Source organism: Aegilops tauschii, chromosome 4 (genome assembly GCF_002575655.3).
Source record: "Aegilops tauschii subsp. strangulata cultivar AL8/78 chromosome 4, Aet v6.0, whole genome shotgun sequence".
NCBI classification, from domain to species: Eukaryota; Viridiplantae; Streptophyta; class Magnoliopsida; order Poales; family Poaceae; genus Aegilops; species Aegilops tauschii.
Window position 1 is genome coordinate 254,753,240 of NC_053038.3, and position 72,089 is coordinate 254,825,328.

At 44.8% G+C, this 72,089-nt stretch overlaps 2 protein-coding genes and 1 pseudogene across 2 annotated transcripts; all 3 read right to left on the reverse strand.

Annotated features, from left to right (window-relative positions):
* Positions 1-31,095: 31,095 nt before the first annotated feature.
* Positions 31,096-33,382, reverse strand: LOC120962949 (uncharacterized). Its single transcript, XM_040387090.3, has 3 exons — positions 32,181-33,382; positions 31,809-32,091; positions 31,096-31,716 (listed from the first exon to the last, which is right to left on the reverse strand). Exons 1-3 carry the CDS (start codon positions 32,304-32,306, stop codon positions 31,379-31,381), a joined length of 747 nt encoding a protein of 248 aa, XP_040243024.2. The 5' UTR covers positions 32,307-33,382; the 3' UTR covers positions 31,096-31,378.
* A 2,009-nt stretch (positions 33,383-35,391) lies between these two features.
* Positions 35,392-39,271, reverse strand: LOC141021806 (uncharacterized; annotated as a pseudogene).
* A 6,904-nt stretch (positions 39,272-46,175) lies between these two features.
* LOC109761606 (uncharacterized) lies at positions 46,176-49,921 on the reverse strand. Its single transcript, XM_020320418.2, has 5 exons — positions 49,509-49,921; positions 48,009-48,144; positions 47,188-47,325; positions 46,973-47,094; positions 46,176-46,584 (listed from the first exon to the last, which is right to left on the reverse strand). The coding sequence occupies exons 1-5, from the start codon at positions 49,904-49,906 to the stop codon at positions 46,422-46,424; spliced, it is 957 nt and encodes a 318-aa protein (XP_020176007.2). The 5' UTR covers positions 49,907-49,921; the 3' UTR covers positions 46,176-46,421.
* Positions 49,922-72,089: the final 22,168 nt, after the last annotated feature.

Genomic DNA, 72,089 nt, shown 5'->3' on the forward strand with positions numbered 1-72,089 from the left:
TTCCCCGTCTAGTTAGAAAATCTAGAATAGGGTGAACATTTTTTAAATCAAAATAAATATTTTGAAAAACATGCAACATTTTTAATGCAATAAAAATTGCAAATAAAATCCGAATAAATTCCAATAAAAGATTTTAACATTTTTCCTCCAGTATTTCAATGGTTTTGGAGAAGTCATATTTTCTCCTCTCGTTTATTTTTAAAATGAAATATTTTCCGGAGAGAAAATAATTAAAATCAAAATCCTCGTTTTATAATTTGACGAAAATCAAATATGAAAAATTCAAGAAAATCCCCAACTCTCTCCGAGGGTCCTTGAGTTGCTTAGGATTTATCAAGGATTTGTCAAAATGCAATAAAACATGATATGCAATGATGATCTATGTATAACATACCAAATTGAAAATTTGGGATGTTACAAACCTACCCCCCTTAAGATGAATCTCGCCCTCGAGATTCGGGTTGGCTAGAAAACAGGTGGGAGTGGTCCTTCCGTAGATCTTCCTCTCGCTCCCAGGTGGCTTCATCCTCCGTGTGGTGACTCCACTGGACTTTGCAAAACTTGATAACCTTGCTGCGGGTAACTCGGCTGGCATACTCGAGAATCTTAACTGGTTTCTCCTCATAGGTCAAATCACTTTCCAACTGAATCGCTTCCAGTGGCACAGTATCTCTCAGTGGTATCTCAGCCATCTCTGCGTGGCACTTCTTCAACTGAGAAACATGAAATACATCATGTACTCCAGACAATCCTTCGGGCAATTCCAGCTTGTAAGCAACCTCTCCCATACGTTCCAAAACTCTGTATGGTCCTATAAAACGGGGCGCTAACTTTCCCTTAACTCCAAAGCGCTTCACTCCTCGAAGTGGTGATACTCGAAGATACACTCTGTCTCCGACTTCGTGAACTGTCTCCTTTCGTTTAGAATCAGCATAACTCTTCTACCTGGACTGGGCTACCTTGAGCCTATCGCGAATCAACCTCACTTTCTGTTCAGACTCCTTAATCAAATCTGGTCCAAACAACTGACGGTCTCCAACTTCGTCCCATAACAACGGTGTTCTACACCTCCTTCCGTACAAGGCTTCGAAAGGGGCCATCTTCAAACTGGTTTGATAACTGTTGTTATACGAAAACTCTGCATATGGCAAATTATCGTCCCAACTGGATCCATAATCTAGTGCACATGCTCTCAACATGTCCTCCAAAATCTGGTTGACTCTCTCGGTCTGTCCATCTGTCTGTGGGTGGAAAGCTGTACTAAATTCCAGCCTGGTTCCCAATGTTTCATGTAACTGCTTCCAAAACTTCGAGGTAAATTGGGTTCCTCTGTCTGATACAATGGTCCTCGGAACTCCATGCAAACATACGATCCTGGTCATGTATATCTTTGCCAACTTGGCACTGGTGTAAGTGGTCATCACTGGAATGAAATGAGCCACTTTCGTCAATCGGTCGACTAAACCCATATTGAGTCATAGCCTGAACGAGTCCTGGGTAATCCTGTGATAAAATCCATGCCTATTTTATCCCACTTCCATTCGGGTATCGGCAATGGTTGTAGCAATCCTGCTAGCTTCTGATGCTCTGCCTTCACTCTCTGGCACACATCACAAACTGCTACATATTCCGCAATATCCTTCTTCATTCCGGTCCACCAGAAAGTATTCTTCAAATCCAAATACATCTTGGTATTCCCTGGGTGAATTGAGTATGGTGAATCATGGGCTTCCTGCAAAATCAACTTCCTGATCTCCGGATTATTTGGCACATAAACGCGGTCCTCAAACCATAAGGTATCGTGCTCATCCTCATGAAATCCCTTGGCTTTTCCTTTGCTCATCTTCTCCTTTATCTCTTCAATCTCCTTGTCTGTCTTCTGAGCTTCTCTGATCCTTTCCATCAAGGTAGAATGAATCTCCAATGTCGCTAAATAGCCTCTTGGGACTATCTCCAAACATAGCTCGCGAAGGTCCTCGGCTAACTCCTGAGGTAACTCTCCTGTCATGAGGGTGTTGACATGACTCTTGCGGCTCAACGCGTCTGCTACTACGTTAGCCTTTCCTGGGTGATAATGCAATCTCATATCATAGTCTTTAATGAGCTCCAGCCATCTCCTCTGTCTGAGATTTAACTCCTTCTGCGTGAAAATATACTTCAAACTCTTGTGATCTGTATACACCTCACAATGGTTTTCGATGAGAAAATGTCTCCATGTCTTCAATGCATGCACCACGGCTACTAATTCCAAATCGTGCATAGCATAATTCTTCTCATGGGGTTTAAGTTGTCGTGAAGCATATGACACAACTCTTCCTTCCTGCATAAGCACTGCTCCAAGTCCTCGACGAGAAGCGTCGCAATAAACTTCATAGTCTTTGCGTTGATCGGGCAGAATCAACACTGGTGATGTAACCAATCGTTTCTTCAACTCTTGGAAACTAGCTTCACATTCCTCAGTCCAATTGAATTTGGTGTCCTTCTTCAATAGCTCAGTCATGGGCTTAGCAATCTTTGAGAAATTCTCGATGAATCTCCGGTAGTATCCTGCAAGTCCAAGGAAACTCCGGATTTCTCCAACTGTCGTGGGTGATTCCCAACTTGTCACTGTGTCAACCTTGGCAGGGTCTACTGCTATTCCTTCTCCAGAAATAACATGTCCAAGGAATCCAACTTCCTTCAGCCAAAATTCACACTTGCTGAACTTGGCGTATAACTGATGTTCTCTGAGCTTCTCAAGTACCAATCGCAAATGCTCCTCATGCTCTTCTTCATCCTTGGAAAAGATTAAAATATCATCAATGAAAACCACGACGAACTTATCCAAAAACTCCATAAACACTTTGTTCATCAGGTTCATGAAATAGGCAGGTGCGTTAGTCAGACCAAATGACATAACGGTATACTCATATAATCCGTATCTGGTGGTAAAAGCCGTCTTAGGTATATCCTGCTCTCGAATCTTTAACTGATGGTATCCTGATCGTAGATCGATCTTGGAAAATACTTTAGCTCCTTGTAGGCGGTCAAACAAATCATTGATCATCGGCAGTGGGTACTTGTTTTTGATGGTCACTTCATTCAATCCTCGGTAATCAACAACCATCCTCAGCGATCCATCTTTCTTCTCCACTAGAAGTACTGGTGATCCCCAAGGTGACGAACTTGGGCGAATATAGCCTTTATCCAGTAACTCCTTGATCTGCTTCTTAATCTCCTCCAAATCTTTTGCGGGCATCCTGTACGGTCTCTTAGATATTGGCCCTGTGCCTGGCAAAAGTTCAATCAAGAACTCAATGTCTCTATCTGGTGGCATGCCTGGCAACTCTTCTGGAAATACATCCGGATAATCCTTCACCACTGGTACTTCCTCCTGTACAACTCCTGATAAGGAATTTACTTGAGTCCTCTTCGGCATATGCCGGGATACATACTTGATCCTTTTTCCTTCTGGGGTGGTAAGCAAAATCGTCTTGCTGGCACAATCGATGTTTCCTCCATACAACGATAGCCAATCCATTCCCAAAATCACATCCAAACCTTGCGATTCCAAAACAATGAGGTCCGAGGGGAAAACATGCCTTCCAATGGCCAATGGTATCTGAAAACATCCTTGGGTTGCCATATACTCTGCTCCTGGCGAGGTTACTAACATAGGGGTTTTGAGAACTTGGGTGGACATCTTAAACTTATTCACGAATCCCCTTGATATGTATGAATGCGATGCACCAGTATCGAAAAGAACGGTTGCAGTAAATGACTTAACCAAAAACTTACCTATTACTGCATCAGGCTGAGCTTCAACCTCCTCCACGCTCACGTGGTTCACATGCCCTTTGTTGAACGGGTTCGGCTTCTTCCCAGAGCTTCCATTGCCATTTCCATTTTGGGCTTCAGGACAATCAGTTGCATAATGTCCAGTCTTCTGGCACTTAAAGCAAGTAATGTGACTTAGATCCCTCTTGGTTGGGGTAGATGGGTTGGTGCGGTTCTGTCCGTTTCCTCCTCCATTCCCATTACCATTCTTGGAGCCATTATGGTTGTGCGAACTACCTCCTCCATGGGTATGCTGAAACTGTCCTCCCGGCTTCGGGGTAAATCGTGGCTTCTGCTGGGCTCCAGAATTGTACTTCCCTTGTCCATACTTCCTCTTGCGGTTTTCAATCTGCTGTTGCTTCCCTTCAATCATGAGAGCTCTATCTACCAGCTGCTGGTAGTTGTTGAAGGTTGCTACCATCAACTGCATACTCAGTTCATCATTCAGTCCTTCCAAAAATTTCTCCTGCTTGGCAGCATCTGTAGCAACGTCATCTGGTGCATAACGTGCTAGCTTACTGAAATCCTCCACATACTGGCCTACGGTGTGTCCTCCTTGGCGTAGGTTGCGAAACTCACGCTTCTTCATAGCCATAGCTCCTGCTGAAACATGAGCTGTACGAAAAGCTTGCTGAAACTGGTCCCATGTGACAGTGTCAATAGGGTGCGTGGCTGTATAATTCTCCCACCATGATGCTGCGGGTCCATCAAGCTGATGTGCGGCAAAACGCACTCTTTCCGCATCTGTGCATCCTGCAGTGGTTAACTCCCTTCCAACTTTGCGGAGCCAATCATCTGCAACAATCGGCTCGGTGCTATTGGAAAACACCGGCGGGTTTAGCCTTAAGAAACGGGCTAAGTGATCAACAGGTGGTGGTGGCGGTGGGTTGTTGTTGTTGTTGCCTTGGTTCTGCACTAACACTTGCATCAGGGCATTCTGTTGCTGAATCAACTGGGTGATCTCTGGCGGGAAAACAAATCCGGTGTCGCGTCTCGGAGGCATCTGATAGGTTTAGAAAAGATGAGAGTTAAGAATAGAATGAGGTCTAGAGAGAAAACACTACCCATATGCTCATGAGACAAATCAATCAATATCACTCAATCAATTCAAACAAGGCAAAACAATCGATCTAACTAGCGTTACAAAGTGCTTGAACTATACTATTAAATGGGGGAAAACTACTACTGATATGGTGGTCTACTAGAAATTCTGATCCGTTGAAGACTCCATGATGTCTGCTCCAGCTTCATCAACCCAGTCGTCTTCACTTGGTTCTGAGTCGGTGTCGTCGATGATGATGTAGTTATCCGGACAAGTGCATTCGTCGACTTCTGCTTTTGGCACTGGATTTCCCATGAATACTCCAATCTTCTTCTCCAGGTCGTCATTCTTCCCTACTAGTGCGTCGATTTCCTCCAAATAATCTTCGCGTGTAGCCTTGAGTTCTTCTTGGAGCTCTTTGATCTTCGTTAATGCCTTCTTCAGTTCTTCCTTGTCCGTGCACATCTGGTTCTCCTGGCGACGAATATGTTGGTTCTGCTCCTGGATGAAAGCTGCAATTGATCCATCCTTCTTGGTTCTGATCATCTCCCATTGCGCGTCGCGGCATCCACAATTTTGGTAAATTGTATCCTTAAGCTCCTGGTGATAGACTTCTCCAATGCGTCCCATGGCGATGTGTGCGGCCATGCTCTTCCCTAAACTCCAAGTTGGTGCTTCGAAAACCAATCTTATGGGTTCAGTAATTGGCACAAACGTCCTTCCTGGAATGATAACTTGAATCTTCCAGTTCTCCTCTTCAGGTAATGTGGCGTTGTAGGTTCCGGTGATGCTTGGTATTCCTATGTTCAAGTACTTGGTGACTTCCTTCAAATGTCGACCAAGCGGCGTGTCTTCATCTGGTTGCATGAACTTGCTCCTTGCATTCGCCAGTCCTAAAAGAGTAGAAAAAGGAGAGGGGTCAGAAATGAGAAGAGAGAAGCTTTCCAGGGCTTAAGCTTAGTAGTCGTGTCCTACAGTTAGCGTGTGCTCTGATACCAACTTTGTAGCGACCAGACCTCAAATGGTATGTGCTGCTGTGCACCAGTGTCATCCCTGGATCAGTAATACTGACACGCACAATACAAATGGAGGATTTATAACAGAGTAGCAATCACACACTTATTACATCGAATATCTCCGAAGAGATTAAGTATGATAAACATGGCTTAAGGCCATCTAACAACGATAACAGCGGAAGACTTGGAAGATAAGTGAGTCCATCAACTCCAGCGGCATCACTGAGTATAAGACCACGACCTAAGGCATCTTACTCGTCGTCTGAAAAGTCTGCAACATGAAACGTTGCAGCCCGAAAACGGGTCAGCACATAGGATATGCTGGCAAAGTAACACATAAAGAGCAATAAACAATAATGATGCTATACTACATGCATATATGGCTGGTGGAAAGCTCTATGGTTACAGTTTTGCAAAAAGCCAATTTTATCCTACTTCAAAGGAATAAATTTTATTTAACTATCATGGTGGTTGTGAAACATTGAGAAGGTACCTCCAACTCAATCCCAATTAAGTGTCATCATTAACCCAACAAAATTAATTGAAAGTAACATGGTGATGAGATTCAAATGATAATCTAGGTACTAGATACTCAAGTTGTCCATAACCGGGGACACGGCTAACCATGATTAGTTTGTACACTCTGCAGAGGTTTGCGCACTTTTCCCCACAAGACTCGATCGCCTCCGCTTGATTCTCGCACTGCATGATGTTTGAGAAACGGATGACCGAGACACAGCCTTTCAGAAACAATCACTCTACTCTGGATGGACCGGTACACCTACTTTCCCCTACATCTGCTAGCCCACCTCTTCAAGAGATCTTGTAACCTACTCAACTATGCTAGAGCCCATAATAGCTTGTGGCTGCACACGGAAGTTTCTAGCATGAATAATCTTATGATCCCTTTGAGCCTGGGTGGCGGTCCTTATACAAACAGACAACACTGGGTTCTCCAGGTGCCTCAATCCACCCAGATGAGAGTTTTAGTTGCCACCTTAAGTTGAACCATTAATAAACATCTCACATCTGTCATGAATATCACTCAAACCCATCCACGTCTACGAGCATAGCATGGCAATAATAAAAGCAACGTAGAAGTAACTCCCAAGGGTTTGAATAGAAAACAGGTAATAGGTACTACCTCAACTACTTCCCAATACCCACAATTTAATTAGATCCTAATCATGCAATGGTTTGAGGAAAAGATCTAATGCAATAAAACTGGGTATGAAAAGTATGATCAAAGTGTTACTTGCCTTGCTGATGATCCGCAAAACCTAACGAGTCGAAGTAACAAGCGGCACACTCCGGGTACTCTATCGCAAACAAACAAGCATACAATCAGTACTCATCTAATAAACAGGTAAAACTCGAATGAAAGATCCAACCAGAAAGTTCAACTTAAGAACTCCGGTTTACAAAAAGAATCAACTCGAACGAAGCAACGAAAGTCAAACTGCGAAAGAAACAAGCTTCGTTTACTAATCTGGATCTAGGTCAAATTTTACAGTAGCAAAAACTTGTTTGAGTGGGTTAAACGGAAAGAGAATTTCGAGACGAAACTCTAGGCGCTTGAATCGCCTGATTCCGATAAACGAGCGAGAAGTTAAACAGAATCGAAGATTCGATCAGAAATCGAATCTGAGATAATCGCAGAAAAATCCGACGAAAAGAAAAACGGACGAACGGTTTAAGAACGGGCGTTCGTTAACAGAGAAAAACCGACGAACGCGTTCGTTAAAACGAACGGTTCGGTGAACGTTCGCAAAATAATAAAACCCAAAAAAACCGATCTAGGTTTTTTTTTAAACGAAAGGTTTTTTTAACAAAAACCGGCAACGACGAACGGGCAGCGAGGCAGTACCTCGTCGGGGCGGCTCCGGCGAGGGCTCCGGCGGGGCGCGGGGGTGCGGGGGTGCGGGCGAGGGCGAGGGGCGGCGACTCCCGGCGGCGGGGGCGGCTCCCGTGCGGCGGCGGCGGCGGGGCTCGGCGAGTGCGGCGGCGGCGGCGGGATGAGAGGAGAGAGAGAGGGGGGTATATAAAGAGGGGGGGAGCAAGCTTGGAGGAGGGGGCAAGCTCCGGGGCGGCTCGGTCCCGTGTCCATGGAGGACACGGCGGCGGCGCTCTCCCGTGCGGAGGAAGGAGAGGGCGCGGGCGGGCCGGCGCTCGGCTGGGCTGCGGCCCGGTCGGGCGTCGCGCGTTTTTTTTAAAATAAGTTCCACGGAAAATAATTCACAGAAAAATAAATAAAAATCAGAAAAATACAAAATAAATTTTCCCCATCTAGTTAGAAAATCTAGAATAGGGTGAACATTGTTTTAAATCAAAATAAATATTTTGAAAAACATGCAACATTTTTAATGCAATAAAAAGTGCAAATAAAATCCGAATAAATTCCAATAAAAGATTTTAACATTTTTCCTCCAGTATTTCAATGGTTTTGGAGAAGTCATATTTTCTCCTCTCGTTTATTTTTAAAATGAAATATTTTTCCGAAGAGAAAATAATTAAAACGAAAATCCTCGTTTTATAATTTGACGAAAATCAAATATGAAAAATTCAAGAAAATTCCCAACTCTCTCCGAGGGTCCTTGAGTTGCTTAGGATTTATCGAGGATTTGTCAAAATGTAATAAAACATGATATGCAATGATGATCTATGTATAACATACCAAATTGAAAATTTGGGATGTTACATCTTGCTTCTATTACCGTGCCTCCTAATGATCCTTTAGAACAATATTTGCTAGACCATGAAAATGATATGTTTATGAATGAAAGAAGGGAAATAGATGAAGTATTCTTTAAACAGGGACCTATTTTGAAACACAACCTGCCTGTTGAAATTCTAGGGGATCCTCCTCCACCCAAGGGTGATCCCGTGTTTGAGCTTAAACCATTACCTGATACTCTTAAATATTCTTATCTTGATGAAAAGAAGATATATCTTGTTATTATTAGTGCTAACCTTTCAGAGAAGGAAGAAGAGAAATTGTTGAAAACTCTGAAGAAGCACCATGCTGCTATTGGATATATTCTTGATGATCTTAAGGGCATTAGTCCTACTCTATGCCAGCACAAAATTAAATTGGAGAAAGACGCTAAACCGGTTGTTGATCACCAACGACGGTTAAATCCTAAGATGAAAGAAGTGGTAAGAAAAGAAATACTAAAGCTTCTAGAGGCAGGTATAATTTATCTTGTTGCTGATAGTCAGTGGGTAAGTCCTGTCCATTGTGTCCTTAAGAAGGGAGGTATTACTGTTGTTCCTAATGATAAAGATGAATTGATCCCATAAAGAATTGTTACAGGTTATAGAATGGTAATTGATTTCCGCAAACTAAATAAAGCTACTAAAAAGGATCATTACCCTTTACCTTTTAATGATCAAATGCTAGAAAGATTATCCAAACATACACATTTTTGCTTTCTAGACGGTTATTCTGGTTTCTCTCAAATACCTGTGTCAAAAGAGGATCAAGAAAAGACCACTTTTACTTGCCCTTTCGGTACCTTTGCTTATAGACGTATGCCTTTTGGTTTATGCAATGCACCTGCTACCTTTCAAAGATGTATGACTGCTATATTCTCTGACTTTTGTGAAAAGATTGTTGAGGTTTTCATGGATGATTTCTCCGTGTATGGAACTTCTTTTGATGATTGCTTAAGCAACCTTGATCGAGTTTTCAGAGATGTGAAGAAACTAATCTTGTCTTGAATTGGGAGAAGTGCCACTTTATGGTTAATGAAGGTATTGTCTTGGGGCATAAAATTTCTGAAAGAGGTATTGAAGTGGATAAAGCTAAAGTTGATGCTATTCAAAAGATGATGTGTCCTAAGGACATTAACGGTATAAGAAGTTTTCTTGGTCATGCCGGTTTTCATAGGAGGTTCATTAAAGACTTCTCAAAAATTTCTAGGCCTCTGACTAATCTCTTACAAAAAGATGTTCCTTTTGTCTTCGATGATGATTGTGTAGAAGCATTTGAAATACTTAAGAAAGCCTTGATTTCTGCACCTATTGTTCAGCCACCTGATTGGAATTTACCCTTTGAAATTATGTGTGATGCTAGTGATTATGTTGTGGGCACTGTTCTAGGACAAAGAGTTGATAAGAAATTAAATGTTATTCAATATGCTAGTAAAACTCTAGACAGTGCCCAGAGAAATTATGCTACTACTGAAAAAGAATTTTTAGCAGTTGTATTTGCTTGTGATAAGTTCAGACCTTATATTGTTGATTCTAAAGTAATTGTTCACACTGATCATGCTGCTATTAAATATCTTATGGAAAAGAAAGATGCTAAACCTGGACTTATTAGATGGGTTCTCCTACTAGAAGAATTTGATTTCCATATTATTGGTAGAAAGGGAGCTGAGAATCCCGTTGCAGACAACTTATCTAGGTTAGAGATTGTTCTTGATGACCCACTACCTATTGATGATAGCTTTCCTGATGAACAATTAGCTATCATAAATGCTTCTCGTCCTGCTCCATGGTATGCTGATTATGCTAATTACATTGTTGCTAAATTTATACCACCTAGTTTCACATACCAACAAAAGAAAAAGTTTTTCTATGATTCAAGACATTACTTCTGGGATGACCCACACCTTTATAAAGGAGTAGATGGTGTTATTAGACGTTGTGTACCTGAGCATGAACAGGAACAGATCCTACGCAAGTGTCACTCCGGGGCTTATGGAGGACACCACGCTGGAGATGGAACTGCGCATAAGGTATTGCAATCCGGTTTTTATTGGCCTACTCTTTTCAAAGATGCCCGTAAGTTTGTCTTGTCTTGTGATGAATGTCAAAGAATTGGTAATATTAGTAGACGTCAAGAAATGCCTATGAACTATTCACTTGTTATTGAACAATTTGATGTTTGGGGCTTCGATTATATGGGGCCATTTCCTTCCTCTAATGGGTATACACATATTTTAGTTGTTGTTTATTACGTTACTAAGTGGGTAGAAGCTATTCCAACTAGTAGTGCTGATCATAACACCTCTATTAAGATGCTTAAACAAGTTATTTTCCCGAGGTTTGGAGTCCCTAGATACTTAATGACCGATCGTGGTTCACATTTTATTCATGGTGCCTTTCGTAAAATGCTTGTTAAGTATGATGTTAATCATAGAATTGCATCTCCATACCACCCACAATCTAGTGGTCAAGTAGAACTAAGTAATAGAGAAATTAAATTAATTTTGCAAAAGACTGTTAATAGATCTAGAAAGAATTGGTCCAAAAAACTTGATGATGCATTATGGGCCTATAGAACTGTATATAAAAATCCTATGGGTATGTCTCCATATAAAATGGTTTATGGAAAAGCATGTCACTTACCTCTCGAACTAGAACATAAGGCATATTGGGCCATTAAAGAGCTCAGTTATGATTTCAAGCATGTCGTTGAGAAGAGACTATTTGACATTAGCTCACTTGATGAGTGGAGAACCTAGGCCTATGAGAATGCCAAACTGTTTAAAGAAAAAGTTAAAAGATGGCATGATAAAAGGATAAAAAAGCGTGAGTTTAATGTAGGTGATTATGTTTTGTTATACAACTCTCGTTTGAGATTTTTTGCACGGAAACTCCTCTCTAAATGGGAAGGTCCTTACGTTATCGAGGAGGTCTATCATTCCGGTGCCATAAAAATCAACAACTTAGAAGGCACAAATCCGAAGGTGGTGAACGGTTAAAGAATCAAACATTATATCTCAGGTAATCCAATAAATGTTGAAACTAATGTTATTGAAACCGTAACCCCAGAGGGATACATAAGGGACACTTTCCAGAACGTTTCAGACTCCGAAAAGGAATAGGTATGTGGTACGGTAGGTAAACCGACTCCCAAACAGTTCTAATAGCAATTTTTCTCCATTTTGGAATATTTAAGAAAATAGGAAAATAAGAAGTAGTCCGAAAAGGACACGAGGCATCCACGAGGGTGGAGGGCGCGCCCCCTGCCTCGTGGGCCCTCCGGACTCCATTTTCTTGCACGATACTTCTTTTGGTAGGTGAAAATTCATTATATAATCTCCCAAAGGTTTTGACCCTCGTACCACGCAAAAATCCTCTGCTTTTGTTTCGAGTTGTTTTTTGACAGATCTAGATCATCATGACGTCTTCAAGCGCTCCCAAGGACAAATTATTCAAGAAGGTCATCAACCCCTACCTCGCGGAGGTGCTACAACACCCTCAAACCATTGAGATGCATGAGGGGGTGCTGCACATCCGCAATGTTGAGGGACCAAGGAGGACCGGAAGCGTGGAGACAAGGCTCGAAGCAATGGAGCAACAAGTTTTCAACTGCCAGGAGATGGTGGAACGTGGACTCGATGCCAACCACATAATGATCATGGAGTTCACCAACAACCACAAGCTAGATGCCAAGAACATTGGGGAGACCATCTTCAAGCTTCACGAGAAAATCGAGCACCTCCAAGCCCAGATCTATGACCTACAAAACCAAAATTGTGAGTATGAATATAGATTCAAGAGGATGAGTTTGGCTGCAGATTTGAGGATCCCGGAGACTCGATCATCCTTATATGATGGTGAGCCTATTCCTTCGAAGAGGGACGACAAGCCTACATCATCAGCAACTCCATCATCACCACCTCCGAAGAAAGAGACATAAATACATGGGTATGGGCACTCCCCTTGGCAACTGCTAAGCTTGGGGAGGTGCCCCGGTATCGTATCACCATCACACTCCTATCTTTACCGTTTTTCTTAGTTCGATCCTTTTGGTAATATCTTGATCTAGTAGAATAAAGTTTCAGTATGATCTAGTTTTGAGTTATGCTTTATGATCCTTCTATGTAATCAAGTCCGTGAGCTATATATAATAAAGATTAGTTTTGAGTCGAGGGCTTGGTTATCTTGCTATGATCTTGAGGGAATAAAAGAAAGAATAAAAAGACTTAAAGAGATCATATAGATCTTATGGAGAGTAATGACTTCACATATAAAAGAGTATGATGAATAAAAGTTGTTGAGAGTTGACAAACATAGTTTTGGTCATCGTTGCAATTAATAGGAAGTAATAAAGAAAGAGAGATTTTCACATATAAATATACTATCTTGGACATCTTTTATGATTGTGAGCACTCATTAAAATATGACATGCTAAAAAGTTGATGTTGGACAAGGAAGACAACGTAATGGGTTATGTTTGCTTATATCCGAAATAAAGTATATTGTCATGGATCATCCAACATGTTGAGCTTGCCTTCCCCCCTCATGCTAGCCAAATTCTTTGCACCAAGTAGAGATACTACTTGTGCTTCCGAATATCCTTAAACCCAGTTTTTCCATGAGAGTCCACCATATCTACCTATGGATTGAGTAAGATCCTTCAAGTAAGTTGTCATTGTTGCATGCAATAAAAATTGCTCTCTAAATATGTATGATCTATTAGTGTGGACAAAATAAGCTTTATACGATCTTGTGATATGGAAGCAATAAAAGCGATGGACTGCATAATAAAAGTCCATATCATAAGTGCTAATATAAAGTGACGTTCTTTTGCATTAAGATTTTGTGCATCCAACCATAAAGGCACATGACAACCTCTGCTTCCCTCTGCGAAGGGCCTATCTTTTATTTTTTGCTTTATGTCTTATGCAAGAGTCGCGGTGATCTTCACCTTTCATTTTTACATTTGATCCTTTGGCAAGCACACTGTGTTGGAAAGATCCTGATATATATATCCAATTGGATGTAAGTTAGCATGAACTATTATTGTTGACATTACCCTTGAGGTAGAAGGTTGGGAGGCAACACTATAAGCCCCTATCTTTCTCTGTGTCCGATTAAAACTCCATACCCATAAGTATTGCGTGAGTGTTAGCAATTGTGAAAGACTAAATGATAGTTGAGTATGTGGACTTGCTGAAAAGCTCTTATATTGACTCTTTCCGATGTTATGATAAATTGCAATTGCTTCATTGACCGAGATCATAGTTTGTTAGCTTTCAATGAAGTTTCTGATTCATACTTGACATTGTGAATAGATTGTTACTTTAGCATAAGAAATCACATGACAATATATATATATATATATATATATATATATATATATATATATATGTTGCTATTATAAGAATGATCATGATGCCCTCATGTCCGTATTTTATTTTATCGACACCTCTATCTCTAAACATGTGGACATATTTTTCGATATCGGCTTCCGCTTGAGGACAAGCGAGGTCTAAGCTTGGGGGAGTTGATACGTCCATTTTGCATCATGCTTTTATATCGATATTTATTGCATTATGGGATGTTATTACACATTATGTCACAATACTTATGCCTATTCTCTCTTATTTTACAAGGTTTACACGAAGAGGGAGAATGCCGGCAGCTGCAATTCTGGGCTAGAAAAGGAGCAAATATTAGAGACCTATTCTGCACAACTCCAAAAGTCCTGAAATTCCACAAAAGTCAGTTTTGAAATATATAAAAAATACTGGGTGAAGAAAGTACCAGAGGGAGGCCACCCACCATCGACAAGGGTGGGGGGCGCGCCCCCTGCCTCGTGGGCCCCCTGGCAGGCCTCCGGTGCCCATCTTTGGGTTTATGAAGTCTTTCGCCATGGAAAAAATCAGAAGGAAGCTTTCGGGATGAAGCGCTGCCGTCTCGAGGCGGAACCTGGCGAAACCAATCTAGGGCTCCGGCGGAGCTGTTCTGCCGGGGAAACATCCCTCTGAGAGGGGGAAATCATCACCATCGATCCTCTCATCGGGAGGGGGTCAATCTCCATCAACATCTTCACCATCACCATCTCATGTCAAACCCTAGTTCATCTCTTGTATCCAATCTTTGTCTCAAAACCTCAGATTGGTACCTGTGGGTTGCTAGTAGTCTTGATTACTCCTTGTAGTTGATGCTAGTTGGTTTATTTGGTGGAAGAACATATGTTCAGATCCTTTATGCATATTAATATCCCTCTGATTATGAACATGAATATGATTTGTGAGTAGTTACGTTTGTTCCTAAGGACATGGGAGAAGTCTTGCTATAAGTAGTCATGTGAATTTGGTATTCGTTCGATATTTTGATGAGATGTATCACTACAAGAAATATGTCAACTTGTGACCACCACTATTTGTCACTGAATGGTCATTGTTTTCCATTTGTGACCTTTCTGTGACCAAAAACAGAAGGTCAAAAGCTGGTCGTCGTAAATTGAAATTAATGACCTTTCTTCTAGAATGGTCGTAGACGTTTATGACCAAAAAAGGGTCGTAGATTTAACGACCAATTATTTTGGTCACTAGCAATCCGCCCACACCACGTCAAATCCACTGTTGCAAGATGACATGGAAGAATTACGACCAAATGAAAAGGTCGTAAAATAGAATCAGCCCAGTCCATTTCGGCCGTCTCCATGGGCCAAGCCCAATAATTCAGCCCATTTATTTTTTTTCTCTTTATTTTTGCTTATCTGCATGGGCCTGGCCCAATAATTTGGCCTTTTATTTTCTGGGAATGGAGCCTTTTCTGATGATTTTTTTTAAAGTCCACTATTGTTTTGGGCCACAGCCTTTTTAGTCTAGTTCTAATTTGGGCCACCTTTTTATTTTCTGGGATGCAGCCTTTTACAAACTTTTTTCTTATAGTCAACTCTTTTATTAGGCCCAAGCCTTTTTAGTCTAATTCTTGTTTGGGCCTCGGTCTTTTTGCAGTCCAACTAAGTTTAATCCAAATAATATTCAAAAAATAATTTAGAAAATGCATAACTTCACAGGTTCATAACTTCATAGAAAAGGCATAGCTTCCAAAATGCCATGACAGGTTCAAACAAGTGCTCACAGGTTCAAAATGCCATCACAGGTTCAAACAAGTGCTCACAGGTTCAAACAGGTGCAAAATGCAAAATGCTCCCAGGTTCACAAGATCCCAGGTTCACAAGTGCTCCCAGTTTCACTTGCCAAGTGCAAAATGCAACAAACTGCATAAGACGACCTACTACGACATAAGTTCACATGTTCAAAGACAAACTGCACAGCCATCAAACTACCTTAGCTCCAAAGAGAGCCATCAAGTAGGCTAACTTCTCATCCTGCCCTTGAGACTTCTTGCACAGCAGCTCAAGTTCCTTGTCGCGTTCAGCTTCAGCTTCTTTCGCCTTCATCTTGATTGCCGCCAATTCTTCTTGCATCACTTCAGCTTGAAGCTCCGACCTCTCCAGCTTCTGCTCAAGATCACGAACATGAGCAGCCACTTCAGCAGTTGCTTTGCCGGAGTTGTTCCTAGATGTTTGGAGCCCAACATTCCTGAGGAATGTGCTTTGCTTGACTTCGGTCTTGAGCACTTCTTCAACAATTTCAAAAGCAGACTTTGGCTCTTCACCTTCTGGTACCGGCGCGTCCTTCATTTTTTTCATCTCAAGCTAGCATATGGAGGAAAATGATATGCATTAGTGGGAGATCTATTTCACATTTTGCAAACCAAACCAAGCAAGAGAAACCAAACCAGCACACAAATGTATTATTTGAAGTAACCAAACCAGCACACAAAATCTATATATAGATATTTTACTCAAACTCAAACAGAAGAAGATGATGACTAGTAACTTGACAACATTATTTGACTAGTAACTCATGTGACCTGGAGACATGCAATTGGAACAATATGATCACTTCATTAAGCCTAGAATGGTGGTTCTATATAAGATGGCTTCCCGAGTGAGCTGATCATCAAACTAACATTCAGATAAAAATTCATCATATCATAAAAAATGCAACAAATAGCTATGCTACCTCTTGAGCACTGTGTTGGTTTTCCCTTGAAGAGGAAAGGGTGATGCAGTAAAGTAGCGTAAGTATTTCCCTCAGTTTTTTAGAACCAAGGTATCAATCCACTAGGAGGCCACGATCAAGTCCCTCGCACCTACACAAACAAATAAAAACCTCGCAACCAACGCAATAAAGGGGTTGTCAATCCCTTCACGGACACTTACGAAAGTGAGATCTGATAGATATGATAAGATAATATTTTTGGTATTTTTATAATAAAGATGGAAAGTAAAATAAAAGGTCATAAAAATAGCTAAGTGTTGGAAGATTAATATGACAGAAAATAGACCGGCGGGCCATAGGTTTCACTAGTGGCTTCTCTCAAGAGCATAAGTATTACGGTGGGTGAACAAATTACTGTTGAGCAATTGACAGAATTGAGCATAGTTCTGAGAATATCTAGGTATGATCATGTATATAGGCATCACGTCTGCGACAAGTAGACCGACTCCTACCTGCATCTACTACTATTACTCCACACATCGACCGCTATCCAGCATGTATCTAGAGTATTAATTTCAAAAGAACAGAGTAACGCTTTAAGTAAGATGACATGATGTAGAGGGATAAACTCATGCAATATGATATAAACCCCATCTTGTTATCCTCGATGGCAACAATACAATACGTGCCTTACTGCCCCTACTGTCACTGGGAAAGGACACCGCAAGATTGAACCCAAAGCTAAGCACTTCTCCCATTGCAAGAAAGATCAATCTAGTAGGCGAAACCAAACTAATAATTCGAAGAGACTTGCAAAGATAACCAATCATACATAAAAGAATTCAGAGAAGATTCAAATATTGTTCACAGATAAACTTGATCATAAACCCACAATTCATCGGTCTCAACAAACACACCGCAAAAGAAGATTGCATCGAATAGATCTCCACGAGAATCGTGGAGAACTTTGTATTGAGATCCAAAGAGAGAGAAGAAGCCATCTAGCTAATAACTATGGACCCGAAGGTCTGAGGTAAACTACTCACACATCATCGGAGAGGCTATGGTGTTGATGTAGAAGCCCTCCGTGATCAATGCCCCCTCCGGCAGGACGCTGGAAAAGGCCCCAAGATGGGATCTCACGGGTACAGAAGGTTGCGGCGGTGGAATTAGGTTTTCGTGGATGCTTCTGTTGGTTTGGGGGCACGTGGGTATATATAGGAGGAAGAAGTACGTCGGTGGAGCAACGTGGGCCCCACGAGGGTGGAGGGCGCGCCAGGGGGTAGGCGCGCGCCCCTGCCTCGTGCTCTCCTGGTTGCTTTCTTGACGTAGGGTCCAAGTCCTCTGGATCACGTTCGTTCCGAAAATCACGTTCCGGAAAGTTTCATTCCGTTTGGACTCCATTTGATATTCTTTTTCTACGAAACTCTGAAATAGGCAAAAAAATAGCAATTTGGGCTGGGCCTCCGGTTAATAGGTTAGTCCCAAAAATAATATAAAAGTGTATAAGAAAGCCCATTAATCATCCAAAACAGAATATAATATAGCATGAAGCAATCAAAAATTATAGATACGTTGGAGACGTATCAAGCATCCCCAAGCTTAATTCCTGCTCGTCCTCGAGTAGGTAAATGATAAAAACAGAATTTTTGATGCGGAATGCTACTTGGCATAATTTCAGTGTAATTCTCTTAATTGTGGTGTGAATGTTCAGATCCGAAAGATTCAAGAAAAAAGTTTAATATTGACATAAAAATGATAATACTTCAAGCATACTAACTAAGAAATTATGTCTTCTCAAATAACATGGCCAAAGAAAGTTATCTCTACAAAATCATATAGTCTGGCTATGCTCTATCTTCACCACACAAAGTATTTAAATCATGCACAACCCCGATGACAAGCCAAGCAATTGTTTCATACTTTTGGTGTTCTCAAACCTTTTCAATCTTCACGCAATACATGAGCGTGAGCCATGGACATAGCACTATATGTGGAATAGAATGGTGGTTGTGGAGAAGACAAAAAAGGGAGAAGATAGTCTCACATCAACTAGGCGTATCAACGGGCTATGGAGATGCCCATTAATAGATATCAATGTGAGTGAGTAGGGATTGCCATGCAACGGGTGCACTAGAGCTATAAGTATATGAAAGCTCAACAAAAGAAACTAAGTGGGTGTGCATCCAACTCACTTGCTCACGAAGACCTAGGGCATTTTGAGGAAGCCCGTCATTGGAATATACAAGCCAAGTTCTATAATGAAAAATTTCCCACTAGTATATGAAAGTGATATCATAGGAGACTCTCTATCATGAAGATCATGGTGCTACTTTGAAGCACAAGTGTGGTAAAAGGATAGTAACATTGTCCCTTCTCTCTTTCTCTCTCTTTTTTTGGGCCTTTTCTCTTTTTTTATGGCCTCTTTTTTGCTCTCCTTTTTTTTATTTTTCGTCCGCAGTCTCATCCTGACTTGTGGGGGAATCATAGTCTCCATCATCCTTTCCTCACTTGGGACAATGCTCTAAAAATGATGATCATCACACTTTTATTTACTTACAACTCAATAATTACAAAAAAATACTTAGAACAAAATATGACTCTATGTGAATGCCTCCGGCGGTGTACCGGGATATGCAATGAATCAAGAGTGACATGTATGAAAGAATTATGAACGGTGGCTTCGCCACAAATACGATGTCAACTACATGATCATGCGAGGCAATATGACAATGATGGAGCATGTCATAGTAAACGGAATGGTGGTGAGTTGCATGGCAATATATCTCGGAATGGCTATGGAAATGCCATGATAGGTAGGTATGGTGGCTGTTTTGAGGAAGGTATATGGTGGGTGTATGATACCGGCGGAAAGTGCGCGGTATTAGAGAGGTTAGCAATGGTGGAAGGAAGAGAGTGTGTATAATCCATGGACTCAGTATTAGTCATAAAGAACTCATATGCTTATTGCAAAAATCTACAAGTTATCAAAGCAAAGTATTACGCGCATGCTCCTAGGGGGATAGATTGGTAGGAAAAGACCATCGCTCGTCCCCGACCGCCACTCATAAGGAAGACAATCAATAAATAAATCATGCTCCGACTTCATCACATAACGGTTCACCATACGTGCATGCTACGGGAATCACAAACTTTAACACAAGTATCTCTCAAATCCACAACTACTCAACTAGCATGACTCTTAATATCACCATCTTTATATCTCAAAACAATTATCAAGCATCAAACTTCTCATAGTATTCAACACACTCGTAAGAATTTTTTTACTAATCTTGAATGCCTATGATAATTAAAGCAAATTACCACGCTGTTTTGTAGGACTCTCAAAATAATATAAGTGAATCATGAGAGAACAATAGTTTCTATAAAACAAATCCACCACCGTGTTCTAAAAGATATAAGTGAAGCACTAGAGCAAAAACTATATAGCTCAAAAGATATAAGTGAAGCACATAGAGTATTCTAATAAATTCTGAATCAAGTGTGTCTCTCTCAAAAGGTGTGTATAGCAAGGATGATTGTGGCAAATTAACAAATAAAGACTCAAATAATACAAGACGCTCCAAGCAAAACACATATCATGTGGTGAATAAAAATATAGCTCCAAGTAAAGTTATCGATGGAAGTATACGAAAGAGGGGATGCGTTCCAGGGCATCCCCAAGCTTTGGCTTTTTGGTGTCCTTAGATTATCTTGGGGTGCCATGGGCATCCCCAAGCTTAGGCTCTTGCTACTCCTTGTTCCATAATCCATCAAATCTTTTACCCAAAACTTGAAAACTTCACAACACAAAACTTAACAGAAAATCTCGTGAGCTCCGTTAGCGAAAGAAAACAAAACACCACTTTAAGGTACTGTAATGAACTCATTATTTATTTATATTGGTGTTAAACCTACTGTATTCCAACTTCTCTATGGTTTATAAACTATTTTATTAGACATAGATTCATCAAAATAAGCAAACAACACACGAAAAACAGAACAGTCTGTAGTAATCTGTAACTAACGCAAACTTCTGGAACTCAAAAACTTCAGCCGAAATAGGACGACCTAGACAATTTTTTTATTGATCAGCGGAAATTGGAATCAATATTTTATCACGTTCTGGTGATTTTTAACAATTATTTTCGTGAACAGAAAGTTTCTGGAATTTACAGCAAGATCAAATAACTATCATCCAAGAAGATCCTACAGGTTTAACTTGGCACAAACACTAATTAAAACATAAAAACAAATCTAACCAGAGGCTAGATTAAAGATTTATTCCTAAACAGAAGCAAAAAAAACTAAAATAAAATTGGGTTGCCTCCCAACAAGCACTATCGTTTAACGCCCCTAGCTAGGCATAAAAGCAAGGCTAGATCTAGGTATTGCCATCTTTGGTAGGCAATCCATAAGTGGCTCTCATAATAGATTCATATGGTAGTTTAATTTTCTTTCTGGGGAAGTGTTCCATGCCTTTCTTTAACAGAAATTGGAATCTAATATTCCCTTCCTTCATATCAATAATTGCACCAATCGTTCTAAGGAAAGGTCTACCAAGAATAATAGGACATGAAGGATTGCAATCTAGGTCAAGAACAATAAAATATACGGGCACATAGTTCCTATTTGCAACAATAAGAACATCATTAATTCTTCCCATAGGTTTCTTAATGGTGGAATCCGCAAGGTGCAAGTTTAAAGAACAATCATCAAAATCACGGAAACCTAGCAAATCACATAAAGTTTTTGGGATCGTGGAAACACTAGCACCCAAAACACACAAAGCATAGCATTCATGATCTTTAATTTTAATTTTAATAGTAGGTTCCCACTCATCATCAAGTTTTCTAGGGATAGAAACTTCCAACTCAAGATTTTCTTCATAAGATTGCATCAAAGCATCAACGATATGTTTAGTAAAAGCTTTATTTTGACTGTAAGCATGAGGATAATTTAGAACGGATTGCAAAAAGGAAATACAATCTATCAAAGAGCAATTATCATAATTAAATTCCTTAAAATCCAAAATAGTGGGTTCATTAATATCTAGAGTTTTGATCTCTTCAATCCCACTTTTACCAATGTTTGCATCAAGATCTAAAAACTCCGAATTTTTGGAACGCCTTCTAGGTAAAGGTGGCTCATATTCAGTCCCATCATTATCAAGATTCATATTGCAAAACAAAGATTTAATAGGAGACACATCAATAACTTTTAGATCTTCATCTTTATTTTCATAGAAATTAGAAGAACACGCTTTCACAAAGCAATCTTTCTTAGCACGCATCCTAGCGTTTCTTTCTTTGCACTCATCGATGGAAATTCTCATGGCTTTGAGAGACTCATTGATATCATGCTTAGGTGGAATAGATCTAAGTTTCAAAGAATCAACATCAAGAGAAATTCTATCAACGTTCCTAGCCAATTCATCAACTTTAAGCAATTTTTCTTCAAGCAAAGCATTGAAATTCTTTTGTGAATTCATAAACTCTTTAACACTAGTCTCAAATTCAGAGGGCATCTTATTAAAATTTCCATAAGAGTTGTTGTAGGAATTACCATAATTATTAGAGGAATTACTAGGATACGACCTAGGATTAATTTTCCTCTATACGCGTTGTTACCAAAATTATTCCTACCAACAAAATTCACATCCATAGATCCATTATTATTCTCAATCAAAGTAGACAAAGGCATATCATTAGGATCGGAAGAAACACTTTTATTAGCAAATAATTTCATAAGTTCATCCATGTTTCCACTCAAAACATTAATTTCTTCTATCGCATGCACTTTCTTATCAGTAGATCTTTCAGTGTGCCATTGAGAATAATTAACCATAATATTATCTAGGAGTTTAGTAGCTTCTCCTAAAGTAATTTCCATAAAAGTGCCTCCCGCGGCCGAATCTAAAAGATTTCTAGAAGAAAAATTCAATCCGGCATAGAAATTTTGTATAATCATCCACAAATTCAAACCATGTGTAGGGCAATTACGTATCATTAATTTCATCCTCTCCCAAGCTTGTGCAACATGTTCATGATCAAGTTGCTTAAAATTCATAATATCGTTTCTAAGAGAGATGATCTTAGCGGGAGGAAAATACTTAGAGATAAAAGCATCTTTGCACTTATTCCAAGAATCAATACTATTTTTAGGCAAAGACGAAAACCAAGCTTTAGCATGATCTCTAAGCGAAAAAGGAAATAGCTTTAACAATATCATTGTCCACATTTTTCTTCTTTTGCATATCACACAAATCAACGAAGCTATTTAGATGGGTAGCGGCATCTTCACTAGGAAGGCCGGCGAATTGATCTTTCATGACAAGATTCAACAAAGCAGCATTAATTTCACAAGATACAGTATCGGTAAGAGCAGCAATCGGAGTGCTAAGAAAATCATTGTTTTTGGTATTGGTAAAGTCACATAACTTAGTATTATCTTGAGCCATCGTGACAAGCAAGCAATCCAACACACGAGCAAACAATAAGCAAGCGAAAAAGAGGCGAATGGAAAAGAGAGGGCGAATAAAACGGCAAGGGTGAAGTGGGGGAGAGGAAAACGAGAGGCAAATGGCAAATAATGTAATGCGGGAGATAAGAGTTTGTGATGGGTAGTTGGTATGTTGACTTTTGCGTAGACTCCCCGGCAACGGCGCCAGAAATGGCTCGTTGTCGGGAGTCAAATTTTGGCTTGACTTGGTGTAGGCCTCCCCGGCACCGGCGCCAGAAATCCTTCTTGCTACCTCTTGAGCACTGCGTTGGTTTTCGCTTGAAGAGGAAAGGGTGATGTAGTAAAGTAGCATAAGTATTTCCCTCAGTTTTTGAGAACCAAGGTATCAATCCAGTAGGAGGCCATGCTCAAGTCCCTCGCACCTACACAAACAAATAAAAACCTCGCAACCAACACAATAAAGGGGTTGTCAATCCCTTCACGGTCACTTACGAAAGTGAGATCTGATAGATATGATAAGATAATATTTCTGGCATTTTTATAATAAAGATGCAAAGTAAAATAAAAGGTAATAAAAATAGCTAAGTGTTGGAAGATTAATATGATCTAAAATAGACCCGGGGGCCATAGGTTTCACTAGTGGCTTCTCTCAAGAGCATAAGTATTATGGTGGGTGAACAAATTACTGTTGAGCAATTGACAGAATTGAGCATAGTTATGAGAATATCTAGGTATGATCATGTATATAGGCATCACGTCCGCGACAAGTAGACCGACTCATGCCTGCATCTACTACTATTACTCCACACATCGACCGCTATCCAGCATGCATCTAGAGTATTAAGTTCAAAAGAACAGAGTAACGCTTTAAGTAAGATGACATGATGTAGAGGGATAAACTCATGCAATATGATATAAACCCCATCTTGTTATCCTCAATGGCAACAATACAATACGTGCCTTGCTGCCCCTACTGTCACTGGGAAAGGACACCGCAAGATTGAACCCAAAGCTAAGCACTTCTCCCATTGCAAGAAAGATCAATCTAGTAGGCCAAACCAAACTGATAATTCGAAGAGACTTGCAAAGATAACCAATCATACATAAAAGAATTCAGAGAAGATTCAAATATTGTTCATAGATAAACTTGATCATAAACCCACAATTCATCGGTCTCAACAAACACACCGCAAAAGAAGATTACATCGAATAGATCTCCACGAGAATCGTGGAGAACTTTGTATTGAGATCCAAAGAGAGAGAAGAAGTCATCTAGCTAATAACTATGGACCCGAAGGTCTGAGGTAAACTACTCACACATCATCGGAGAGGCTATGGTGTTGATGTAGAAGCCCTCCGTGATCAATGCCCCCTCCGGCAGGACGCCGGAAAAGGCCCCAAGATGGGATCTCACGGGTACAGAAGGTTGCGGCGGTGGAATTAGGTTTTCGTGGATGCTTCTGTTGGTTTGGGGGTACGTGGGTATATATAGGAGGAAGAAGTACGTCAGTGGAGCAACATGGGCCCCACGAGGGTGGAGGGCGCACCCAGGGGGTAGGCGCACCCCCCTATCGCGTGCTCTCCTGGTTGCTTTCTTGACGTAGGGTCCAAGTCCTCTGGATCACATTCATTCCGAAAATCACGTCCCCGAAGGTTTCATTCCGTTTGGACTCCGTTTGATATTCTTTTTCTGCGAAACTCTGAAATAGGCAAAGAAAACAGCAATTTGGGCTGGGCCTCTGGTTAATAGGTTAGTCCCAAAAATAATATAAAAGTGTATAACAAAGCCCATTAATCATCCAAAACAGATTATAATATAGCATGAAGCAATCAAAAATTATAGATACGTTGGAGACGTATCAAGCTACAGCAAGTTCTGATATCTTTGTTGAACTATCAAACAACATCAAAGCATGGAACATAGCGTGTGTTCTTGACTGGCTCTGAATCAAATAGCATCAAAGCATCAAACAGCATCAAAAGCATCAAAGCTGGTTGTGAATCAAACAGGGCTGAGGTTTATAGACAAAAGTTTGAACTGGCTGGACAAAGCATGGAATGACTTACTATAGCAGTCTTGACTGGCTCCGAAAACCCGTGCTTCTTGCTGTTGTGGGTGGCCTTAAACAAGTCAATCGCAGACAGCTCCTCACCCTTACGCTCTTCTTTCTAAAATGTTTTTCCACAAAAATCATAATGTTATTGAGCAAGAATCAGAAATGTTATTCAACGAGGATCAAATGGTAAGGTCTCTAGAGAAAAGTTCTCACAGTGGCAAAAATGTGTGCTGTGTAGTGCCTGGAACCAGTTCTCTAATTGTAAACGACTTTTTCTCAATTCATCTTGTTCGACACACAGGTTTCCTACAAAAAAGCATACTGTCAGCATGATCTAGCACTAGCATATCATGTGCAGAACATAAAGCAGCAAACAAAGCAGAGACAAACATTGTGTCTTGGGGTACACCACATCTCCACCAGAGCTTGCCATTCACCGTCCGTCAGATCTGGCACCGGAGACTTGATGCTGACTTTGTTTGTGGCTACGATATCAAAATACTTCTTCTTGATCTAATTGCGTCTGTTCTTTGAATTTTTTCTGCAGAATATCTTTGTACGCGGTCTTGATGGTCTCCTAGTCCGTGTTCATCTCAAAATTTGCCTACCAAGACAGGAAAAAAGGTAGGAACAATATTAGTGATCATGCATAGGTGTAACAGAAAATAGATAGCACATTAACTATGAAACTAGTAGCTTACAACAACTTTCCCAATGTAGTTCTCCAATAGACTAGCATTTTTTTGGTATAGCTTGAAGTGAGGAAAAACCGGAAGATGGCTTCTTGCAACGAGTCCACACTCAGAAGCAAGCTTTGCTTCCTGCAGAGGCTTCTCTGGACGCTTCATCCCTTCGGCAATTTGGATAGGCACCTTGCTACCAAGCGACTTGGTGATTCTCTCTAGCCCTTTGCCCTTTCTAAGTCTAGTCTTGGTAGTCATTGCATCTGAAAATGAAATTGAACTCATAAATTAGAATAGAAATCGACAAATTCAGGAATTGACAAAAGCATACATGATCATTCCATTTGGAAAATGCACTAGTAAAAGAGAGCATTGCAAAGGTCAACTTGCCTGGTTGAAGCACAAGCTGCTGTTCTTCTTCATTGATGACAACATTCCTGTCAATAGAAGGTGCAACAGGACTGAGTTCTGTGTAGACAGTGCCTGCTTCATTTATGCAGATAGTTCCTCCTTCATATAGGCAGACAGTGCCACTTCCATCCATGCGGAGAGTGGTTCCTTCATCCATGGGCGGCAACTCATCACCCATTTGCACCGAGGTCTTAGAGTCCATGCGCAGCAGACTTTCCTGATGATCCATCGCAGTCGCCATCTTTGCTTTATGCCTTGTGACTCTATCAGGGGCAGGTTCATCAGGTTCCAGGATCCTCTTTTTTTGTCCTGGAGCTGGGGCCATCACCCTTCCTGGAGGCATTGCAGCAGATGTTTCTGAGCTCTTCTTCTTCTTGCTGACTGTCTTCTTAACACCAGGCCTCTTCGTCCTAGATTCCTTCAGTGCCTCGTATAAACAGCACAGAAAAAAGCATTAGATCAGAAGAGAAATATGTGAGCACAAGAAAACACATAGCATACAAGAACCCCAACCCTCCAAGCAAGACAGAGTTTGCACCTTAACAGCCTTCTTCACTACGACATCATCCACTTCCTCTCCATCAATAACTTCATCCTCCTTAGGATTGTACTCTGGGTCATCATTGATAACTCCACTACCTTCTTGAACCTCATCACTTCTACCTTCTTGTACATCATTTGTTTTCCTAATCATCGACGCTATTGCACCGATGCCAAGGGATTGGAACATCCGATTGTTCCTCAACATATTTCTAGCCCTAACCTTCTCGTACTCAGTGAGAGGCTCTTCTTTGCATGATAAAGGAAACGTAACTATTAGGTGAATGTTTGGAATGCATGGACAGACAACCAAACATATCTTATGATATTTTATTATCATTTAATCCTAGTTATTCAGGTAAGGAAGACTAACAGCAGACAGGCACAATTAAGCCAGCTTATTCAGATTGCAGCAATACATTTCACTTAGCATATTAAGACATAGATTTTATGAAACTGACAGTATAACCACAAGGAACAAGTTGCATACCAACGGTTGGCCTCATGTTTGACCTTGTCCTCCTTGCCATGGATGATCTCGAGGTGGTGCTTGCAAAATAGAATAAATAACAATCAGATACAACAGGGATAAAGTAAAATGATGCACTTGTATCAATAAAGGAAAGCATTTGGACCATCATGCACATACATGTAATACATGTGAAACAAACTTGATGGATCAACAATACATTGATCTAGTGTTATTAATTAAGCAAACATGTAAGTGCACTAAACAAGCATGCATGTACACCGGAAAGATATGAAGCATCTCTTAATATCTTCACTACATCAAGCAGGAGGTAGTAATGTACATCAAGAAATCTTCCTAGTGCCTCATATAAAGTACACAACAAGCAAGCAAAGTGCTAGTAGTACTGCTGATGCAAACCCTAACCCTATGTATGCTAGCAAGCAACTGAATTGAAGCAAACTATATATGTGAAGCAATGCATTAGCAGTAATATATGTGAAGCAAACTACATGAAGCTAAGTGAATTAAGGTTGTGGTACCAGAGACAAGAACAGAACTCACATGTATTACAATTATATATAGTTGGATACAAATACAGTGCACACGAATTATACTTCAGCAATGTGGATTAGCAAAAACAACTATTTACAACAATTACTTTTATGTTTTAACTTGCAATTTTATCCATGTACCTGCAATCATCTATAAGCAAATGAATTACTCAACTGTTTTCCCTAATGGAGGCAAGCTTATGCATTCAGAGCAACTGATTTCCCAACATTTGATGAATAAAGAAGCAAGCAGTGTTAACAATAATACTAGGACTTGAAATCATGCTTATGCAGGCAATTTAGAAGAGTATATCATGAGGACCTTCAAAACAACTAGATGTTGCCACTGCTAAAGCATGAAACAACTACTTGCAGAAGTACAAAAGCAGATGAAAAAACTATACTCAACTATTGATTATGTTGCCTCTACACACCAAACATGGCTACAGACTAGAAGAACACAAATTCAGACATTTCGACAATTAGAATCAACCTTGTATATCACAGCACCCAAAATTATCTAGCACCAATATAGTATATATTAAAACTAGTCATACTGCCTTAACACACCAGGAATTCCAATACCACAATAAGTACTAAGCATTCTCTTGTTCACTGGAAAGAAGAACACAAGCTTCATGCACATATCATAAAAGAAGAACACTACGACAAACCCCATGGGCACATCATAAAAGAAGTCTTCTACTTGAATAATCAGGATGGCCTGTTGGTATAGCAGTGATATATCAATCACCATGCAAACCCCTACAACATCTGCTGCAATGGCGTGCAACAAGAACCCTAACCCCATCATGTTCTAGCCATGAACCAGAGGGAGATCATCCCCACGAACCCCATGAAACCTAACCCTGACCCCATGAACCCTAACCCTAACCCCATGAACCAGACGGAGATCATCCCCAATTCCCCATGCAACAATAAACATGACCCCATGAACAAGGACCAGGAGATCCTAACCCTAGAAGATCCTAGCCCATGATCCACCGAACCACCAGAGGGGAGATGGATCCAGCAGAGGAAGGGAGATGGATCCACCGAACGACCAATCCTATCCCTAACCCTAGAATGTCAAGGGGAGATGGAGAAGTACCTAGGGGTGGATGATGCTGATGATGCAGCGGTGGTCGTCATCGATGTAGCCGCCGTCGTCATCAATGTAGTCGATGTAGTCGATGTAGCCTCCGTTGTCGTCAATGATGCGGGCGATGTAGCCGTCGAGGGGAGGGGATTCGTCGTCGGGGAGGGCGGCGCGACACGGCGCGGCGGGGCGGCTCGGAGCAAGGGAGGGAGTGGGGGTGGGGCGGCACGGAGCAGGGGAGGGAGTGGGGCGGCGGGGCGGCGCGGAGCGGGGGAGAAGCTAGGGTTCGTCGAGGAGAGGGGAGGGGAATGGAATGGGGAAATTTTGGGGAGTGGGAGGGGAGGGGAGTGGGATCCCGCGTGTTTAGTGGGAGAGGGGTGGTGGATCCCGCATGGTAGTGGGAGAGAAGTGGTGGGAAATTTTGGTGGGGTGGGAGGGAAAATTTGGTGCTAGGAGGGAAATTTTGGTGGGGTGGGAGGGAAATTTTCACCAGTTTTTAGAGGTTTTGAGGCAGAAAAAATAAGGTTTTTTATAAACTTTGTAGAAATAATTGTTAAAATCATACCGAATAGCTCAAGAAAACGTCAGTATTGCAAGTTTAGTATTTTTGCTAGTTGGTAGGCCACATTTGATGATGTGACGCGGAGGTCTCACATTTTTTTGGTTTTTTTTGAATTTTTTACGGTGTTTTCAAAAACCGGCCGATTTCGTCACGGCGGCCGTCCATGGCTAGGGTTTGAGTCATGCAAATCTATTGTCGAATCTCTGATGAAATGCCTACCTGTGAAGCTAAAAAGGATTTTTAGCGAAAATAATGGGCAAGCTATGGAGGACCCGCGGTTCAAATTCCAGACGGTTCCAATTGAATCGGCCGAAGGTTGTCTGAATGGCCAGGAGTAGCACGAGGGTCGGAAAAGCATGATTTTTGGCGACCGTCCGTAAAATAGGGTCTACTTTGAGATAGACATGGAATGGCGCCGTTTGGGGTGACCCTCCTTGTAGCCGCTTCACGAAAAACGTATGTTTTTAGCATTCAAAAAATGAAAAACGGTTTTTTTGTGAAACAAGTTGAAACCTAGCTTTGGCAACATTGTTTGCCATCACAAAACGGAGGCATGCACCAAATTTGGGCATATTATCACAAACTATTCAATGAATGCGGCCATATCATTGCTAGTTTGGCATGAAAGCCATGAATCTTCGTTCATGGTAGGTCGTTTTTTAGAACACCTTTTCATAAAAACACCGGTATTGCAAGTTTACTATTTTTGCTAGTTGGTAGGCCACATTTGATGATATGACATGGAGGTCTCCCATTTTTTGGTTTTTTTTTTGAATTTTTTACGGTGTTTTCAAAAACCGGCCGATTTCGTCGTGGCGGCCGTCCGTGGCTAGGCTTTGAGTCGTGCCAATCTGTTGTCGATTCTTTGATGAAAGGCCTACCTGTGAAGCTAAAAAGGATTTTTAGTGAAAATAACGGGCAAGCTATGGAGGACCCGCAGTTCAAATTCCAGCCGGTTCTAGCTGAATCGGCCGAAGGTTGTCTGAATGGCCGGGAGTAGCTACGAGGGTCGGAAAAGCATGATTTTTGGCGACCGTCCGTAAAATAGGGTCTACTTTGAGATAGACATGGAATGGCGCCGTTTGGGGTGCCCTCCTTGTAGCCGCTTGACGAAAAACGCATGTTTTTAGCATTCAAAAAATGAAAAACCGTTTTTTTTTGTGAAACAAGTTGGAACCTAGCTTTGGCAACATTGTTTGCCATCATAAGACGGAGGCATGCGCCAAATTTGGGCATATTATCACAAACTATTCAACGAATGCGGCCATATCATTGCTAGTTTGGCTTGAAAGCCATGAATCTTCGTTCATGGTAGGTCGTTTTTGAGAACACCTTTTCAAAAAAAAAACACCGGTATTGCAAGTTTAGTATTTTTGCTAGTTGGTAGGCCACATTTGATGATGTGACGCGGAGGTCTCCCATTTTTTAATTTTTATTTTATTTTTTACGGTGTTTTAAAAAACCGGCCAATTTCCTCGCAGTGGCCATCTGTGGCTAGGGTTTGAGTCATGTTTTTAGCATTCAAAAAATGAAACTTATATTGTTTCATACATGAGCATGCACAAAAACCCATAATTTTATCTTTCATCCATAAGCATGCATAAAAAATTTCAATTCCCATCAATTACCAAACTGAATATTCATAATTAAGAAACTGACATGTTTAGATGACACTGTCATACAGCATCCATGAGCATGCACAAAATTAAACTTGACATACTTAACATTGACATGTTTAGATTACACTAACAAGCTTAAACCTAACATGCTTAACATTGCCACTTCATTTCTTAACATCTTCACTTGATCTCCTCCTTCTTCTCCTTCATCAACCTGATGCGCTCAGAGTGGCGAATCCCAACGCGGATGTACTCCTCTACCACAATTGGCATGGTCCCGTCGCCAAGCTATGGGATTGCAGGCGCCACCACCATCACGAGGTCATTGTTAGGCACCACCATTGCGAGGTCATCATTAGGTACCACAATCGCGAGGTCGTCGTCAGCCACCATAGCAAGGTTGTCGTCCGCCACCACCATAGCAGGGTCGTCGTTAGCCACCACCATAGCAAGGTCATCATCCGCCACCACCATAGCAGGGTCCTCGTCAGCCACCATCACAGCAAGGTCGTTGTCAGCCAGAATAGGCTGCTCCTCGTCATCCCCGCTCTGCTCCTCGTTATCCCCGCTCTGCTCCTCGTCATTCCTGCTCTGCTCCTCGTCATCCCCGCTGTTGCTCCCATTGCCTGGCCAAATGCAACAAAGTGCGAACATGGTGTTGTCATCGTGCTGGTAGAGGAAGCCAAAAGGACAGGAAGAAGAGAGGCAGAGAGCTTACTGGCATCGTCGTCGTGCTGGTAGTACATGCGGTACATGGTGTTGTCGAACATCTTCACGGTGAACATGGCGTCGTCGTCGTAGCGGAAGACAAGGAAGTGCCCGAGCTGCAGCTCATGGGCGCGGGCGAAATGATCCCAGCCGGGCCCTAGGTACATGTGGCCTTCGCCGTCGAACACCACCAACACGTCCCACAGCCTGCGAAGCCCGCTGTCGGCCTCCCGCAGCTTCACTTTGTGGGGCTCACGGCCAGCGAGCATCTTTGCAAACTTGTCAGGCAGCCTCTGCAGCGAGGGTCAAGTAGTGGTTAATTGTGCCAATCAAGCACTAGACAGCAGAGTGATGATAAAGAGATGAGTGATGATAAATATACCTGCCTATTGCAAGATTTCTCAATTACGATCTCGAAGAACTCGAAACCTTCCAAGCCAGCCATCTCACTTCTCTGAAAAGCAGCATTGTAATTAAACAACAAGTTACCATAAACAGGACTGGACATAGTTGGAACAGAACCAAGTTTATGATGGCAAAAGTGAGAAAAAAAAGCAATGCACTTGTGGATATTTATGATAGCAAAAGTGAGAAAAAAACAATGCACTTGTGAACACTTGGAATACTACTACTCTATCTTTGCCAGAGCCTCAATTTGGAATACTACTACTCTATCTACAATGGACCATATCTGCCCATGTGCCCATGTCTGCTATAAATGGCAAACACAGCATCAGGATCATATCTACTATAAATGGACCATATCTACTATAAATGGACTGAACCCTAGATTCTCAATTTAAACACACCTACCCAATATAGTCATGTACAAAACTGAACAGCTTTATAGTCGTCGATATGCGCATGAAGGCTATTGGCTTAACAACGATATGCACAAAACTGAATTTAACACTAGAATTTCAGAGATTCAGAGCTATTTGCTTAATTTGCTTTGCTAGGGTTTATATAGCCAAAGGCCACTGGAGGCTAGATCCCCTACAAGTTTAACTGCTCCAGTGTGCCGCTGCATCTTTTTAGACAAATATAAACATGTTTATTTTAAAAACAAACAAACAAAATTGGAACCTTCATTCCATTTTAACAAAAACATTGTCAGTGACTTTAAGATGAAGAGTTTGTACTTAACCAAACTGTTGATTTCGTTCATCACCGAACTCTAGTCCCTTGAAATCAACCATGGAAACTGAGCCAGCATTACTACATATATACTGGATTCTGCAGCTAAGCTTAAGGATACAAAATTAATTGCCATCAAATCAAACAATTATCTGATCAGCGGCAAATCCAAATACTAGATGGAAATGGTCCAGAATAACACCTGCAAGATAGACTATTTAAGCCGACTTAACACCACGGAGCAGCAACACTAGACTAGTAACAGAATGCATGCATGCACTAGCTGCAGTTGAGTTCAGAATGACTTGTTGCTAAATCATGCATGAACACCGCATTCAGAACACCGCATGAATGACTTGTTGGCTTAAAACTGAATAGCTTTATAATCTCTGAAAGAAAATTAAGCCAATAGCGAAAGCAAATCAAAGAACATGGGGGGAACAGAACGGGCCTGGGGGGACGGCGACTGCTTGAGCTTGTTGGCCTTGTCGGTGTCGTGTAGGCCTCCTCTTGATCTCGTGGATCTACTTTGGCAACAATAGGAATAGGAAGAGGAACCCTAATCAGCATGCGCCACAGAACCCTAATCTAATCAATAGGAAGAGGAACAGGAAGGACTCGGCAGATTCATACCTTAGGAGGCCGTCGTCGTCGCCGTCGATGGAGGAGTGGGTCGAGAGGGAGGTCATCGCCGTCGATGGAGGAGAAGGGGATGCCGGCGACGGAGAGGAGGAGTGGGTCGAGTGGATAATGGAGAGGAGGAGCGGGTCAAGTGGAGAGGAGGAGTGGGGAAAAGAGTGGGTCCACTTGTCAGCGAGTTATGTATTTGATATATTGAAAAGGGTTGGCATACAGTACAAAACCAACAGCCTCTAACTAGCCTAGTGGTAGAAAACAGTGGAATAAGCGGCAGGTCGTGGGTTCGAGCCCAATATTTTTTGGTAGCTCAGGGGGAAAAGGGCCGAGTGGGTAGAGTAGCAAAATGGCCCACTTGTCAGCGAGTGGGTCGAGTGGCCCACTTGTCAGCGAGGTCTGTGTTTGATACTTGACTGGTTTGATGATTTGAAAAGAGATGGCATAGAGTGGAAGACCAGTAGCCTCTTCCTAGCCCAGTGGTAGAAACACAGTGAAACGAGCGCACGGTCGTGGGTTCGAGTCCCCTCTCGCGCATATTTTTCTGCTCACAATGAAAAACAAAAACAGTTCTCACCAAAACTAAGATAGTATGAAAAACAGCTCTGAAAACAACTTCTGAAAAATATTTTGCATTACAAGACAACATTTTGCTCCTGTAATCTTCATCACATCATTATCTGACCAAAACAAAAACAACAGTTCTGACCAAAAACTAAGAAAATGGCACCAAAACTACATCACTATCTGCATTGTATCTTCATCACATCATTTTGCACCAAAACATAATTTGGCATTATATCTACAACCATAAGTATCATTCATTGAAGAAATTTTCATCATTTCTGCCCAGATATCATAACAATAAGCATCCAAAATGCACCAGCATCATAACAATCACAACAAGTGTTTTGCATCCAAAATGTTGATGCTTACAAAATACTACAACCATCAGGATCACATCAAATGCTTACAACCATCAGGAAATCAAATGTTTTGCATTTTGCATCAAATACTACAACCAACATTTTGTCACAGGATCACACCACTACATCCATCAGGATCTTCAAGCATTTTGCTACCTGGAGATAATTATAGTACATTAGGATCACCATGCATATGCACAAGAAGGAAAACTACAAAGAATTACAAGGAAAACTACAGAGAGTTAGAAGGATCACCAAGGAGACAAAATTTACCTTCATGTCCATTTGCTACTCATCGTCGTCGATACGAAAACAAGGAACTCTATGCCCACTCCTGTTTTCCTCATCATCACTACAATATTGCAGCATAGTATGATCAGCCCTGTTTTCTTCATCCTCGCTCTCATATCCATCCGCTACCACCTTTCTTCTTTTCTTGATGCCTTCAACTGTTGCAGCATCAACGAGCACACGTTCCCGGTCCCTTCGCACTCTGCTTTGCACCACAACTTCCATAGAGTCATCATCAGCTTGCAACGGAACTTCCGTAGAGTCATCATCCTGGTATGTTAGTCCACCACCACCGGGGCCCTTTTCCACTTCAGTTTCAGTCACACTCCACAAGTGTCTGTGCACAAAGTTTTGCACAACTCGCCATTTTCCATGCAAAAGAGTGTCTGGCAGATAAAACACCATTGTTGCTTGTGTTGTTAGAATAAAGGGATCACTCTTATACCAGCACCTTGCAGTGTTGATGCTTTTGAAGTGGCCATCATATTTGACAAAAGAGTCTCTCTTCTTCTTGCTACCAAGCTCAAACCAGTCACAGCGAAATAAGACAACCGAGCGATGGATGCCTCCACTAGAGTTGTACTGCAACTCTACGATGCTTCTCAACTAACCATAGAAGTCAATGATCTCACGATCATGTGACCCCTCAGTGACGATTCCACTATTCTGTGTCTTCCTTTTTTCCTCGCGGTCAACGGTGTGGTACCGGACACCGTCAGCAATGCATGCTGAATACACTCTCACTTGCTTATCCGGTAAGCATGCCAAAGCAAATAGATCATCACTGACCTTCTTCTCCGCATGCAACTTTCCAATCTGCACAAATAAAACATTTAGCAAACAATGGTATTTAACAGTTGATGAATAACACAGAAAACATCAAACATGTGGCTAAAGATCTCACATGATTCTTAAACCAATTAGCAAACCCCTTGGCAACCCTTTTATCAACATGGATCTTGCTTTCTTCCTGATTTAACTCTTCCTTGCATTTCCTACAATGCAAACAAAACACGTGAATTAAAACATTAGGCCGGTGCCAACCCAAGCAAAAATATATATATATAATGAGTGCACAAGATATAACGTACTCGATATATGGTAGAACCTCGGCACAATTGCTGAGCACATACCAACCCATCTTGTCATACTCATCACCAGCCTCCAAGTATTGTGAGGCTCCAAGAAAGTTCACACCATGGTTGAAAACAGAGACATCACCGCTTTGCGAATCAGACCGCTCTCTATTTCTGCCCGGCCGGTTCCATCTTGTTTCCACATCGCCAAAGTATCTAGAGCAAAAAGTCAAGCACTCGTCAACGACATATGCTTCAGCAATAGAACCTTCAGGTCTAGCCGTGTTTCGCGCATAATGCTTACAAGTAAGCAGCCTTCTTTCGACTGGGTACATCCAACCGTATTGCACAGGGCCTCTAAGCATTGCCTCTTCTGGTAAGTGCACCGCCAAATGGACCATCACGGTGAAGAAAGTTGGAGGGAAAATCTTCTCGAGCTTGCATAGAATAATTGGGATTTCTTTTTCAAGTCTTTCCAGGACAGTTAACTTGAGTGTTTTGCAGCACAGTTCTCTAAAGAAATTTCCCAGCTCAGCAACCGCTTCATATATATCCTTGTCCATGATTCCTCAGAGGCCCGCCGGTAAAATCCTTTGGAGGAGGATGTGACAATCATGGGTTTTCAGTACTGAAAGCTTGAATCCATCAGAAGTAACACACTTTGCTAGGTTAGGAGCATAACCATCTGGAAATTTCACTGCTCTTAGGAATTCACAGAATGCAAGCTTTTGTTCTTTACTCATTGTATACCATGCTCGTGGCATTTCAAATGAATCTTCATCTTCATTGTGCTGTAGATGCAAATCTTCTCTTATGCCCATGTCCTCCAAATCAAGCCTAGAACTAACTGTGTCCTTTGTCTTTCCTTCAATGTCCAGAAATGTCCCTAGCAGATTCTCGCATATGTTTTTCTCAATGTGCATTACATCGAGATTATGCCTTAATTTCATATCAGCCCAGTATGGCAGGTCCCACAAACAAGACCTCCGGTCCCAACATTGACCTTCCTCACGCTTTCTTTTCTTCGCAAGCTTTCCTGGTCTCACATCTTTCACCTTTTCAAGTTGCTGCTCCAGCTCTTCTTTAGTGAATTCAGCGGGCTTGTCACGGGTTTCATTCTCACCATTAAAATATTTGCTTCTTCGCTAGCGATGGTTTCGGGGAAGAAAGCGGCGGTGCCCAATATAGCAGATCTTGCTCCTTATTCTCTTTGAGCAAGGGTCTTTGTCACAATGGACACAGGCCTTATAACCCACTGTGATCCTCCCAGACAGAGTGTGCAGAGCCGGGAAATCATGGATGGACCATATGATTGCAGCACGTAGATTGAACTTTTCTTCCGGACTCAAGGCATCGTATGTAGGTACACCAGTCCAGAGCTGGAGCAGTTCTTCTATGAGGGGCTCCATAAAGACATCAAAATCCTTTCCTGGAGACTCTGGACCAAGGATAAGCAATGACATCATGAAGTTGGACTAATCCATGCATGCCCATGGTGGCAGGTTGTACGGCACCACAAAAACTGGCCGCATGCTATAAGACGTGCTCATGTTCCCAAACGGATTAAACCCATCTGTGGCAATGCCAAGTTTTATGTTCCTTGGATCTGCAGCAAAATCTACATATATACTGTCAAACTCTTTCAATGCCTCTCTGTCCGCTGGATGGCTCAACTCATTGTCCACAGGTTGCCGCTTCAGCTTGTGCCATTGTACCTCCAGCGATGATTTCTTCGAGATAAACATCCGCTGCAGCCTTGGTATCAACGGAAAGTGCCTCAGTACCTTCTCTGGTATTGACTTCTTCCGATCAGCATCTTTCCACCTAGAGGCATTGCATTTTGGACAGTTGTCATGCTTTGTTAAATCCTTCAGAAACAAGACACAGTTATTTAGGCACACATGTATTGAAACATAACCTAGCCCCAGCCTGCGGATTATGCTCAATGCTTCATCATAAGATCTGGGAACACAGCTATCAGGTAATTGCAAGCTCAAAAGGCGGAGTATTGCATTGAATGCAGCATTGCTAATCCGGTAGAAAGACTTGATGTGGAGTAACTTCACGGTGAAGGTAAATCTTGAAAATTTACCCCCTTCATGAGCTACGTGCTTCGCCTCCTCTAACACCTCAGCAAACAACAACTTCTCTCCATCAGCACGATCTTCAGCATCGTACAAATCCTTCAGTAGGTCAGGAATCCTATCATCTTCATGCCCATCCTCTTCCTCCAAACCAGCATTATCTCGCAAAACCTTTTCCATGAAATCAATGCCAGCATCACCACCACCCATCATATGAGGGGCCTGTGTATCAGCTTCAAAATGTTGAGGTTGTCCGTCTAAAGGTTCCCCATGATATATCCATCTATCACATGTGCTGGACATCCCATTAAGAAGCAGATGATCTTCCACTCTTCCTTGAGCCATTCTTGAACGGTTGAGGCATTCGCAGCATGGGCAAAGAATGTGAGCATCTTTGGCAAAATTTGCCCGAACAAATGCCATGAAATCATCAACTCATTCCATATGTTCTTTCGAAAACTTTCTAACTCCTTCTAATCCAGCTTCTGTCCATTTGCCAAAGACAACAAATTGTTGCAACTTAGGAAATCAATCTAAGTGCATCAACATTAATTAATGAAAATGGATGGCAGTAATGGCACCCGACTTTATATGGTAACTGCCTAACCACAACATTCAACTATTTCCAATTTCTCACTACTTTAGTCCAGTCCACATGGTTTACTGATTTCACATGGAAGCAATAAAAAGCAGTTCACAGGAATTACGGATTTCACATGGGAGAAAAGAAAAGCTAACAAAAACCTGCTGGTTCACAAAAAAACAGAGGTGGTTTACAAAGAACTAATGTGGTTAAACCACCAACAATAACAACATATGCTACCACAAAGAACTATTGTGGTTAAACCACCAACAATAACAACACTGCAAATTTACATGAATGACATTTCCAAGATTGCATCAAATCTACATCAATGAGATTTTTCCAAGTTTCCATCAAGTCTACATCAATATTGATGTTTTTAACAGATTTGAGGCTAAAATTTCAGAGGTGTAACATCAAATCTACATCAACTCCCTTCATATTTTCCAAGTTTACATCAAACCTACATAAACCTGAGGCTGGAACTTCAGAGGTGCAGATTCATTATTCATACAACAACACACACACACACATTATGACATCCACAAAAATAGTTACATTGCCCAATGCTCACAAATTCAGACCAGACAAATTCAGTTCAAAGTTCTGGACAGTCCAAAGTTCTCTACATTCCTATGATCAGATCAGACAAATTAAGAGTTATCTACCTAGAAACAAGATCAACGGGAGAGGAGAGGGGTGCATACCGGGAGGTGTGCTTGCGGCGGTGGCGAGTCCGCCATGCTCGGCGAGCCTGCCCTATCGTGGGCGAGGTCATCGTTCATTCCCCCGCCCCCACCACCGCTGGTCGCCCACGCCCCTGCTTCGCCTCCACGCCCACGCCCCCGCCTCGCCTCCGCCCCCGCTGGTTGCTTCCACTGCCGGCCCCGCCTCCGCCCCTGCTAGTTGCTTCCACCGTGAGGTCGTCGGCGAGGTCACCTGTGGCGAGGTTGTGGGCAAGGCGAGCGGCACCTGCTGGTCACTTCGGACGCCGCCCGCCGGCCCCGCCCTCGTCCGCCGGCCCCTACTGGTTGCTTCCGCCCGCTGCCCGCCGCCACCTGGTCGGAAGACCTAGAAATATTTGCTAAGTGTTGGCTCTGTCCGATCCTGGGAATAGGTCCCACTTGTTAATGACTTAGATTTGGCAAGAGACAACCGCTGTTGTATATAATATACAGAGCCATTCCGCTAGATGGGTAGCAACCCCTCTCTAGCCCAGTGGTAGCGAACAAGTTAAACCAGCACGAGGTCGTGGGTTCGAGTCCCCCTCGCGCATCTTTTTTATTAACAAATTTAGGCCTCGGTCTCGACTGTCAAGTGGGTCCCTCCTGTAAATGAGCTCTCGTTGAATATACACATGTAAGCGAAAATGAAAACTAAGCACTCCACATAGGCGAGACTGCTGAGGTGGCTGCCTAATCATACAACTGCATTAAAACTCAAGTGTAATGACCATTCATATTGGTCGTAATTTGCTAGAAATGAGGCACGAACCAGGGCTGCCCGCTTTACGACCATTTCCTCTAATGAAATTACGACCTTTCTGATCAGAATGGTCGTTATGGTTTACGGTCTAGAGCCCCCCGAACAGCTTTTGACCAATTGGTCTCAAATGGTCATAAATTTATGACCAATTCTTCCAGGGTCACTGACAGAAGGTCACAAGTTGACATATTTCTTGTAGTGTATGTTGTATTTCCTCTAGTGGTGTTATGTGAACGTCGACTACATGACACTTCACCTTTATTGGGCCTAGAGGAAGGCATTGGGAAGTAATAAGTAGATGATGGGTTGCTAGAGTGACAGAAGCTTAAACCCTAGTTTATGCGTTGCTTCGTAAGGGGCTGATTTGGATCCATATGTTTCATGCTATGGTTAGGTTTACCTTAATACTTCTTGTGTAGTTGCGGATGCTTGCAAGAGGGGTTAATCATAACTGGGATGCTTGTCCAAGGAAGGGCAGCACCCAAGCACCGGTCCACCCACATATCAAATTATCAAAGTAACGAACGCGAATCATATGACCATGATGAAAATTAGCTTGACGATAATTCCCATGTGTCCTCGGGAGCGTTTTCCTTTATATAAGAGTTTGTCCAAGCTTGTCCTTTCCTACAAAAAGGATTGGGCCACCTTTCTGCACCTTATTTACTTTTATTACTTGTTCCCCGTTACAAATTACCTTATCACAAAACTATCTGTTACCGATAATTTCAGTGCTTGCAGAGAATACCTTACTGAAAACCGCTAGTCATTTCCTTTTGCTCCTCGTTGGGTTCGACACTCTTACTTATCGAAAGGACTACGATAGATCCCCTATACTTGTGGGTCATCAGTGATGCATAGAAACGAGCGGGGAGAGTGTGTCCACGTACCCGCATAGACCGAAAGCGGAAGCATTTAGTAACGCGGTTGATGTAGTTGAACGTCTTCGCGATCCAACCGATCAAGTACCAAACGCACGGCACCTCCGCGATCTGCACACGTTCAGCTCGGTGACGTCCCTCGTACTCTTGATCCAGCTGAGGCCGAGGGAGATTTTCGTCAGCATGACGACGTGATGATGAAGTTACCGACACAGGGCTTCGCCTAAGCACTAGAACGATATGACCGAGGTGGAAATCTGTGGAGGGGGGCACCGCACACGGCTAAGACAACTGTCAACTTGTGTGTCTATGGGGTGCCCTCCTCCCCCGTATATAAAGGAGTGGAGGAGGGGAGGGCCGGCCCTCTCTATGGCGCGCCCAAGGGGGGAGTCCTACTCCTAGTAGGAGTAGGTTTCCCCCCTTCCCTAGTTGGAGTAGGAGAAGAAGGAAGAGGGAGAAGGAGAGAAGGAAAGGGGGGCTGGCCCCCTCCCCAATTCGGATTGGGCTTGGGGGGCGCACCCCCCACTTGACCGCCTCCTCCTCTCTCCCACCATGGCCCATTAAGGCCCATTGACTCCCCGGGGGGTTCCGGTAACCCCCCGGTACTCCGGTAACTGCCCAAACTTATTCGAAACCATTCCGGTGTCCAAACATAGCCTTCCAATATATCAATCTTTATGTCTCGACCATTTAGAGACTCCTCATCATGTCCGTGATCACATCCGGGACTCCAAACTACCTTCGGTACATCAAAACACATAAAATTGTAATACCGATCGTCAGGGAACGTTAAGCGTGCGGACCCTACGGGTTCGAGAACTATGTAGACATGACCGAGACTCACTTCTGGTCAATAACCAATAGCGGAACCTGGATGCTCATATTGGTTCCTACATATTCTACGAAGATCTTTATCGGTCAAACCGCATAACAACATACGTTGTTCCCTTTGTCATCGGTATGTTACTTGCCCGAGATTCGATCGTCGGTATCTTAATACCTAGTTAAATCTCGTTACCGGCAAGTTTGTTTACACATTCCGTAATGCATCATCCCGTAACTAACTCATTAGTCACATTGCTTGCAAGGCTTATAGTGATGTGCATTACCGAGAGGGCCCAGAGATACCTCTCGGACAATCAGAGTGACAAATCCTAATCTCGATTTATGCCAACTCAACAAACACCATCGGAGACACCTGTAGAGCATCTTTATAATCACCCAGTTACGTTGTGACGTTTGATAGCACACTAAGTGTTCCTCCGGTATTCGGAAGTTGCATAATCTCATAGTCATATGAACATGTATAAGTTATGAAGAAAGCAATAGCAATAAACTAAACGATCATAGTGCTAAGCTAACGGATGGGTCAAGTCAATCACATCATTCTCTAATGATGTGATCCCGTTCATCAAATGACAACTCATGTCTATGGCTAGGAAACTTAACCATCTTTGATTAACGAGCTAGTCAAGTAGAGGCATACTAGTGACACTATGTTTGTCTATGTATTCACACATGTACTAAGTTTCCGGTTAATACAATTCTAGCATGAATAATAAACATTTATCATGATATAAGGAAATATAAATAACAACTTTATTATTGCCTCTAGGGCATATTTCCTTCAGGATTCCCGAAGAACATGATGAAATCACAAGGGGAAACGAAAGGAAACACTCAAATCCACGAGAAACGGTCACACATGTGCTAGATCCATGAACACAAGGAGGGATACATGATTCAAATCCAACAAAGGACGATATAAATGCTAGCAAGTTCTTCCCAATCCGTGATGAGATCGGGGCTTGAATCCATGAGGGGATCTTCCCTAGACGGGGTCTTGAATCCACTTAGGGGATCTTCTCCTAGGAGGCCTCGGTCTCCAATGGAGTATGTATCAAGTGGATGAGCAAAGCTCTATCTCTAAAATGAGCTAAACCAATGCTAACCCTAGAACGTTGGAGAAGGAGTATATATAGTCTAGGGGGGCGAAGGGGTACATGGGCCTCAGCCCAGAGTCACTGCACGCACGCAGGCCGGAAGTTCCGGGCAGGGCCGGAAGGTCCGAGGTCCGAAAGTTCTGTGCAGGTTCTGGCCAAGGGTCCGGCTTAACAGAGAGTTGCACAGTCGGCGCTGGTCTGGTTTTTTTAGGGCTGGAAGTTTCGGGCAGGCAGGAGGTTCTGTGCGAGGTTCCGGGCGTGTTCCGTGCTGGACAGAGAGTTGGCACGTCCGGGCGTCATCTGTAGTGTTGAGGGCCGGAGGTTCTGGGATGGCCGGAAGGTCCGGGGGACGGAGGTTCCGGGCTGTGGCTGGAAGGTCCGGGGGGCGAAGGTTCCGGGCTATGGCCGGAAGTTCCGGGCTTGGCAAAAACTCTGCATAAGTCTTGATGCTGGCCGTTCTTCCTCCTTCTGTCCATGGTTCCTGAGCACATGTAGTGTCTTTGCATTAGGTAGCAACCATGTCTCGCATGAATGAAAAGGAAAAGGACTTAGGAACGGGTTCACCTTGTGTCCAATGGCGTATGCTTGAGGTCTAGGTCTCGTCGTATGTCCACTTCGGGCTTGGGGAGTAGTCGTGGTGTACATGGGGATGATCGTAGGATGCTCCGCGATAGTGAGCTTCTAAAACAGACTACTGACTACACAGCGCATGCAACATTCTACCTACTAAAATAGTATGACTTGAAGCTAGGGCTATTTGTCATCCTATCTTGCAAAATCTACATCAATCAAATAAAGAAGCACAAGAGGACAATGATGTGCCATCTAATGCTAGAAAATTATGTAACACCGACCATCAGGGATAAGTTATTTGAGAGTTCATCTTCCCAATTAGTTGAGACCTCCACTATCAGATTCATCGGCGCAACACATCAGTGCTTCATCCTGAGGACCATGAAGGTGTGAGCCCCATGAGAAGGCATGGGCCATAGGATGCTTTGGGACCTGGTTATCTACCCAACCGAAGCTTCCCATCAATGCGCATCTCATGACCAAATTTGTTAGGAACCAACTATTAATAGAAGATTGGAGGGTTCCATGTTTATCGAGTGAATTAAATGGTCAAATTCAATTAATTATTCACAAATTTCCCTAAAAATTCCAGGTCGAAAGTGCAAAATTTAAGAAAATAGGTTTTCCCCATTATTTAGAAGCTAGGGTATAAATCGAAAACTTGACTTGATAGCACAATCTCTTATAAGTTCTAACTACAATGGATTAAGACATGTGGCCAATTACCAGATTGACCTATTGTTGCGGTTATGTTGTTGTCCATCCAATAGAAAAGAAAGGGTATCCTTTCTTCTGTAGGAATCTGAGAGGCACACACAAGTTGTTCCAAGTTGTCCTGACCAAAGACATAGTCACCATATATAAGACCAAAAGAAGTAGACCAACTATCTTGAGACATCCCATATTCAAATGCATATGCAGAAAGACCTACCCTGGCTACCCTGCAACCAATTCATCTCCTAGCACTGGATAGGAACAAAAACTTCCTATCGAAAGAGAAAGGACACAACCTCAGGCCAAACCGGTGCTCCTCGACAGAAGAAAAAAACAGGTACCTGACAAGATAAGAAAAGCAAAAAAACTACTGCGCAGATACCAAGGACACATGTAGTTCTACCCATCCCCTCAGCAGGTAAAAAGCAAGAGCAACTATTCTATCAACCTAAGACAGAGCACATAACATCCATGGGTATGTATAGACCGTACACATAGATCATATGGAGAAAATAGATGAACTGAAAAGGGAAAGTGGCTGAACCTGGATAATTGAAGCACAAAGTAGGTCAAAATATCAAAGGCAAGAGTAACCCTGCAACATAATCCCAAGTAAAATCATTAGTCGCATGAAGAGCACAAAAATATGGCCACGAATGCAAAGGGGCTAAGTAGATAGGGATAAATTGGCAACCAACTGTTGTGATCGGATCTGAGGGAGCGCAGGTGCGGTCGGAGTTCCTCGCAATAGCGGTTCTGCCGCTGCTGCATTGCACTCACAAGTTTGGGCGTACAGCCATCGGCGGCGTCGTGCCTTGGCCTTCCACTGACCGACGGATCTTGAGAGAAGACCGACGTTGTGGTGGCCAACACGGGGTCGTGGTGTTGGGGAAGCAGCCGTCGCGACCTAAGGGTGGATCTGCATCGACGATATGTTGCCTTGCTCCTCGCACTGTCGCTCACGTTCGCTGTGTCCAGGGGAGGAGATAGGGGGCACCCTCAAACCACCTGCAAGACGGCGAAGGAAAAAGGTAAAGGGGGAAGTGAGGACTGGCGAGAACGCCTCGAAGGGGCCAAGACGAGAACGTGAGGATGGTCACTTGATCGACGATGATGAGGAGACCACGGCCGGTCTCTCCTCCCCGTGACGCTTCGGGGTGCGGGACGGAGGCGGTGAGCTCGGCAGAACAGGAGCAGCTCAACCGGAGGCGGTGAGGAGGAGGGTCCGGGTCGGTGTGAGACGGGTGGATGGGAGGCGTAGAGAATGAGCTAGGGTTAGGGGAATGAGGAGCGGAGGGGGAAGCGAGGAGATGAAGAGAGAGGACGAAGCGTTCGGTGCCTTATCGCCCCTCTCTAATGGGACGCGAAAAGACCAAAATGCCCTCGACGGGCACCAAAAATCATAGGCGATGGCACGCCCACAGCGCCCGACGCAACTTATTCCCGCGGTCGCTCACGACCAAGCCCCACATTGTCCGGGCCCCGCTTGTCATTGCGTATGAGGGTGGTGAAACGGGGTGGGAATGAAAAGCACTATTCATTTCTAGTCACAACAGTTCGATCCAACGGCCAGGATTGATTCATCAAAAAATCTGATGGCTGGGATACGTTTGGACACACAATCTGACAGTCAAGAGAGACCATGAAAGCTTCGAAATGGGTGCTTTTGAAGGCTTTTAGAGCCAAGTATTGTTATATTGATTCATCAAAAGCCATAAAGGCTCAAAAAGCACCTATTTAGAAGTTTTTATGGCTTTTGATCAAAGTAGAAAAACTACAAAAGCAAAAGCTCAAACAAACAAGGGGCCTAAGTGATGTTTCCACAGTGCATTGTAAGCACGAATGTCATGTAGCAGCCCAGAGAGTCTGTATCAGAAGGCTGGGTTTGATGGCAGAGATTTGTTGGACCTGCCCCCTTTGGGTCTTTTTATATCGGTATATATAGATTAATGGAATGCGTTGTCTTCCCTCAAAAAGAAAATCATGAGCAGCTGCCCACTGAAACGGCAGTACCAACATGGCAGCAGTACATCTATGCCAAGTCCACCCAGTAAGGTCCAACTGAAAAAGGACTATAAATAGCTTCTTTCAGACGTTTAAACATAGCACCGAGAACAACAAATATTTGGATGGTTATTTCGATTCTACCAACAAGGCCATGACTTGAACTGTACTCTTAAGCAAGCAAGACGTGCCAACTGAATATGGGGATAACATTATACATCAAGAGATTATATTATCTTATCAATACTACTGTTGAAAACAACTCTGACATATGAAGTCCATGGCTGTCGGACCTAGAAACTCTCCTCCTTCTGGAACAGTATTGATCCAACCATGACGGCGATTCCAGTTACAGCAATCGTAAAGAGAAGTCGCCTGTGTTGTGCAGCAGGCACAGCACGCACTGGTCGTACCGGTGGAGGAGGCCGCACTTCTCTCTCTGGAATGGTTCTGGCACTGAATTTCAAACATCTGATTAGCTAAGAGGTCTACTATAGTATCTTCAAAATTCTAGCAACAATATACTTGCTTATAAAATTGAAACAAAAAAACATCAACATACAGGATCTACGAAATGGTTATCATCTTTGACTTGTAACCTAATCAAATTTTGAACTGATTTTGAATTACATTGACAAAGTATGTAAGGATCCCATCTAGGATATACTATTTGCAGATAATGGATTGCATTTAGTTTAGCAACACAAATAAAGATCACTGAAAACAAGCAGTCAATGTATGGACTGTGCAACACTAATCTTTAAATGGATCATACATCGTACAATACCCGATAACCAAAATAACAAAATTCAACAACTCCTTGGGACATTGGGAACATGTTTACCTTGATGATTCTTCAGAACCATTTGAGCTAACGTGGCACTGCATTTCGTGCCCTATCCATTCACGAAGTCTAATATAGTTCTTGCATGTTTGACAAAACTCCGTTCGGTTTCCACATACATCCTGTATCTCAAACTACTATGATCAGAACAAGTCGACATGTATCAAACAAATTCAAATAAATATGTACCTTCAAAGGTAAACAACAAACTACACCTGATGTTCATGAATATCAATTGCAGGCAATTCGTACTCACAATATGCACACGCAACCATCCTCTGTGTGCACTGCTCACTTTTATGAAGATCAAGTATCTCCGGTCGCAAGGTTTCTTTGCACAGGGAGCAATTTACCTGCATTTGATAAGATAAACTTATTGCACATGTACAACAGAAAAAAAAAACAGAAGCTGTTACCAAAGTCCTGGAATATGTGCATTTTACTCCTCTTGTTCCTATGGAAAGCAATGTTGCATTAGCTCCTGGTTTCAATTGTGATAAAATTAGCATAGCAGAAGAAATGTGCTTTTCTTATTTGCAGGTACAAGAAAAGGCGAATAAGCTAAGGAGATGTGTGTCCAGTTTACAAGTACAAGAAGAAGATAACTAGCCATCATGTGCTGGAAGAAGAATATTATTTCCTATAATTTTGATTCTAACATGACTTGGTTTCTATACTTGTTGCAGCTAGTGGCTTAGACTTCATGTCACATTAGCTTCAGTTTCTTTTGGCTATGTTTTTAAACTCTGCCATGTGCTTTCTTACTCTCTACCTTAAATATCACTCGCAGCCACCAAATAAATAGTGTAATCAATAAAGTCTTCTATACACTTTAGATAAGATATAGAATATGCACCACCAAAATAAAAAAATGTAGCATAAACTACACAAAGAGAACCAACGTTATGGCATAATCTTCTGAAATACACAATGAGAACCAACAATATGGCATAATGTTTTGAAAACTCAAAACATGGCATTTAGGATCAGACTGTAAAACTCAAAACATGCATTTAGAATCAGACTGCCAACATACCGGAGCGTGATTTTCATTGTAGTGTTCTTCCATAAGCTTCCTGGGAACCATTTCTCCACAGTGCTCGCACTTTTGAAGGTTACGAGCACAGTGTACGGAATGCAAGTCGATGTTTGATGATGGAATTTCTCGTTGACTGGAGAAAAGAAGATGCAAAAACTAAAATTGTTAACCAACTTGTGACATTGTCAGACCCAAGATGGTCTGAAGACTAAATTCAAACAAGTATTCACTGAATAACAGAACTTAGCAAAAGTTGAGATTGATTGCGAGGAAGTTAGAACGAGTTCTGATACACCCAAGGGCCAACCAGGAACACTGGCAGCTAGGGTTTACCCAAATGCAACCAGAATGTCCCGGAAGGCTCTAGAATCCTGGCTTTATAGCCTTACAAGATTGTAGGAAACAAAAGAAAAGCAGATGGGGCAGTTGGCCACTGTAGCCCTTTTGCTGGAAAGCAAACAACAACACTCTGACGCCTTCCAGCCGTCCGATGAAGAATCGACGTCGTCTCGGTCATCTTCAACAGTGAAGCGGTAAGGAGGAACTATAAGACATTGGATGATACATGAACGGCCCACAGTGCTTCGTGCCAGCGGATCATGATTCAAACTTAACTGAACTAGTTCTCAATGTCGAAATCTTCTGAGAAATACCGCTAGGGTCCTGGCAGATATCAATCAAACTACAACAATAGAAGTCATAGACTGTGAAGAGCTTGATTGAGAGTTTTTCTTTTTTTGACACAAAACTGACAGTGGTAGTTAGAAGCATTCCAGATCGATAAGGTACTGATCCCATAGCTCTACCAACTAATACTAGGTTCATCCTTTATACTTGTGATTAGAATATGATGCCAAAAGCAAACAATGCATAATTAATATAAAGAAATGTATTAACAATGTCCTGGCACCAATGATCACGAATTATAATCTAATCCGTTTAATATTTTTCTCCAACTAACAATGGATTGCTTTGAAACAATAGTTGTTCAAACCTACTCCATCAGGAACCTCCGTTAAGTAGAGAAACCAAGCATCAGAGTACTTTCCCCTCCACTCAGTTGATGGTTTCTCATGGAAGTTAATATTAGCAAGTATGCCCAGGCATTGGCGGGACAAGATGGTCTAGGACATCATGCAAGATGCTACATCGGTTGCTAGTGTGACCTTTTTCAATAAGCTGCACAATGAACACATTCTCAGGAGTACCGACGGTCACCTATCCAGCCGGCTTATAACTAGCAAACGCGGAAATCACCTAGTTAGTCAAAGAAAGTCCGTTTAATCGTGTGGGCGTGTGGCACGCTCGAGTAATTAATCCAATACATAACCTCGGTCTTTCAGGACCAATCAAACCGGGTCTTCCTTAGCTCAGATCCAAAACGAAGAGAACGCACGATATGTAATCGCCCTGGTACCGACGCACGCACGCACGCACGCACACCACCAAGGAAGAGCCGAAGAGGTAGCGGCGCGGAACGGGAACAGGGTAACCAACCAGTGGGTGCAGGTGGAGGTGGCGACGACAGCGGCGATATGAGAGCCGGCGTCTGCCATGGCGCTCGTCTTGGGGCCGGAGGGACGGATCGCGCTCTCCTGTGGCACACTCTCCTCGTTCCCGATCGGACAGGGGAGCGCTGCGGTGGTCCAGCGGGGACAGCGCGGAGCGGAGGGAGGCCTTGGCGGGTGGGTGGCCGGAGGTCTCGTGGAAGTTTGGTGGGGGGAGGAAAAAGCTGGAAAAGAGGGGAGACTCGGAGAGAGGTTGTGTGATCCGGGAAAGAGGAGAGAAAAGAGATCGGGTCTGGTCTCTGTCCGGACTCCGGAGGATGAACCCAAGCGTGGCACGCTATGTTTTTTTTTAAACGTTGGTGTTGGTAGGAGTTCTACCAAATTCATGGATCAGTAAGAGGTGAAAACGCGACCCAACTGTTGTTGGATGGTTAAAGGGACAGTAGTATCCTTAGCCTATCGGGGTTTAAATCCTGATGCTCACTTTATTTCTGGATTTATTTCAGGATTTTCAGCAATGCATTTTTTGTAAGAGGAGACGTTCTCGTCGACAACGAGGCGCCTATAGTGATTTTGTAAATCTCAAGATGATATGCCGGCTCAGTCTCTAGAAGATGTTTACAGATGTAGAGTGCAGGTGTGTGTTCATAGGGATAAGTGTATACGTGTATGTATGAGCGTTTTGCGTTTATATTGTATTCAAAAAATAAGGAGTGAAAACGATACAAAGAGGTGCCAAAAAAAAACAAGCAAAGCACCTAAAAAAGGGTGTTAAAAGAAGGGAAAAAATAAGGCAACAAATCAGCCTCGGTCGGAGGGGATCCCTGCTCCTCTCATGTTTTAAATTCTAATTTCATCCTTAATTCTCCTCAGCAGCCAGTATTCATCTATTTGTTGTCAAACAGCCGTTCGCACCATATTTCCCAAGAGATTAGATGCAGAAGAGACAAGGTCTGTTGTAGGGTGTAACCCTAAGAGGGATCTTTTCACACTTGAAGGGAGGAAAAGAGATTAACTCACAAGAACACAAGGAGAAAAACACTCAAACAAATCCAACCACACATCCACTAAAGTATCACACATGACATCCACAAGCATACAAGAACAGTTCAAGAAAAATAGCATTAGGGTAAAGTTCTTCCCACTCCAAAGGAGGTAAGGGCTTGGTGATGATCTTCTTCAAGAGGAGGCCTTAGTAATCCAGAAGGATCTTTCCTATAAGGGTCTTGATCTTTAAGAGGAGAGGGGAGATGAACAAAGCTCTCTCAATGCCTCCAATACTTTGCTGTAATGACCGAACCTAATAAGATTTGTCACTGTGCTAGTCTCTGGATCAATAGCTAGCACACACAGTACAAGATGTAATATCAAGAATGAACCACATCTCATAATATTACATCGTAGATCCAGAATTTAATATTTGTACCTATTAATAAAAGAAATAGGTATTCTTAGTTCGTTTTCCTATTTTATAAAAAAATATTGTTTTCGACATTAAACCCGCAGTACATATTAAATGTTTTTCTAAAATACTCATATCTTTTAAACCATAGCTCCAAATTTAACATGTTATATATGGAATTTGATTAGAAAAAATATGTAGAATCTGAATATGATGTTATTTACCTGTTAACAATTTAAAAAATACTATCTAGGCTGCAATGCTAATCAACAATGTATTATCCGTCTTTTTTCCATACTGGTACTGATTCAGACTAGGGATGAACATCTCAACAAAATCAGGATTGCACATGAAATTGAAAATAAATTTGCTAGAGGCACCCAATAAATAAGGACATGCATGACAAGAAATAAAAGAACGACCCAATAAATATGTGATGTCCGCTATAAAAGAAATAAAAGAGAAAATGCGGAGGAGATCCGATAAAGATTAGATGTTACGCTATTCTCCCTATATATAAGAAGAAAAAGGAGAGGACATGCATGAAAAAAAAGTAAAAAGGAGGCATGCATGAAAAAAATTAAATAAAATACAAGTTTGATAAGATATAAATAGTGATGAAACCGGGGCCAATACGTATGACATGTATGGCAAGAAATAGTGATGAAATAGGGGCGCAAGTATCTACGTCCACAGGAGACCATACAAAAATGTTCTTTTCCAGACAAAAAATCTTTTTTATGATTAAAAAATCATGTATCTTTTTAAGAACCTTTTTAACAACTCTTCGTGTATTTAAAAAATATGCATGTGAAAAAAGTGTTCAAGAGTTAGAGCAACTCTAGCAGACCCCGCAAAACGCCGGCCCGCAAAACGCGTATGCAGTTCGCGCAAAACAGCTTTTGCGGGCCGGCGCGGGCTGGCACAGATGCAGACCCCCTAAACGGATCCGTAAAAAAGTATATTCACGGAATATGCTTTTTTACGGGTCGGCTATGCGGGTTCTGCTCTTTGCGCCGCTGCATCCCCGCAAATCTCAAATCCAACATAATTCAACAATTGAAAACAAACTGAATTATTCAAATCAAACATAAAAAAATAATCAACCGCATTACAAATAATTATTCAAATCACCGTAGCAAACTAAAAATAATGCAATGCAAAACTTGTCATGAATACAAATACAAATGAGTACAAAAATTAGTCACTGTCCAGCCCTTTGCCAATGGTGCTCAATGAGATCTTTCTGAAGTTGAAAGTGTGTGTCTGCATTTTCAATCTCCTTGTATGTCTGAAGAAAAGCTCTAATGTGGTTTGGGTCTCTAGCTGGTTTGACACGGCTACCCACATTATCGTAAAAGAATTCTAAGTCCATTCCTCTCTCATCTTCAAGAATCATATTGTGCAGGATAACACAGCAAGTCATGATGTTCTTCAGGGTTTTCTTATCCCAAAAACGAGCAGGACCTCGGACAATGGCAAACCTAGATTGCAAAACTCCGAATGCTCTTTCAATGTCTTTTCGGGCTGCCTCTTGCACCCTTGCAAATTCACATTGTTTTTTTTGTTTTGGGTTCTTTTATGCTCTTGACAAATGTGCACCAAGGAGGATATATACCATCTGCAAGATAGTACCCCTTTGTGTATTCATGCCCATTGATAGTGTAGTTGCAAGAAGGAGCATCACCACTAGCAAGCCTAGCAAACAAATGAGAGCGTTGCAACACATTGATATCATTGAGTGTGCCGGGCATACCAAAAAAGCAATGCCAAATCCATAAATCCTCGGATGCTACGGCCTCTAGCACAATTGTTGCATCACGAGACTTACCACAATACATTCCTTGCCAAGCCTTGGGGCAATTTTTCCAATTCCAATGCATACAATCAATGCTACCTAGCATCCCAGGCCAACCTCTCCTCTCATTAGCTGCCATCAATTTCTTTGTGTCACCTTCATTTGGTGCCCGAAGATACTCGGTACCAAAGACACGGACGATCACTTTCGCAAATCTACGCACAGACTCAATTGTGCTATCTTCACCAATGCGAAGATACTCATCGGCATAGTCAGCCGGAACGCCATATGCAATCACCCGCATAGCTGCGGAGATTTTTTGATATGCACTAAATCCCTTTAAGCCCGCGACATTCCTTCTCTGAGTGAAATACCGGCAATTTGCCTCGCAAGCTTCAACAATTTTCACAAAAAGGGATCGGCACATTCGGTACCTTCTGCGGAAGAGGTGTGCAGGATATGTAGGATTCTCCGAAAAATAATCTTGCATCAACATCTCGTTTCCAAGATGGCGATTCCGCGGAATGCACAGACGCCTGACAGTAGATCCTCACCTCCTCTTTCGGTACTCGTCTTCATGCTCCTTCACGGCAAGCGCCATGACCAATGTTTGCTGCCGAAAGGTCGCAAGCATGGTCTTCACATCCGAGTCGTCCGAATCGGACGAATCGGATAGCAAGAACTTCTCGCACGGGGTCAACTCCATCTACACGCACGCCGGCGCGTCAATCTACTACACAGCTCGCGAAAATCATAAAAAGGGGACTAACCGGTGGCGAGTGATCCCGGGCGGCGACGAGGGTGGTGCGCTCGGCGGTGGTCGATCCCAGCGGCGGCGGCGACTGGGGGGCGGCTCTTCTCACCGGATCCGGAGGGGCGGTGCAGCGGCTTGGCATGGGAGGGTGTGGGGCGGCCCCGCGGAGCGATTCCGCCCGCAGATATGGCCGGAATCAAGGGCGGGCGACGGCGGAAGGAAGGGGGAAAAGAGCGCGGGCTGAAATGTCCCTCCCGCCAACTGCTTCTCTGTGATGCAGGGCACCGCAGCCGCGAGGGGGAAACCCGCGTTTTCCCGGGTTGGGGCCAAAAATTTGCCGCTCCCCCTAAAAATTATTGCGGGCCGGGGCGGGATGTGGGGTCTGGTCGGGCAGGCTTTCCAGCCCGCACCCGCATTTTGGCGGTTATTTTGCGGGTCGGGGGCGGATGCGGGGTCTGCTAGAGTTGCTCTTACCATAAGTTGGTGATTCTTAAACTGAAAACTGTCATTGATGCACACATGTCTCTGTAGTGTGCTAATGTGTCATCGTTTATTTTTGTCGTTTTTCTTACTCGCCCGTAACAACACCCCATTCCGAGCATGACATGAATAAATGCATGATCACTTGCCTGTTTCTTTGTACAGATTAAATCTACATACAAGCCATGTTGAAATAGGACACATGTAGAATCTTAAACTGCGCTTTTATATATTAAGACCATCTTTGTTTGTGTCGTAGCTAAGATTCACAGATTATAGACCATTTTTTGTAAATTAAGAGCATGTGGTACTCTTTTTCCCGTTGCAACGCATGGGCTTTTTTTGCTAGTAATACATACCTGCATAGCTCAAGCTAGCACAAACAAAATGCAGCAGAAAAGCAAATAAAATCTCCATGAAGTCCATCAACACCACAGGCAAATGTCGAGTATAGACATCGTAACCCTACGTCGTATCACTCACTTGTCATATAAAATCTGCAACATGAAACGTTGCAGCCACAAAGGGTCAATACTTTGAATGTATTCGTAAATCACACAGGGAATGATATAACAGACCTACTACTATATGCAAGGTAAATCAAGAGGATAATGAAGTGGTTGTTTTGCAGAAAACCTAATTTTTTCCTGATAACTAAATAATATAGTAGTCAAATTTTAAGTATGTCTTGCTCCAATTAAATACATATGGTTGAATTGGGCAATCCAATTCCAACCTATCCCCATTATTAAATTTCCCACACAATCTTTATTAAGGTATCATCTGTCAAGATCATCCAACAACTATAATGGTCTAGCTGCTCAAATTTGTCCATAACCGGGGACACGTGATGCGGAGCATCCTACGGTCATCCCCATGGACCTACCTTTCGTCTCCCAAGACACCACGTGGACCGATGACACGAGCTCGTGCAAGGGCTAATGAGAATGAGGTTAACTCTCTCCTTGTTGAACTCCCCTTTGACCCCTTGAGACATGACTACTACTGAGGGAGTCCTGGATTAGGGGGTCCCCGGACGTCCGGGCTATGTGACATGGGACGGACTGAGGGGCCAAGAAGATACAAGATAGAAGGCCTTCCCCCGTGTCCGGATGGGACTCACCTTTGCGTGGATGGCAAGCTTAGCGTTCGGATATGAAGATTCCTTTCTCTATAAACCGACTCTGTACAACCCTAGGCCCCTCCGGTTTCTATATAAACCGGAGGGTTTAGTCCGTAGAGACAGATCAGAATCATACAGGCTAGACATCTAGGGTTTAGCCATTACGATCTCGAGGTAGATCAACTCTTGTAACCCCTTTACTCATCAAAGTCAATCAAGTAGGAAGTAGGGTATTACCTCCATTAAGAGGGCCCGAACCTGGGTAAACATCGTGTCCCCTGCCTCCTGTTACCTTTGATCCTCGGACGCATAATTCGGGACCCCCTACCCGAGATCGGCCAGTTTTGACACCGACATTGGTGCTTTCATTGAGAGTTCCTCTGTGCTGTCGACAGAAGGTTCGATGGCTCGTTCGATCATCTACAACGATGTCATCTCGGGGGAGACTTTCCTCCCGGCCAGATTTTTGTATTCGGCGGCTTCGCACTATGTGCCAACTCGACTGGCCACCTTGAGCAGATCAACAGCTAAGCCCCTGGTCATTAGATCAGTTTTGGAAATCTGAACTATGTCGCTGATATCCGAGGAGACTTGATCTTCGAAGGGTTCGCGGCCCCGACCGCCGCTCTGGCCTTAGATCCAGAGTAGACTACCAGGTCCGAAGACGGGAGTTTGGAGCCTGCCGGACTCTCTACAATTATGGAACTTGCTACCGGAGATCTGGAGGGGACGGCGTCATCGGCAAACCCGAAGTCGAACCGGGCTCTCCTTGTCGCTAAAATGGCGGACTCTCCCTCGGACTCCAGATCCGAACTCTCGAGGTCCGCGTCAAGCGGGCGTGGCCAGGAGGCTCTCACCCCTGCCAGCCATGCGGACCCTCGCTTCCTTGTCCAAACCTCGCTCCTAAACGAGGCTCTAGACTTAATGCGATCCGTCGCCATTACAGAGGAATCGCTTCCGAATTACGCCCAGCCCGGACTAGGGGCTGAGAATGGGGACTTTTACGTCCCACCCACCACCTACTTCATAGCCACTATCGAAGATTTAACCGACATGCTGGACTACGCCTCCGAAGACATGGACGACATGGACGACGATGCCGGAGACGAACAAGGCCAAGACCCTCTGTTTACCGGACGTTGGACGGCCACCTCCACATACGAAGTGTACATGATGGACACTCCCAAAGAGGATGACGACGACGGCAAGAAGGATCCGGTTGAGGACAAGCCTGCTAAAACACCTCCGAAGCGTCGACGTCAGCGGCGCCGCTCAAAATCACGTCGCGAAAAAGACAGCAATACCGGCACCGGAGACAATAACACTATGGAGAATGCCGAAGACCCCGAAGCCCCTGTCGAGCCAACATCCGAACAGAATGATTGGGAGGATGGGCAAGTTAACCCCGACGATCCGGTCGGGAACAAGGACTCGGAGGGTAGTAACTACCTACCGATCTCCGAAGAGGATGTGAGCCTTAGCGACGAAGACTTCATCGTGCCGGAGGAACCCCTCGAGCAAGAGCGCTTTAAGCGCCGGCTAATCGCCTCTGCGAGAAGCCTAAAAAAGAACTAGTAGCAGCTTCAAGCTAAACATGATGTACTCAACGACAGATGGACTAATGTCCTGGCAGCTGAGGAATACGGCCTCGGACGCCCAACTAAGAGTTACCCGAAGCGCAAGCTACTACCACAATTTGATGATGAGGCCCTTGAGCCAATACCGCCAAAGTATAAAACTGCTAATGAACCCGACCGACCACCATGTGGACGGGACAGACCGGCTACTTATGCCGAACACCAGCCCGCGCCACCCCGCCATCGAGGCAAGGAGGCAACGGCCCCGGGCTATACCTACGACCTACGCAAGGACCTGGACAATAGAGCCGGTCAGACAAGATCAATCCATGGATCGAGGGGGCGTGCTCCAACGTGAGAGGACGGACATCAGGCCTGACGTGACAGGCACAACCTCACCCGGGCCAAAAACCGCATACGGACTTCATCCGAAGTGCGCCGCGACATCGCCCGATACAGAGGCGCCGCACACCCCTTATGCTTCACCGACGAGGTGATGGAGCACCAGTTCCCAGAAGGGTTTAAACCCGTGAACATAGAATCATACGATGGTACGATGGATCCCGCAGTATGGATCGAAGATTTTCTTCTCCACATTCACACGGCTCGCGGTGACGACCTCCACGCCATCAAGTACCTGCCCCTAAAACTCAAAGGCCAGCACGACACTGGTTAAACAGCCTCCCAGAAAACTCTATTAGGAGCTGGGAAGACTTGGAGGATGCCTTCAGAGATAACTTCCAAGGTACCTATGTTCGGCCTGCACACGCCAATGACCTCAGTCACATAGTCCAGCAACCCGGAGAATCAGCCCGGAAACTCTGGACTAGGTTCTTAATTAAAAAGAACCAAATTGTGGATTGTTCGGACACTGAAGCCCTCGCGGCCTTTAAACACAGCGTCTGAGACGAATGGCTCACCCGACACCTCGGCCAAGAAAAGCCAAAGTCCATGGCAGCCCTTACCGCACTTATGACCCGCTTTTGCGCGGGAGAAGATTGATGGCTAGCTCCGTGAAGCAATAGCACCAGCGACTGAGGGAGTCCTAGATTAAGGGGTCCTCGGGCGTCCGGGCTATGTGACATCGGCCGGACTAATGGGCCGTGAAGATACAAGATAGAAGACTTCCTCGCGTGTCCGGATGGGACTCCCCTTTGCGTGGAAGGCAAGCTTGGCGTTCGGATGTGAAGATTCCTTTCTCTGTAAACCGACTGTGTACAATCCTAGGCCCCTCCAGTGTCTATATAAACCGGAGGGTTTAGTCCGTAGACGTAATCATAATCAGACAGGCTAGACATCTAGGGTTTAGCCATTACGATCTCGAGGTAGATCAACTCTTGTAAACCCCATACTCATCCAAGACAATCAAGCAGGAAGTAGGGTATTACCTCCATCAAGAGGGCCCGAACCTGGGTAAACATCGTGTCCCTGTCTCCTGTTACCTTCGATCCTCAGACGCACAGTTCGGGACCCCCTACCCGAGATCTGCCGGTTTTGACACCGACATTGGTGCTTTCATTGAGAGTTCCTCTGTGGCGTCGGCGACAGGATTGATGGCTCGCCTTGCTATCAAGGACAATATCACTTCCGGAGGAGCCCTGGCCGCAGGCCAGACCCTCTGGCTGGGCAGCTCTACCATGGCCGCCCGTTCGGCCGTTAAGCCAATGATGAGTTCCCAAGTCATCAAAAATCGTCTCTGTGTTGGCCCTGAGTACTCCAAACGGATGGATCCGGCGGACTTCTCTTTAAATGAACTCCTGGATCGCATCGCCGCCCTGGGAGTCGCTTCAGACTATGGTCAGATCGGGCTTTAACCCGATCAGAGAGAAATCAAATCTCCGCCGATCACCCATCAGATAGCGGTCGTAGAGGAGCAAAACAACAACGGCTCTTCCCCTATGTTGAAAACAAGCTATGTTCAGATTTTTGAGCTCAGAGAGCCGGATACCCGCCTTCGGGGGGACACTCCCAGTCCTCCAAACTTAGGATCGGGCGTGGAGCCTGAAGAATCATTGGATGTCCCGGAGCCCGAACTATTAAACACGGAAGTTTTTCAAACTCCGAACTCCACATTGGGTCAGGGTTCGGATTTAATGCCACCCACCCACCACAAGCAATATTCGCCAAGCAATTCCGGTCCCCCAGATATACGCGACCTCATGTACATACGGCAGCAGTCTCAGGAAACAGTCCATCACTTTTGGGCCAGATTCCTCCTTGTCAAGGACAAGATTAAAGATTGCCGCGACGAGGACGCGATTTCAGTATTCTGCAGTAATTGCACGGACGAAGGAATCCTCAACGCCCTCAACCACCGTCGCGTACTACACTTCGCTGACTTGGCAACCATAGTACAGAAGTACTGCACAATGGAAAGCGCCTGGAAAACCCAAACTGCCCGCTGGGAACCACCGGCCTTCACGCCACCTCCCTGGCGGGCAAAAAGGATGCACCCTCATGGGGCACCCGACCCCGTAGGCAAGAAAATCAAACCCATTACGGGACATGGAACCGTTCTTGAGGGATGGCTTGATAAGCCATGCAAAATACACACGATACCGGATACCGAACCAACCCACAGCCTCAGAGCATGTTGGATACTCCGGCAAGTGGCCAAGAGCGGCGAGGACATCCTCACCAAAAATACCTCAGTGCAGCACTCTCCGGAAGACGACGACCTCAGAGTACTGACGGTCTTCGAGACTTTTGCTTCAAACAATCGACGCAAGAGAGCACTCCGTGACCTCGCCGAAGTCTGCCAAGTCACAGCAATAAATCCCTAGAATGACACGGCCATAACTTTTAATGCCAATGACGAACCAAAATTTCGTTCAGTCCAAGCACCAGCCACCTTGGTCCTCAACCCAATTGTGGATGGCTTTCGGCTCACTAAAGTGCTCATGGATGACAGCAGCGGACTGAACCTCATCTACGAGGACACGCTCAATAAAATGCAAATAGATAGAAGCCGCATCGAGCAAAGTAATACGACCTTTCGAGGAATCATTCTCAGTCGGGAAGCAAGATGCGCGGGAAAAATTAAGCTCGGCGTGGTACTCGCCACGCCGGAGAACTATCGGTCCGAAGAGATAACCTTCCAAGTGGCCCCTTTCAACAGTGGATACCACGCCCTGTTGGGGCGAGACGCATTCACGCGCTTTCAAGCCATACCTCATTACGGGTATATGAAGCTCAAGATGCCCGGGCCCAACGGTATTATCACTCTCGCCAGTGATCCGGACATAGCACTCCGCGCTGAAAACAAAACCACATCCCTGGCCCTCGAGGCGCTATCCGAGGCCCTGGCGGCTGAAGAATTAACCGCACTACGCTCCATGGTAGATAGGGACGACGTGATCCTCGATAAGCGCCCCAAGTCCACCTCCTTCAAACGAGCAGACGAAATAGTCAAATTTCAAGTTCACCCAACGGACCCCAAGAAGACAGCTTCCATCGGGGCACAACTGGATCCGACGGTCGACGCCGCACTATGCGCGTTCCTGCGTGAGAACTGGGACATATTCGCCTGGCACCCTTCTGATATGCTAGGAATCCCACGCAGGTTGGCCGAACACAGCCTCAATATATTAAAGGGATACAAGCCGGTCAAGCAAACACTGCGGCGCTTTTCTGAACCCAATCGACAAGCTATGGGGGAGGAGCTAGCCTAGTTAATTGAGGCCGGGTTCATCAGAGAAATAAACATCCGGACGGGCTAGCAAACCTGGTGATGGTACCAAAGAAGGATAAATCCTGACGCCTGTGTATCGATTTCAAAGACCTCAACAAGGCCTGCCCTAAGGATCCCTTCCCCCTCCCCTGCATCGATCAGATCATTGGTGCTACTGTAGGACACAACTCACTGTGTTTCCTCGACGCCTACTCCGGATACCATCAAATCAAAATGAAGGAGTCTGATCAAGCCGCAACGTCATTCATTACCCCATACTAGCCTTTCTGCTTCAACACTATGCCCTTCGGGTTAAAAACGCCGGCGCCACTTACCAACGCATGATTCAAACATGGCGGGAGAAAAAAAATCAGCAAGACAGTCGAAGCATATGTGGATGACATCATCATTAAAACTAAGCACGCCGAGTTGCTAGTAGACGACCTGCGTCTCACATTCGACAACCTCCGTACATATGACATCAAGATCAATCCGGAAAAGTGCGTCTTTGGCGTCCCCGCCGGAAAACTGTTGGGCTTCATCGTTTCCAATAGATGAATTGAGGCAAACCCAGCCAAAATCCAAGCTTTGTCACAATTGGCTACACCAACAAACCTTAAACAGGCCCAAAAACTAGCCGGATGCATGGCAGCTTTAAGCCGCTTCATCTCCAGATTAGGAGAAAAGGCATTGCCACTATATCGCCTGCTCCGACGCACCGGCCACTTCGAGTGCACGGACGCGGCAACGACCGGACTAGAAGAAATAGAAGCTCTTTTAGCAAGTAACCCAATCCTGGCCGCGCCAAACGTCGGTGAACCCATGTTATTATACATCTCTGCAACACACCAGGTGGTGAGTGTGGTGCTCGTCGTCGAACGATAGGAGGACGGACATAAATTCCCACTTCAGAAACCAGTATACTACGTATCCACTGTCCTCACACCATGCAAATCCCGGTACCCTCATTACCAAAAGATAGCATATGCGGTCTTCATGGCATCCCCGAAGCTACGACACTATTTCCAAGAGTACTCGATCACGGTGGCTTCCGAAGTACCACTCAATGACATAATAAACAACCGCGACGCTACAGGCCGGATTGCCAAGTTGGCCATTGAGCTCTTGCCATTTGATATAACATACAAACCACGCCGAGCCACTAAATCCCATGTGTTGGCCAACTTCGTCGCCGAATGGACAGAGGCCAAACTCCCTAAAGAGTATGGTACATATTCCAATTGGGTCATGCACTTCGATGGCTCTAAAACGCTGGCTGGTTTAGGAGCGGGCATTGTCTTAATGTCCGCCACAGGAGACACAGTCCAGTACGTACTCCAAATATTATACACAGACTCCAATAACGCGGCCGAATACGAGGCCTTATGGCACGGTCTTCGGATGGCTGTCTCCATGGGCATACAACGCCTTGAGGTGCACGGGGATTCAAACCTCACAATATCCCAAATAAACGGAGACTTCGACGCCAAAGATCCGAAGATGACAGCCTATCGTAACGCCATACTCAAAATATCAGCTCGGTTCGAGGGACTCGAGTTTCATCATGTGGCTCGAGAAAGTAATCAAGAAGCAGATGTCCTTGCTCGCATGGGCGCCAAGCGTGACCCTGTCCCGCCTAACATGTTTTTGGAAAGGCTCTTCAAGCCATTAGTGGTGTGGCGGGACGAGAGCAGAAACACTAGTCCGGATCCAATTATACCCCCAGATTCCAAACACAATACCGATATCATCGGGGGCTCAGCCACCGAAATAACACCATCGGCCCATCTAATAATGGCAGTAATTGCTCCATGGACCGAACCCTTCTTGGCCTACCTTAATAGGCGGGAGCTCCCTAAGGATCAGAATGAGGCTCGATGCATCGTTCGGCATTCGAAAGCCTACAAGGTTCATGAAGGAGAGCTCTACAAGAAGAGCGCTACCGGAATACTTCAAAGATGTATATCCGAAGAAGAAGGACGGCAGCTCCTGGCCGAAATCCATGCTGGTCATGGCGGTCACCATGTCGTGGCTCGGGCTCTTGTAAGCAAGGCCTTCCGTACCAGTTTCTTCTTGCCAATGGCCCGAGCAGATGCACAGGACCTTGTCCAACGTTGTGTGGGATGCCAGCTTTTCGCCAATCAAAGCCATATGCCGCCTACCGCCCTACAAACAATCCCCATTACCTGGCCTTTCGCGGTCTGGGGGCTTGATATGGTCGGACCCCTTAAAGGGGGAAGCCATAAGAAAAAATATCTGCTGGTCATGGTAGATAAATTCACTAAGTGGATAGAGGCCAAGCCAGTTAAAACAGCCGAAGCCGGACCAGTAATAGACTTTATATCCAGTGTCGTACACCGTTATGGTGTCCTAAACTGCATCATCATCGATAACGGCTCCAACTTTACAACCGGCGAAGTGAAAACATGGTGTGCTAACCTAGGCATCAAGCTCGATTATGCCTCCGTCTATCACCCCCAAACAAACGGTCAAGTCGAACGAGCTAATGGTCTTATCATGAGCGGCATTAAGCCTAGACTAGTACGGTCTTTAAAAGAGTCACACAAACACTGGGTCAAGGAGCTCGACTCCATATTCTGGGGGCTGCGGACCACGCCCAACCGCACTACCGGTTACACACCATTCTTCATGGTGTACGGCGCCAAGGCTGGTTTTCCCTGCGACATCATTCATGACTCACCTCGAGTGCGCATGTACGAAGAGAGAGAAGCCAAGCTTGATCGGCAGGACAGTCTAGATGCCTTGGAGGAGGAGCGCGATGTTGCAAAAGCCCGTTCCGCATTCTATCAACAACAAGCTCGCAGATACCAAAGCAGAGAAGTGCGGGCCAAGACTTATAATGTTGGTGAACTCGTTCTACGCTTGCCAGAAAAGAAAAAGGACAAACTCAAGCCCAAGTGGGAAGGTCCCTTCATTATAGATGAAGTTCTCACTGGAGGTGCGTACAGTCTGCGTGATGCATCGGATAATTGCTTAGAGCCGAACCCGTGGAATGCTGCCAGACTCCGAAGATTCTACGCCTAGAGCCGGACTCATTGTTCGTTTTCTTTTTCTCCTTTTTTCATTTTCTCTCTCTTTAAATTTTTTCTTTAGCTTTATAGCTCTTGTGCGGCTAGACCGCACACTTATGAGGTACACATCCTTAAATGTACACGCCCATAATACCTGGGGGCTTCTTTTACAAAAGCTTATTATCATTTTCCGAGCATCAAGCTCACCACATATGTGTCCTTTTATCATATATACCTTTTCTTCGCCATTATATGCACCTTTATGACTTAAGTTTTTGCCAAGCTGGGTTGCCTGGCTCCTGTGCTTATGCCCTACGTTCCCGTTTGTTCGGCTAGGGCATAAAGGGAGCACCTCCGCGATTGTTACAGCCGGGTCATCCGGACTTGTACCTTAGACTGGGTGAAGCCGAAAGCTAGCATTCTTAAGGGAATAATCGGTCGGCGGACTAAAGATGTTTTACCCTGGTTGCACTATGAACCCCCAGATATTATGTATACTGTGATTTTTCGAATCACAGTTTGGGCATGCATACTAACGCATGTTCACCCAGGGAAAGGAACCCTTAACAGAACTATTCTCTCTGGAAGATGTTTCTTACAATCAATAAGTAATATAACATAGCTAGCCGAATACAACTTGTCTGTTCAAGCAACTATGACCCCTACGGCTGGTTTCCACACATGCCCCGGTATTTATCACCGGTCCGGTATTCGGAAACACTCCACACCTTTGGGTCCGGAGGTAGAAGCGAAAAGGTCTGCCATGACAACCGTTTTACAATTCGGCTAGGGACAAATTTGTCAATTGAAGTACATAGTCACTTGGACTCAAAAGCTTCTTCCTCTATACAGTCTAACAGGCTGTCTAGCTTACAATCCTGTTGTGAAAACTTGGCGGCTATCTTTACTTGGTCATATACCAAGCTCACTGGAATCTCTTGTCCATCTGACCCCGGGGTCCGACCCGGGCCATATGATTCGGATCAAGTCCGGTGTACCACGTTTTCACCATGGCCCAGGCCTCTCGCGCGCCTTCCTGGCAAGCTGATATCTTCCATAATCTAAAGCAGCGCCGAGCTCCCTTGAATAGCTTCACAAGCTCCTCCATACTTCCCGAAGGGGATACGGATGGCCATAAGGCCTGGGCAACACTCCGCACCGCTTTCCGAGATCGATGGTGCACTTGGGACAGCTCTTGCAGCAGATCGCCTTGAGATCCGGACATTTCCTCTTCGGGCCGGCCAGTCAGCATAGCTGCAAGCATAAATCTGTTAACTCATTTCTTTACCGCACTACACGAAGGTAAGTTCAAAAGCATACTGAATATGCCGCCCCGTAGCTTCCTGTTCTCTTTTACGGCGTCCACTAGTTGGGCTCGCACATCTTTTAGCTCTTCGCCCAGCTGGGTGTTGGAATCCTGCAGCTTGTTCTTCTCATCCCTGGTCCGTGTCAACACACGTTCGCCAGCGGCCAGTTGCTTTTCGGCCTGATGTTTACCCGCCTGCGCGACCTTCAGTTCCTCTTTCAGTTGATCTAACAATCCCGCCATGGGAAATACAACAGTGTTAACATTACTGGCATATGATTATATTTTTCTAGATGGAGGAGAACATTACCAGGCGGTGCCTCCTTGGATTTCTCCAGTTTGGCAGCTAGCTGGGTCCGACACTTTTCCAGCTCATGAGACAACATGTTGTTCTTTTCCGTGAGTGCCTGATTATACAATGATCCTCAAATCAGTTGTTTCAACTCCTTCAAGTCTCGGGGGCTACTGGTATATGATTATCAGATCTGTACAATGCATACTTACCCGCATATCTTTCAAATGCTGGTCAGTGGCTCTGGCAAGCCCATCCCGAGCAGCTCGGATGTACGCATAAGCCGAGCTGAAGGCATTGAACGCCTCTTTAGTAAAACTGGGGTCGCGAAGAGCGGCCCTCCGTTGCCGATGATTCATGGCGCTCTTTACTTCAGAGTTCGTGACGGATACATTATCCGAATCCTCTGAAGGAGGACAATCCGGCGTCACTCCCGTATCAGCCCCCGCCCTGGAGGCAGGGTCTGGAACCTGATTGGTGGAGGCGCGACCGGCAGGATTCCCGGACATAGTCCAACGAACACTTTTCCTGATAAAACACAGCGGACAATGTCACAGTTCGATGTGAATACCAGGGGGCATATTCAAAGCCATACCTCTTTGATGAAGGCTCGACCGTGTTGTCATTTGCCTTCCTCTTTGAAGACCCGCTCGGCGCAGGTGCGACTCTCTTATGAGACGCCTCTAGTGCAGCATGGCGCGCCGAGCGCCTCCCCTTTGGAGCATTAGACAGTGCGGTGGGTGAGGCATAATGAGGAAGCTCTTTCGGAGGAGATGTCTCCTGACTACTTACATATGAGGCAGGAAGGAGGCCAGGATAATCGGCCATGATGGCCACTTCTATGCCATCATAGCTCGCCTGGTAGAAGACTCCCTCCTGGAGCTCTACAAATATGTCCGAATCCTCTTCGAATCCAGGATCGAGGTCCCGGTTATGGTCCTCCGGCTAAGGAGCGGGGCTATGGATCACCGCAACAACCTTCCGCCATTCCTATTAAAAATGGGCGGGTTAATGTCAATTAAAACATGACTCAGGGAGAGGATTGCGTAAGGTGGTGGGATTAAAACTTACCCAGTTAGGGGGGTTGTACATGCAGAATCCCTCTCGGCGCTTAAGACGAGTAAACTCCTCTTTCTCCCCTTTGTACAGATCGGCCAATATTGTGGCCAGGGCGGCAGGGGTGTCCAGACCCTTTTGTCCGCAGCGTGAGGCGTCGTCTTCCCCATTGTAGTGCCACATAGGGAGCCCTCTGAATTGGAGTGGTTGAACACCTCGCGCTATGGAAGTTGCCATTACCTCGATTATTGATAATTCGGACTGGGCAAGTGTCCTTATCTTGCCCATTAATTGTTGAACTTCCGCGCTATCTTCCTCCTCGAGGCTCCGAGGTCGCCAACTGTGGCGTTTCCTCAATGGAGCGCTGGAAAATTCAGGAAGGCCTATTCGGATTGTGTTGAGGATATAGACCTGGGAGTCACCCGCCAGGAGGGCCGGGTTACACTAAGGGTCATTGCCAGAAGCCCGGAGCTAAGTTTCAAGATAATGGGCCAGAGATGGGCTGAGACCCGGCGATGGCTTATTGCCCATAGTTATCATCATTGTTATAGTAGACTTGTAGTGTAAGGCAAGTATTGTTTAGAGTCCGAGCCGGACACTCTTATGAGCCGGCCGGGACTCGAAGGGCCGCTGGGTGCCAACCTCCCTATAGAAAGGGACGACCCGGCAGCGGTTTAGGGGCGACAACAATCTGATCGAGAGCCGGGCATAGCTGTTTAGCTCCCTGGTTATCGAAACCCTGATTAATACCACCTCAACTGGACGTAGGCTTTTACCTTCACCGTAAGGGGCCGAACCAGTATAAACCCTCGTGTTCCTTGTCCCACTTAACCCCTTCAAGCTTTCCAATTGCGATGGCTCCACGACTAAGTCCTAACCCGAGGACATCTGCCGTGACAATTCCACGACAGTTGGCGCCCACCGTGGGGCTGGCGCACGGTGGATTTGAGTTCTTGAAGGGCAGCTTTGAAGGGCTCAAGGGATACGCTGTGGGCCGGATGACCAAGAGTCGTCGCGGCAAGCTCTACATCGACGATGCGGACTGGGGCCCCGACGCCGGCTCAGTGGAGTACGGGTACCGGGTCCCCTTCGGTGGAATTCATGTCTTCATCGGCAAGATTGGAGAGCCGGGCCCCGAGCCGGATCTCCGCGCCGGTCTCATCGAAACGGCTCAGCGCGCACGACCCGCCCGGGCCCGGCCTGCCTTAAAGCGCGCTTTTGTGGGATGCATCCACGGAGGGCCCTCTGATCCATCTGGGTCTGGGGATGAGGCGGCCGCCGGCTCTGACGGCGAGTCGGCCGCTGATGAGTCAAACTCGTTGTACCAACTTCAAGATGGCAAGCTCATGAGTTATTCCGATGGCAGCAGTATTCCGGACCTTTTTGAGCCGCCAAGTCAGGTTGGAGTTTTTATGGCTGGTGCGCAGCCTGTTCAGAACCCCGCTTCCGGATCGGAAAACCCGGTGCCTTCCCCGGCTCAGGAGCTGATGGATCTCACGGATAAGATGACGGCCCTGTTAACCGCAACGGTCGACCCGGCGGATCAAGTTCAGCATGATGCGGCGGTGGCACAGCTAAAATTGGATCTGATAAAAGCTAAAGAGGACCTTGCAGCGGAAGGGATCAGACTGGCTGCGGAGCGGGCGGCTCTCGATGCCCGGACTCAGCTGATTCAGGCGCAGTCCTTCCAACTCACGATGGATCAGAACGCGGCCAATGAGGTCATGAGAAGGAGGCATCAAAAGGCTCAATCTCGACTCCCGCCGGTTTACGATCCGCGCAACCTCTTCAACACACCGGGTGCAGGGTCTAGTCACCCGCCGGGGGTCGTAGCACCCGGATCTGGACCCCTTATTCAACCCCGAGTGATGGGGCCTCCCCAGGGGCCCCCCGCCCCGCCTCAGTATGTGCCAATACCCCCGGGCCATTATAATAACCCGCTGGAGAACATGGTTGCCGCAGCGGCACGGCTGGCGGCTCTGCCCGTTGATGGCGACTCTCCGACGGCTATTGAGACCCGCCGGGTCAGAGAACTCCTCCAGACAGCGCTGGCGCATCAAGAGGCGTACTCCTACAGCCGGGATAGGATCCATTCAACCCCTCGTCCAGGGCAGAGCCCGAGTTACAGCCTGCACATGGTCTCGGCGACCGGCTCAAGTAATGTTCGACGCCATGACCCGCCCCCTGGTCATGGCCCGGCTCATAATGGAGCCTTCTACGTAGCAGACCAAGCACGCCAAGAGGCAGAGCAGGCGCCTCAAGTGATGGCTTACCAGACCCCCCCGGCTTATCCGACGATGTCCGTTGATGCGGGTATCCCTACTAGAACCGGGGGTGTCCCGTGTTTGATGCCAGCTATCCGTAATGAACGTCTACCCAAGGACTTCAAAGGACCTAGGAAGGTGCCTAACTATACAGCAGACTTACAGCCGGCAGCCTGGATCGAGAGTTATGAGATGGCTATGGAATTGCTGGAAGTCAGCGAGGCGGCCATGGCCAAATATTTCACCATGATGTTAGATGGAACTGCCCGCACGTGGTTGAAAGGGTTACCGCCGAACTCCATCGGGTCTTGGGCTGAGCTGAAAGCCCGGTTCATTCAAAACTTCAAAGATACCTGCAGGCAATCTATGTCAATCGTGGATCTGACTAACTGTAAGCAGCAGGAGGGTGAATCCACGACCCATTGGGTTCGCCGGGTCAAGGAGATCATACATTCATCGGATAAGATGGATGCCGGCTCTGCAGTCTTAATGTTGGAACAAAACTGTCGCTTTGTGCCCCTAAAGATGAAACTCGGGCGGCTTAAGCGTGACTGTACTGATATGGGTACACTGATGGCAGCTCTTGTCAAGTACGCCGATTCCGATGGTACCAAGGATCCCCCTTCAGATGATGAAAGGGAAGGGAAGGGAAAGAAGAACGGCAACGGCAAGGGTCCTCAGTTTAGCCCGGGGAACCAAGGAGGAGGCAAGCGCAAGGCCGATGGCAGCCTAGAGTTTGTAGCCAACACCAACTCTCAAGGTAATAACCAGCGACGCAAGGGGAGGCCCCCTCCCCGAGGCGGCGGGTCAGGACCTTCTCTGGAACAGCTGTTGAATGAACCTTGTCCGAGACACGGTTCTAGAGAGAAGCCGGCGACTCATCTGTGGAAGGATTGTGCTATCATGAAGGCCTTTAAAAACTACAATGGTCCGGGTGGCGGCTCAGGCGCCGGCGGCTTTCATGGCCCGGGCGGCGGGTCAAATTCCGGTCCTCAGAACGGTCAAGGGGGCTTTAATCAACAGTCTGGTCAGGGTCATCAACAGCAACAGGGGGGCTATCAGACCAACCCAAAGCAGCTTAGCGGTGGACAGTATCACGTGTTCACCACTAGTTTGTGCAAACGAGACGAGAAGCTTCACAAGAGGGCTGTTAATGCTGTCGAGCCGGCGGTTCCACGCTACTTACGGTGGTCGGAGCAGCCCATAGTGTGGAGTAGGGAGGATCACCCTCCCCGGGTGGATAACCTGGGCCACCTGGCCTTAGTGGTGGCTCCTCAAGTGGGAGGCTATAAGTTCACAAAGGTACTCATGGATGGAGGCAGCAGCATCAACATCCTCTATTATGAGACTTTCCGTCGTATGGGGCTAGTTGATAAGAACCTCAGCCAGTCAAATACTATCTTCCATGGTGTGGTACCCGGTAAATCGGCTTATCCAGTCGGCAAGATCGAACTGGAAGTGGCCTTCGGTGATGAGAACAACTACAGGGTGGAGAAGTTGACCTTTGAGGTGGTCAAGATAAGAAGTCCTTACCACGCCATATTTGGACGGCCGGCTTACGCCAAGTTCATGGCACGGCCGTGTTATGTGTACTTACAACTCAAGATGCCGGGTCACAACGGGACCATTACGGTTCACGGCAGCCGGAAAGTGGCTCTGGAGTGTGAGGAAGGTGACGCGGCTTATGCAGAGTCTGTTTGTGCCACAGAAGAGTTGAAATTTTATAAAGACAATGTTGACCCAATAGATATGACCTCTCTGAAAAAGCCAACCACGGAGAATGAACCAGCAATGAAGTTTAAATTAGCTGATGAGACTAAACTTGTTGATTTTGTTCCAGGTGACTCGTCTCAGCAGTTCAGCATCAGTGCAAATCTGGACCCGAAATAGGAAGGCGCGCTCATCGAGTTCATTCGTGAGAATAGGGACATCTTCGCATGGAAACCTTCTGACATGCCAGGTGTACCTAGAGAACTCGCTGAGCACACTCTCAATGTTGATCCAAAATTTAAGCCGGTCAGACAGTTCCTTTGACGGTTTAACGAAGAGAGGCGGAAGGCTATTGGTGAAGAAGTGGCCCGGCTTTTGGCGGCCGGGTTCATTGTTGAGGTTTTTCACCCAGAGTGGTTGGCTAACCCGGTGCTTGTACTTAAGAAGAACGGCACCTGGCGGATGTGTGTGGACTACACGGACTTGAACAAGGCGTGTCCGGCTGATCCTTTTGCTCTCCCCCGTATTGATCAGATCATTGATGCTACGGCAGGTTGTGCACGCTTAAGTTTCTTGGATGCCTATTCCGGGTATCATCAGATTAAGATGGCAGTTAAGGACCAGGAGAAGACGGCGTTCATCACTCCCTTTGGAGCCTTCTGCTATGTCTCTATGCCCTTTGGGCTCAAGTGTGCGCAGGCGACTTACCAGCGTTGTGTACAGAATTGTCTCCATAAACAGATCAGGCGCAATGTTCACGCTTACGTGGACGATATTGTGGTTAAGTCCATCAAGGAGGAAACCCTGATAGATGACTTAAGGGAAACCTTCGATAATCTCCGGGTCTACAAGATGATGCTTAACCCGGCCAAATGTGTTTTTGGTGTTCCTGCGGGCAAGCTATTGGTCTTCTTGGTTTCTGACAGAGGAATTGAAGCTAACCCGGAGAAGATCAAAGCTATCACTTCTCTGGCTAAGCCGGCATGTATAAATGATGTTCAGCGTTTGGCAGGTCGCATCGCTGCTTTAAGCCGGTTCATAAGCCGCTTGGGTGAGAAGGCTATGCCCTTATATCAGTTGATGAAGAAAACGGATAACTTTGTCTGGAATGATGCAGCTAATACCGCCTTCGAGGATTTGAAAAAGCAACTGGCAGAGCCCCCCGTCCTTGCTGCTCCGGTTGATAAGGAGCCCTTGCTACTGTATGTGGCGGCAAACACACGAGCCGTCAGTGTGGCTATGGTGGTGGAGCGTAAGGAGACGGGTAAGGAGCATCCGGTTCAGCGGCCGGTTTATTATGTCAGTGAGGTGCTTATTGAGTCCAAGCAGCGATACCCGCACTGGCAGAAGCTTGTATATGGTGTGTTCATGGCGAGCCGGAAACTCAAGCATTATTTTCAGGGTCATCCCATCACTGTGGTCAGTTCTGCCCCTCTTGGGGATATTATCCAGAACCGAGAGGCTACAGGGAGAATTGCTAAGTGGGCTATTGAGCTTGGGCCTCATGGCCTCAAATATGTGCCACGCACTGCTGTTAAGTCTCAGGCTTTGGTGGATTTTATTAATGATTGGACAGAGTCGCAAGTGCCTGAGCAGAAGCCGGATAACACCTATTGGACTATTCACTTTGATGGGTCCAGGCAGCTGGAGGGCTCGGGGGCTGGTGTTGTATTGGCTTCCCCTAGGGGTGACAAGTTCCAGTATGTGCTACAATTGATGTTTCCTTGCACTAACAATGCGGCTGAATACGAGGCCTTACTCCACGGTCTTCGGGTGGCTAAGGAGATGAGCTTAAGCCGGGTACGGTGCTTTGGGGACTCAGATTTGGTGGTTCAACAAGTATCAGGCACTTGGGATTCTAAGGATCCCCTCATGGCGGCTTATCGCCGCGAGGTTGATGCCATTGCTGGGCACTTTCAGGGATATCAAGTGGAGCACATTGACCGCAGGAAGAATGAGGCGGCTGATGCTTTAAGCCGGCTCGGCTCTCAGCGAAAGCCGGTGCCGCCTAACACTTTCCTGGATGTCCTATATAACCCTTCGGTTAAGTTGCCTACAGAGGAGGACTTGGCTATCCCTGACCCGGAGGCACGACTGGTGGCGGTT

What these genes read in the sequence shown, in the direction of transcription:
- LOC120962949 (XM_040387090.3), bottom strand. Translation starts at nt 32,306, where the DNA reads ATGTCCAGTCCTGTTTATGGTAACTTGTTGTTTAATTACAATGCTGCT. An exon ending in AGAAATCTTGCAATAGGCAG is followed by an intron (nt 32,092 to 32,180) that starts GTATATTTATCA and finishes CCCTCGCTGCAG; the next exon opens with AGGCTGCCTGACAAGTTTGC. An exon ending in CCAGCACGACGACGATGCCA is followed by an intron (nt 31,717 to 31,808) that starts GTAAGCTCTCTG and finishes GCATTTGGCCAG; the next exon opens with GCAATGGGAGCAACAGCGGG.
- LOC109761606 (XM_020320418.2), bottom strand. Translation starts at nt 49,906, where the DNA reads ATGAATTTGGTAGAACTCCTACCAACACCAACGTTTAAAAAAAAACAT. An exon ending in ACAATGAAAATCACGCTCCG is followed by an intron (nt 47,326 to 48,008) that starts GTATGTTGGCAG and finishes TATCAAATGCAG; the next exon opens with GTAAATTGCTCCCTGTGCAA. An exon ending in GGTTCTGAAGAATCATCAAG is followed by an intron (nt 46,585 to 46,972) that starts GTAAACATGTTC and finishes TTTGAAATTCAG; the next exon opens with TGCCAGAACCATTCCAGAGA.